Source organism: Siphateles boraxobius, unplaced genomic scaffold (genome assembly GCF_051911475.1).
Source record: "Siphateles boraxobius isolate OS27281-9 unplaced genomic scaffold, OSU_SipBor_1 9, whole genome shotgun sequence".
Lineage (NCBI taxonomy): Eukaryota > Metazoa > Chordata > Actinopteri > Cypriniformes > Leuciscidae > Siphateles > Siphateles boraxobius.
The window spans coordinates 14,534,274-14,606,362 of record NW_027509219.1 but is presented as its reverse complement, the minus strand read 5'-3'; the positions used below and the strand labels follow the sequence as shown (position 1 = coordinate 14,606,362).

Here is a 72,089-nt window from a genome sequence, read left to right as displayed (position 1 = left end):
TCCGAAATGTATCTCTCTACAGACCTCGTTCCCTGTATAGAGTCATGGGGTCATGTCAAGGTAATAAGGTAAGAGAACTTTATTGGATTATCAGGGCCCTGAAGTTCCCCGTTAGGTGGCCAGAACGGTAACTGTGTTAGCCTTCGGGCTGCTAGCCACCTCAGGGTAGAGTGGTTGGTCTCTCTCTTTAAATTGTTTTACTTAGAGTGTTGACTGACGCTAGAGCTTCAGATAGATCTTATGTCCGGCCCACAGGTCCGTTTGACTTCTTCCTGAGTATGTCGCCCCTTGAGCTCTGTTTGGGTTTTCATTAGGCTGAGCGATTCTGCAGCCCTTTGTATGGAATAATACAGACTATATTCTTTAGTAAGGCTGTGGCTCCTCCGAGCCCTCAGATAGATCTATGCTTGCAGGCTGGCCCTTACCAGGGCCGCCTCTGTAGCTGGCCTAGGCTGTGCCAGGGATAATAGAGGCGCTCTCCTAAAAATTTTAGCATTTCTTCCTCTGACCCTTCACTGTGTGAATGTTGGTTTCTAGCATCCCTGTATAAACAGCCTCCTCCCGTGGGAGTCGTTAGGCCAAGGCCCGCCCCCTTCTCTGCATTCTGGGGTGACTAGAGTAATGCAGCGTGGTGCTGAGGATGGTTTGTAAGGACATGGTAGGCCTCAAACAGGCCTCCGTGGTATATATGTCTTTATTGAGCAGGGTTAGGCCGTCTTTCGCTTCACGAAGAAGACTGGGTTTCCTGCCCGACCCTGCCATGCAGAACTGGCCTACGGATTTAGGCCGCCAGTTTAGGCTTCACTCACCTCGCTGAGCTACTGCTCGAGCGCTAGGTTGTAGGTGGTTGGCTTTCATTCAAGCCCCACTCCCCTAGGTTGGGCACAGATACATTTCTGTCACCCCTAGAGCCGCTGGCAGCCCCGCACCCTGGTAACCTCAGGGTGAGGTGTGAGTATTCCCCTGTGATACAGGGTAGGTCTGAGCACTTCACTCCCAGTTCTGTTTTATCCCACCTCGCACCACTATGGCTCGGGTCGAGTATGAAGTAAGCTTCACTTCTTCTTTGGTCGAAGTACGCTCCCCTGAAGCCAGAGCATTGCCCTGAGCTGACGCCCATGCATAGATGGTAGGCCCCTGGCTAACTGGGGCCTCCGTTGAGGCAGAGTGGCGTATGTTGTACTCCCCTTGTTTTAAGGGTGCTAGCTTTCTTGCGGAGTACACTGCCATGGGCAATGTGATTAGGCACCAGGATGCTGTAGGCGCTGTGTAAACAGTTTTTCTGCCAACGAAGGCTGCGCCATTAGGTAGTAGGCCTCAGCAGGCCTCCTTGATTGGACAGCCCCCCAGAGGGCACTGTAGGCCAGCTCACTTTACGTGGTTGGCCTTGGTGGTTCGGGCAGTTGACTCACTGATGGGTAGTAGGCCTTAAACAGGCCTCCTCGGAGGTGAGTCCCAACATTGTGGGACATACCTTATAGCGCTACTGGAAGCCCATTAGTGAATTATGCTGTGTAGTATGGTTTCCAACAGTGTACTTTATGGCAGAATATGACTTGCTATTAGCTAGTAGGCCCGACCAGGCCTCCCTGATAGGCGAGTCCCCAGCTGGCTGGCCTTAGCAGGCCACCTTATACTTTCACCCGGACTCAGGGCTCAAAGCTACCAGTGGTTATCAGGTAGTAGGCCACTCAGGCCTCCCTGAAGGTGAATTCCCACTTAAGATGGTTATCGGGTAGTAGGCCTCACCCGGCCGCCCTGAAGGCGAATTCCCACTTACGTTGGCTATCAGGTAGTAGGCCTCTCTGGGCCTCCCTGAATGTGAGCTCCCAAATATTGTGGCTGTCAGGTAGCAGGCCGCTCTGGGCCTCCCTGGATGTGGGCTCCCAAATATTTTGGCTGTCAGGTAGTAGGCCTCACCAGGCCTCCCTGAAGGTGAGTTCCCCACATGCTGTGATTATCAGGTAGTAGGCTCCTCCAGGCCTCCTTGAATGAGAACGGTCAGGTAGTAGGCCTCACCAGGCCTCCCTGAAGGTGAGTTCCCACAGATAGTGGTGACCAGGTAGTAGGCCTCACCAGGCCTCCCTGAAGGTGAGCTCCCCACATACTGTGGTTGTAAGGTAGCAGGCCTCACCGGGCCTCCCTGAAGGAGGAGTTCCCACGTACTGTGGTTATCAGGTAGTAGGCCTCTCTTGGCCTCTCTGAAGGTGAGCATCTCACATACTGGGGTTATCAGGTAGTAGGCTCCTCCAGGCCTCCTTGATTGAGAACAGTCAGGTAGTAGGCCTCACCAGGCCTCCCTGAAGGTGAGTTCCCACAGTTTGTGGTTACCAGGTAGTAGGCCTCTCCAGGCCTCCCTGAAGGTGAGCTCCCCACATACTGTGGTCGTAGGGTAGCAGGCCTCACCGGGCCTCCCTGAAGGTGAGTTCCCACGTACTGTGGTTATCAGGTAGTAGGCCTCACGTGCCTCCCTAAAGGATCAGGTAGTAGGCCTCTCCGGGCCTCCCTGTAACGCTCCCTAGTGGTGCTGGGTTTATGAAGCTAGTGGTCTCTTGCTATCAGTTTCAGCTAGCCTTAATAGGCAGCTGCTGAAGGCGAGCTTGCGCCCTGGCTCGCTAAAGTGTTCATTCTCTGCTAAAGGTTCCCTCCCGGAACCTTTTCTGCCTACAGCCTGGTTTGCCTACCAGGCAGACCTTGTGCTCCCCTCACGAGGGTCTCTATGAGCATGCGGCTTCCTGAGTCTGGTCAGACGGTCGTAGGCCTCTCGTGAGGCCTCCCAGTTAGATCAGCCCTTAGGCCTTCACAGGCCTCCTCAGTGTTTTGAAACACAGACACTGGGTTGATCCGTGGATCGAGTAGAGAAACTCCCCTCGCTAGCAAGGGTCGGAAAGCACTATGCTGAGTCATACTCTCCGGGATATCCCGTCTCTGAGATCCGGGCCGAGTGGTTCACTGCCAGCTTCGCAGTCCCTCGGGTTGGATGCCTTACTTAAGGCATTTGTCCAGAGGCTCTGTCTTCAGACAGACAGGATTTGGCCTGACGAAGTGTCTATGTACTGGCGCCAGGTCAGGCCGTCCTGGTGGCATTTCGGGGTGAGTACGTTCCCCTGAATAGTGACTGGCTGGGGTTCCCTTGGGTTCCCTAGCCACATTCCCTAGAAGGGACCCCTTCTAATTGGAAGCTGAGGTTCCAGGCCCGGAGCCGGCCCAGGTAGACCTTTCATTTAACCATGTTTATGAAGGTTTTTCTGTGAGGCTGTAGCTTGGGCTATGACCGTAGGGAATGCTGTCACTGACAGCCCAGTGTGACCTGAGGGTGAGTGGTTCTAGCGTTTCATTTGAAGTTGCTGGTTCTGACAGTTGTCACTGCCACTTGGCATGTACTCCCCTTAGCATGGCGGCGTTGGTATATCGTTCCCCATAGCGTCGTTGACGTATTGTTGAGTTCCCTTCGAAAGGGAACGTCTCAGGTTACGACTGTAACCTATGTTCCCTGAGAACAGGGAACGAGACAATACGTCTCCCTGCCATGCCGCGGTGCTTGCCTACCGTACAGTCCCTTCAGACGATAAGGTGATTTGTCATGTTTGCAAGGCGCCCTTTTATACTTCCAGGTCGCACGTTAATCATTCACGCTAATGATTCACGGGCTGTCGCCGGTCAATATGATTGACGTGATTTGATAGTGATTTCAGACACCTGTCACGCCTGAGGCGTTCCCCCATAGCGTCGTTGACGTATTGTCTCGTTCCCTGTTCTCAGGGAACATAGGTTACAGTCGTAACCTGAGACGTTATTTTGTGTTCAGTTCACTTGTTTGATTTGTTTTTTGGTCAGTTGAGTCCTTACACATATCACTAGATGTTCACTCATCCCATCCAACTCTGTATTTCTGTTTTCTATCAGAAATGAAATGGTGAGGTGTGATACTGGCTTTCGATACTATCATTGGCATGATCTCAGCACCTACTGGAAAGGAGAGACACACAGATGAGTGGTTATAAATTAAAATTAATCACCATGCTTTGAGCTTACTGTTATGAATATTAATTGCTGTTAATTAGCTTTTGACTCACAAAATGGAGAAAATTCTATGCTGTTTGTATGATCATGTCAGTTGATTCATATTTTTTCAGCATCCCCATACTTTTATTTTGTCATCATCCACATTTTCTCCAGCTCTGTTGCCTGACTGGCTTTCTCGATGTCAGAGGGGACATGACTTTTGTTTTCATCTTCCTTTTGTGATTTAATGTCCTCTTTTTTTGGTAAAAAAAAGTCTTATGATTCAAATAATTTCTGAATACAATAGTTTTATTAAAATAATTAAATGCTAAATCAAAGCTTTTTATTAGGTTTACTTCCTTCTGAATGCAAAACTTGTCTGTGTCCGAAATCGCATAGCCTATCTCTTCTTGAGTAGGAACTGATTCTGAATAAGTAATTACTTCACAAAAAAGTATGTTCTGTATAGTATGAGTGTGTGTAGTATGAATGCAATCCGGATGCTCTACATTCGCCATATTGTCATTAACACGTGACCGACCCAACTTGAAGTTATGTTACTTCACCTCCATTGAGTAGGGGGAGGCTGCAGACCTGGAGCCAGTTGATATAAGTATACGCCCCAGGCAGTTTTACAATCCTGTTGTTCCTGATGCGTCCAGTAGGGGGAGGCAGTACAGGGACACGAATTGAAGTATGTTAAATAATCTGCTAAAGTTATTGTTGTTTAGCAATGATGCAACATTTATTATTTATAAACGATTAGCTAGATAAAGCTAGGGTAGGTAGTTTAATTTCTATATGGATGGGTCTATAATTTATTTCGAGAGACAAAAAGTTCTTGACGGTCTGGTTGATTTTCTTTAGTTAATCACGTGTAGGTTTAGCTGCCCCTAGTCTTCTCTACTCACTTTCCAGATTCATTTTTTTTTTTATTGTCTTTTGTTGCCTGTCTTTAGCTTGTGTGAGATGGCCCCTTCTGGTAAGACCCTGTTTACCCCTTGCATTAAAACATACTCCACATGGTTTCTGGAACAACTTTACAGTAGATATTGGAAATAAGTGAACTTTTTGTTATAGTCTATGGTGTGAACACACAAAAGACACATTTATAATAGCCATATACTGTATGTTCATGTAAATCTCCTCTCTAAGTAAAGAGTTGAACTGCACACTTACTCAAATATTTTGATTATTTCTGCAGTGTGGTGATATTGCGAGAACGGGGTTGGGAAGAGAAGAGTGATCGCGAGAGTCAGGAGAGCAATCATGTAGTTGAGAGAGTTGTTAATAAAGTGGATACACTGTAAAATCTAACATTGTTCTTACTAACTATTGTTTAGTTAACTTTAATTAATCTCCGACAATGTGTTGAACTTACATTTTTTTAGTAATCTGTACTGTTTGCATGCTATGCCTTCATTACTCAGAAAACCCTATTAAACATTGCTTGACTGGTTTGAGTACCATTTTGCCAAAGCAAAAAAAAAAAAAAAAAAAAAAACCAGGCGGGGCAAATGGTTTTTGAAGCGGGGAAATTCTTAATAGACTTTTCACTATTATCTTCCACTTCTGCAGTCATCATTCTTCTTATTTGCATACGCTCATTTTCCAGCCTTGTTGAATGTTATTGTCAATACAACTAAACATTTTGGGAGAACTTCACATAAGTTGACTTCATAAATTCATGTTGATTTCCTAAAATCAACCTAAAATTCCTCACCATTATTGTAGTTAGTGTTCCCTTTGGTTGGGCACTTGGAACTTCGTTTACATCATTCTGATTCTCTTCCAATTGATGCAGTGATGCAACATGAAATCACAGTTATTTGATATCAAAGGAAGTGAAGTAATAAATATTATATATACAGTATTTATACTTAAATTATTTCCATGTTCTTAATGAATGTATTTATGATGTACAACATGTTTATCATGATAAATAATGATCTTTTTACATTTTAATTGCAAACACTTATGGCATAAACTTTTAATTGGGTTGATATAATCCCTCTAAATTTGTGACAATATCTTGCAATTTTGCTTGAGTCACACACAGACTTCAACATTCAGCATGCAAACCACAACAATGGTAACAAGTTTTTTTTTTAATTAATTAATTAGACCATTGCAATTTTATTTGCTGTCTCTTGTCAGTATAACCCCAATAACGATAGCAAATACAATTTTAATGGTTAAATAAAGCCAAAAATGGTAAAACAAAGCAATTAATTTATTCATGCCGCAATGCACTCTGGGAGTACACTTCCTCAGATCACAGATAGAATTAAGTTGACAAAACTTAAATAGATTAAGTAAGAAGAACTTGATGTAATTAAGTTATGCTTACTTAAATTAAGTCAACGAGTTTGCACAATTTAATTAAGTAAACTGAACTAATTCGTTTTTACGGTGTATAACAGCAATAAAGTGCAATACGGTGTATTACATGATAAAACCCACATTAAAAACTTTTCCCATATGGTTTGAATGTAGATTCTCTGCACAGTCCATCATCATTGGCCAAAATAAATCTTTTTCCAAAAGTGTCACACCAACAAGTGCCTGTGCCGTTGTACTTTGAAGATCAGGAGCAAATTGATGCAATCCACACTCACCTGACATCAATTCTGGGCAGCACACCCACACACACCCACAGTGACAAGATCAAATTCACCATGAATGTCCTTATTAATTTTTTATCAGTGAGCAGGAGCACTTTGACAGGAGGATAGAAACACAGTTAAAGAAGAGTGGCATCATAATTACGATGAGTCATCATAATTCATAAATGGTTTCTTCTAAATGGCCCTTGGAATTTTAGAAAAGGGATAAATTGTTTGTCTTCATTAAGTGCTATGTAGGACACTGTTTTAGAGCTGTATGACGACCAATAGAATAGAGAATAGTACAGCAGATATTTCATCGAGGTTCCATATGATTATTGTCACCTGTTAGTCATCGTCCTCACTGCATGTCCCATCATCCTCTCCGGCTCACACCTGCACCTACTTCACCATTACCCGCACCTGCCAGCGATCATCATCACTCACCATGTTCAGCTGTTGTCACCTTGTCTTCCTATTTCATCTGTGTATTTAAGTTCCTTATGGTTCTCTGTTCACTGTTGGTTCTCTGAGTTGTCAACACTGAGTTGTAGTTTTGGTACGTTTCTGTTTATATTAAATTCCTGTTGTCACTTTATCCTGTCGTCTGAGTCTGCTTCGACGTGCCTCACGCAGCCAAAAGCGTGACAATTACACGGTACTGTATGTCTAATGGGCCAAATATGTTATATCTAAATGTAACTTTATATAAATTCACAACAACATATTTCACTCAGTCTCCTGTATAAACTACGGTGAATATAACTATTCTACAGTAGGTCATATATCATTACTTGACATCTGATCCAACTATGTGTATTATACATTTTTTAATTTTTTAATCTGTAGGCTAATTGTTATTTGTTAACAATTTGGCAAATTGTTAATCCGTAGTGCAAATCTACACTGTAATGTTTATATTTAAATTAACAAAAAACACAAAATTGGTCAACGTCTATGGATGGGAGTCACGGGACGGTTATTAATGTGTAAGTTTCGAGCGTAGATGATGTTATTTCGCAGTATATCCCCCTATGGGACGCATCAGGAACAACAGGGGCGTAAAACTGCCTGGGCCTTATATCTACAGGCTCCAGGTCTGCAGCCTCCCCATATAGCCTCCATTCATAAATCCTCTCCCGTGGCCTCATGGGATAGTAGAGTGTCCATCGTATGCACACTTCAGAATCTAGGCCATCCGGGTACTTTTTGTCTATTCTTTTATGAGTAGCCTACAGTGAATTCAAACATACAACTTTTGTCACATACTGTTCCCTTTCAAACGGTCAGTCGTACTGCATCTTGCTAGACGCTAGGGGAAACTCCTTTCTCTGAAATACTGAAGCCTTTATAAAATAATGCAGTGCTTACTGCACATCCATAACAGTGCCGAGGCTTACTCGCACACTATTGGCTGGTCAGTGGGAACTGCACGAACCAATGGCAGAGCGCCGCAACTGCACGAACCAATCGGTGCAAAGCCCGCTGAACTGAACGCAAAGACGATCTCCTTCAGCGACAATCTTCAGACCTTGCCGATCCTCTCAACTCGAAGCCAACGCCTTCTCGCTGAGTCAAGTAGAGCCTGCAGCGGAACAGCGAGTGAGCCAGCAGCCGGCCTTGATCCAGTAGCGAGCCAGCGGCCTGCCTGATCAGCACACTCAATCGCCAGCGATCCAGCGAGCTGTCACACTGTCTCCCCTGTGCTCTCTGGAGAAACACTGGCATATCCTTTTTCTTACTGTATCCACAAAAGAGCAGTGGCATTGTTTCAAATGCCCCGCCACACATGTGGCTCATGCAGAGCCCCTCTTCATGAGGATGATGATAACGGCGAGTGTGTTGTCTGCTTGGGTAAGGCTGACGCCGCTCTCAGCGAGTTTACCTGCTCTCACTGCAAGAGTATGCCGCTCGCCTCTCTCTGCTCACGGCGAGCACTCTTTTCAGAGCGCGAACCCCGCCCCTCGCGCTCTCCCGTTCCCTTTTCCTGCCGAGCCTCGGTGGAAAAAACGGCGGAGTCCGAGGGCTGAGTATAAGGAGGTCGGTGAGCTCACGCCGGCTCAGTTCCCGCATGCCTCACCATCTCCTCAGAGAGAGATATCGCCCATGATGTTTTCCCGCGCAGACCAGCACCCCCCGCTCGACGCCGGGGGTCTCGTCTCGTTCGGGGGATTTGATGATGCGCCGTGCGATCACTCCGTGTAATTGACGAGTTGTTCCTGCCGGGGCGCCAACAGGCCCCTCGCCAGAGAACCTCTCCATTCTTCCCGGAAGTCCGCGAGGACCTGGCGAAATCGTGGCGTGCCCCATACTCTGCATGCCTGCGTCTCTATTCCTCATCTGTGCTCTCGACCATCAACGGCACCGAAGGAAAAGGCTTTGAGAGGAAGCCGTGCCGGCACACCTCTGTCCACCCTCGACGATTGGCTGGAAAGCCAAGGTTTCCCACCCGTCTAAGCCTTGCAGGATGACTTCAGCCTTAGCGCGTAGGGCCTACGCATCCGCTGACCAGGCAGGCTCCGCCCTCCAGTCGATGGTGGTCCTCTAGGTCCAAACTTTTTTTAGTGAGGGCCAAATACAGAAAAAGAACAAAGGGCCAGGCCACACACTAGAGGTGACATATTGACACATGAATACTGTGTTTTTACGACCTGGCTTGTTACTCAAGGTCTCAACATAAAAAGAAACACAAACAAGTTTTTAAGAAACACTTTAAGTTTTAATATAAATTAAGAACTGTTTATTATTAAAGTAAAAAGTGTCTAGGTGGTATGAATTAAATACAATGTCAGTTGTGTGTGTTTGCAAAGAGTCAGGTTAATAACTGGAACTGCAAGCCCAACCCTGCCCATGCACTGGAACTACAGGCCTGCAGGTGGCACCGGGGGTCGTAACAGTGTGTAGCCTGTTTCTAACTCGCCTATAATGTGAAGAACATTGCACTCAGTAGGAGCAGTGATGCTGTCCTTTGGATTGAAGGATGGGTGACATGTCAGGAGAAAGTTTGGTGGTTGAGACACGAAGGACTTCACAGAGATGGCTATCAGCCATTCTGGTTCTCAGTCTGCTTTTGTTCTGATTTAACTGAGAAAATGTTTGTTCACATATGTATGTTGAGCCGAACAGGCTCATCATTCTTTTTGCGTGGCGTCTCATCACAGGAAACTTGGCACTATCCAAACTCTGATAGAAGTCAGGGAGGGACAGAAGCTGATGTTTGCAGATGTGCGTCTGTGGAGGGAAAAGCCTGCTGTGTGTCGTGTGCAAAATAGGAATGATACATGCGTCGGTGTACAAAGTCAATTGCGCTAGGTGCAAGATAGGGCCCTAAGAGTCTTTCCATGTTTTGTATTCTGCATACAAATCAGAAAATCATCACATTGCATTTCAATCAGTTCTAACTGCAGACTCTCTTCCACTTCTTCTGCATTTACCAGGAAGGGGGTCGAGAACAGCTTGATTTGTTTTTCAACGACAGAAAAATCTTGGAAACGCTGGTTGAATTCTGTCACGAGAGATGCAATCACAGACACATATTTCTCCTTTTTAGCAGAAAGGTCGGCCTTTGGAAAAGCAGACTTGATTTCAGACAGCGCAGGGAAGTGTGCAGCATTAAAGCTTCGTAGTTGTGTCTCAAACAGGCGGAGCTTTACACAGAAGGCTTTCATGTGTGCATACAGGTGTGGCACCAGCTGTTCTTTGCCTTGTAGGTTCTTGTTCAGTGTATTCAGATGATGAGTAAGATCAACTAAAAATGCCAGGTCGGCCAGCCACAGAGGGTCACTCAGTTCATGAAGAGGTCTGCCCTTCTCTTTCATAAACTGATCGATTTCTGATCTCAGATAATAAAACCGCTGCAGCACATAGCCACGGCTTAGCCAGCGCACCTCAAAGTGGTAGAGTACATCCCCGTATTCAGCATCCACATAAGAAAGGAAAGCTTGAAATTCTCTGTGGTACAGTCCTCTAGCTCGAATTATGTTGACAGTTTTTACAACAGTGTTCGTCACATCGCCCAGCTGGACAGTCTTGGCACACAGTGCTTCTTGGTGGATTATACAGTGCATTCTAACAGCCTCACCTCCACCTACACGGTCAGCATAAGCGCTTCGCACCCAAGCGTCAGGGACCCAGGCCAAGGATAACGCTGGACCCTGATCATTCTGGCCCGGTCAGAGTCGGAACTAAACTTTCACAAATCTGTGCTACTCAGCCATCTAGAATGCCTGGGTCTCAGAATAAACACAGCAAAGAGCTTGTTGCTGCCCAGGGAGAGGATTTCTTTCCTGGGGGTGATTTTAGACTCAGCCGAAACAAGGGCTTGGCTGTCAGACGAGCGCTTGCTGACTATCCTGCTCATTCAGAACGGGAACCAACAGACCCCTCAGAACGTTTCAAAGGATGCTAGGTTTTATGGCCTCAGCTTCATCAGTACTCCCGATGGGTATGCTGCATACGCGCCCCCTGCAGTACTCGCTGAAACCACAGGCTCCTCACCGAGCGTGGCGCTGGGGCAGTCTTCCCATCAGAGTGGGCCATGGCTGTATCAGAGCCCTGGCTCCCTGGTCGACACCCAGTCTCTTTGAGCCTGGGATGAGCTTGAGGACAGTCTCGAGACGAATGGTGGTCACTACGGATGCCTCCAACACAGGTTGGGGCGCTCTGTGCGAGGGCGAACCGGCCTTTGGCTCATTGTCGAGCACAGAGACACGGTTGCACATCAACTGCCTGAAAATGATTGCAGCAGTGCTAGCCCTCAAGACCTTCCTACCACGTCTCTCGGGTCACCACATCCTGGTCTGTATGGATAACACGACAGTGGTCTCCTACATAAACCACCAAGGCGGGCCCAGGTCGAGACGGCTATAGAAACTGGCCAGAGATCTCATCCTATGGGAGAACGACAACCTGCGCTCTCTGAGAGCAGCGCACGTGCCAGGCAGACTGAACCAGGGAGCAGACATGCTGTCCGGGGGCCAAGTGTCCTCTAGGGAATGGACTCTCCAACCCCAGACGGTTCAAATGATATGGAGTGTTTTCTGGAGGGCAGAGGTTGACCTCTTCGCCTCCGAAGACAACTGTCATTGCCCAACATTCTTCTTGAAGAGCCCACGATTGGCCCAGCCGTCTACTTTATGCTTTTCCTCCGGTCTCGCTCCTCCCCCAAGTCATAAAAAGGATCAGGGAGGGCAGACATGTAGTCCTGCTAGTGGCCCCTCTCTGGTGGACCCAGCCTTGGTTCCCCAAGATGATACAGCTGCTCGCAGCAGCCCCTTGGCCAATTCCCCTGAGGAAAGACCTCCTTTCCCAGGCGAACAGGATGATCTGGCACCCCCGTCCCAACCTATGGGTGCTACATGTGTGGCCCCTTGACGGGAGCTCGGGGACCTCCCAGCGGGCGTCCTGAGTACTAGAGTACTAGAGAGAGGCTAGAGCTCCGTTTACCAGTTGCCTCTATGCTCTTAAGTGTTCTCCATCCGTTCTCCTTAAAGTCTATGTGGCAGCCATTGCAGTTTTTCACGTACCGATGGCTGGCCATTCAGGGGGCAAGAGCGCATGATTGTCCGATTCCTGAAGGGAGCCAGGAGGCTTAAACCCCCAGGGCCCCCTATGGTGCCCTCCTGGGACCTATCAATGGTCCTTCGGGCACTGAAGAGGCCCCCGTTCAAACCGTTGCAAACGGCCGAATTAAGGCCACTTTCGCTGAAAACTGCGCTACTGTTAGCCTTAGAGTTAGTCAAGCGAATTGGTGACTTGTAAGCGCTCTCTGTGAGCGCTTCCTGACTGGAGTTTGGCCCGGGTGACTAAAGTCATTCTCAAACCTAAACATGGGTATGTGCCCAAAGTGCTTTCAACCCCGTTCAAACCACAGGTGATCACGCTATCAGCTGTCCCCTCCACGGAGGATGAGCAGCAGTTGCACCTGATCTGCCTAGTCAGGGCTCTGAGAGGTCCAGCAGGGTATCTATTGGTGTTATCTGTAGAGCAGCAGGCTGGTCTTCGCCATCTACCTTTACCAGATTTTACAGTCTGGAAGTCCCTGCTCTGCAGGCATGTATCCTTTCTGTGTAAAAAAAGAAGAAAGAAAGGGGGTGGGGAGAAGGTGAGCTGGCCTCTATGAGCCCGGCTCTTTACAGTTGGCCCTGTACTTCAAGCACATAAGTCCCTTCATCATGATTGTTGCTGGCCGAGGTTACGTTAGTAACCTAGTACGTTTTTTGCCTAGTGTAGGGAAGTATTTGATTTCGGATCAAGCGGCAACCTCCCTGTCTCCCTCTTGAAACCAACACGGAAGTGAATTAAACTGCAATTCATCGACTGGCCGCTTGAGCCTGACTGCAAAAGTGAGCCAAATCTGTATCTCTCCCATGTTAAAATGCCCAACTTTACAGCCGAAAAAATTATGTTTACAGCCTGGTGCCTTAAGTTGTTTTGGTCTATACAGCTAATTTTGCCCTTCATGACAACTGTGAGGGGGGTGAATTTTTTTATAACTCATCCGTTTAAATTATATTAAGCATTAAATTCCTGCATAATCAAGGGCGTGGCCACTTGAGTGACAGGTGGATTGCCGCTGCTGTTATTACTAGCCGTTTGTCTGCTCTCTGTTAGCCATCATGTCACCTCAGCTGATTCCAGCTGCTGAACTTGTCATCTCTGCCGTGTTTGTACTTTTTTCGGGATTATTTCATACAGTTTATTACACGCCGCCCTTATACCTTTGCCCACGCCGTTGGATTCCGTCGTTGTCGAGTATCGAGAGAACAACCAGCACTGTTCTTCAGTTGTTTTCCTCTGTGAACATGCACTCATGGATGTCTGACAATATCGTTGCTTTTTGGAGTTCAGATTTAAAAACGTCTAAGGTATAGAGGCCACACTCGTTCTGCTGTAACTTACCGTTGATCTTACGGAGCAGATAGACTATGTTATAATATGCTTTTAGTGTTCAATAAAAAGTACCGTCAGATTAAATCCTGCAGGTGTCAGTGCTTTCTTTTCGTCCCTTAAATGAGCGCGGATTTCTAGTGCATTAACTTACTTGAACTTATTAGGTAATATCTATCAGAATTTAAAATGGACTGAATAAAGCTCTCTACGAACTTGACGTGCATTGCCGCGCTGACTGACATGTATGCGCATGAATCACTGTCACACACACACTCAGAGCAAATATTGTAAGTTACTGCATGAGAATAATAATGCATCACAATACACGTTAGTCTCATGGTTAGTTATGTCTTTTAACTATTATAGTATTTCCAAGGGCAAAAACATAAACTTTAACTATTGGCTTTAGGTCTACTTCAAGTCAGCTGTCACTTTAGCGCGAGGCCAGTAGCACATTAGCTTAGCCTGAGCAAACTCGATCACGTCGAGCAAGGCGGGCGTAGTTTCAGCATCCAGGCACCTCAACTCCACCCACGTCCCGCCTTTTTGCCCATTTTCGTTTATCCGGGAGTGACGCACTGTGACGCGCTTCCAAGATGGCGACGAGTGACTCCGCCCACTTTAGGCTTCAAAAACGCTCTTCAGAAACCTACGGGTGACGTCATGGATACTACGTCCATATTTTTTTACAGTCTATGTTTCGAATGCAGCCCTTTGCTGCGTTTTGATTCGCCTACTTATACTACGCTCTAAAAGTATGTAGGCTAGCCTACTCTTTTTTGATACTTTTGAGTGTGTAGCAAAAGAGTAGCCTACACAAGCTTTGCTTTGGGACATACTATCACGTCATACAACTGTGTCTTTAATGGTTGCTCTCTGTCGCATCCACAGTAAACTGCAATCATATTGTCACAGCTAAAATCCTCCACATTTCATTTAATTTAATTTCCTACCGAATTGATTAGTCACTCAAACCTTGTCGGTCGCACACATACGCCATGTTTTTTATTGTATTTTAACACCTTTTATTCGTGTTTGTATTCCTCCTCCAAAGTGCAATGGGTTGTGGGCATTAGCCTTTGGAGTGTGCATGGATCCACACTTCGAAAATCTACTGGAAATAGTAGACCCAGGGATTTTTGACAAACTCTTATTCTAACATTTTTGACACACTCATTCTAACATTTTTGTAACTATTGACACACTTATTCTCACATTTAGAATGGATAGTATGGACATTGGGACGCAGGGACAGTCTTTATTTAAAAGAGTAATGGCTCCCTCTGCTGGCTACAGGAAACCTCCATTCACAACTAGATAAAAACCTAATGAGGTCACCATCTGCAAGTAGCCATCCATTTACAAAACAAAACAACAAATTACAAAGAAACACATAGATATAAGACATTGTAGACATTTATTAGTCTACAAACCACTGCAGTGTACACAGCCTTCAAAACTGGACATTTAAAATGTATATTATTTTCGCATTTCGGTGCAAATAGGCCTATATTTGTCAATGCGGGCTATGTCTTTGTGAAAAAGAAATGCACTTTAGAAATGAAGTAGGCCTACGCTAAATATCAAAGGTAAATATACGTTATAGGCAGACCTACGTTTATAGCTGGTCAAACTAATTATCATTAGGCCTACTTCATCAAGCGTATAAATATGTGTTTTGCCCTTGTGAAGTAAATCACTGCAATCTGCCTAACTGATTAAATATGGGAGTTGTCACGTTCGTACTTCACCCACGCAAAAGGCTTGGAGGAAATAAAAATTCGTTTTTGCGTGATCAAGCCAAGCGTCAATCGAGGACAACTTGGTCTATTTTATCATCACCCACAAGGGGGCGCACGGACTCACTCTCCCCCTCCACACTGTCCCAGTCTGGCGTACCAAAACAAATCCTCCATCCTTCCGCGCTATGCGATCCCATACCGCCTTCCGGCTCCCTTAGCAAGTTTGTGTGAGCCAGCCTGTGATAGTGTTCATAGAAAGGCGGCCGTTTATGCAGCGGTACTGGTGTGAGGAATGTTGTCCTGGTGCGATTCATGCGGGATAAAGCAACTAAATAACGAGGAACATTAACCAGCGATCAACAGGACGACGCTCGCTTGGGTCTATCCCGACAGACAGCAGCGAAGTTTGGTTGAGCTCAGATCCCAAACTCCTCAACACAGGTGGGACAGACAGACGGCTATTTGAAGTTGACGAAAAGGTGTGTAAAGTGAAACGTTGTGCTTTTATCACTTTGTGTGTGTTTTACCTGCTTTATGTCACCCTGCTTCTGTTGATCTTGAGACTAATGGGAATAATAAAGCAGGCTAGTCAAATCAGCTAACAATGGAACTCACACGCGAGCTATTTACAGTTCTGACCATTACAAAAATACCATTGTAACTATTGTTTACGCCAAAATGCTATGCTTACTTCATGTATTGTTAATGCAACAAAACTTTAACGTTTTTATAGGGAACTGGTGTCGTATTAGCTAACAATGTCAAAACAATATAAATTAAACACAATTACAAATATTATGAAAGCTTTTTGAAGGGGACCATGATCCCATAACTGATTTTCAGTCTATGGTATTCTGTTTTTGTACTGTGGTATTTTAAGTGTCTTTGTGGTTTAATGTCACCAATATAGGGGTGAACATTTCCTATAAGCTTGAACTGTGGTGGACTTTACATTTTCGCCTTTTGTATGCTTTATTGTACATCGTACGATGTAGTTAAGTCATGCTTGCTCTAATTTTTTTTTCCAGTAATCATTTTAATTTTTTATCATCATTATTGTTGCTAGGATAAATATTAGTGTGCTGTATTTCTGGTAGTTGTTAATCAAGTTTTCTCCATTCAGTCAAGCTGTGGATCTGCAGTTATGACCTGTGATTCTGTGCTTGGTATTGTAGCATTTTATGCACGCGTTACAAGTTACAGTTTGTCTTGAAACATTTGCATAAAGTACATGAGTTTGTCTTTAAAGGGGACTGTATCAACTACACTGCTTTTTAAATGTTTGAGGTCAGTTATATTTATTCTTTTGTTCAACAAAGATTCGTATCATACATTTTACTGATCAATATAATTAGCCTATAATGTTACAAAAGATTTATAAATGTTGTTGTTTAAAACTTTGTATTCATCAAAGTATCCTGATAAAAGTGTCATGTTTTCCATAAAAATATTAAGCAGCACAACCGTTTTTTAATATTAATGATTAATTTAATGCATCCCTTTGACTGTTAGTGTAATATTAATTTCTTGAACACCAAATCAGAAAATTAGATGTGATACTGAAGACTGGAGTATTGATGCTCTAAATTCAACTTTGCCACTACAGAAATACATTAATAAAATAAAATATTTTAAAATATATTCAAATAGAAAATTTAATTAATTAAATTTTCAAATAGAAAATAAATTAATTAAAATTTATTTAATTAAATTGCAATTACATTTCACAATACGAATGTTTTTACGGTATTTTTGATAAAATAAATGCCTTTATGAGCATAAGAGATATAACAATGTTTTAAAAACATTACAACTTTTGAACTGTAGTGTATGCATCTAAAAGCTGTTGATCAACGTAGTTCAGTTGAATCTTAAGTCAACCAAATACAGGCATACTTATACATCCTTTTACTTTTTAGAATTTACATTTTTCTTAGTGATTCCACTTTCCCAGTAGCCTTTTCTGACAGGTTAGCTTGTCAGGTGATTTCCACACAGATATATGCTGAATGGGGTCAGCTGTAGTTTGTGTGGAGGGGATGGGCTTCATCATGTGTGTGTACTGAAGCCCTGCCAGTCATGCTCATTCATTGGTGTTGTTGCTCAGGTAGAGCATGGAAAGTATTTTACTTCTGCCAAACTGGCTGAACCAGAGTGTCAGTTGTACACACACACACACACACACACACACACACACACACACACACACACACACACACACACACACACACACACACACACACACACACACACACCATAAAAGACAGGAAACACAGTGGCGTAAAAGGCTTCAAGGCAATCAGTTGGTCCTTTCTGAACTGGGTTTTTGCCAGCTTAGTTGAAAGATAGTTTAGTAAAACTATACTGAAGAAAATAGTTACATTTCTTCTTAGAGCGTCAATCACCTGGGCTGGCTACCTTACCTAGGCCTAAGTTTTTTTTTAAGAGTATGGAAAAAAGTATTTTTATAAGTAGTTTGGCTTGTTTTGTAATCATTATTTTGGCTTAGAGATTCTTTTGGCAAAGTTAGCTTGAGAAAGGTTGAGGTTATAATGGGTTATTGTTGTCCTAGAACCTCAAGTTAAAGTATCGGTACTCTGTCAGAATTGTACTCAATAAAAAGTCAAAGTATCTAACCCAAAACATACTTGAGTGAAAGTAAAATAAGAGTGTGTTCACACTTGGCATGTTCAGTTTTATTAAAACGAACCCTGGTACAATTACTCCGTTAGTGCGGTTCATTTAAAGGTCCCATATTGTACAACTTTCTGAAGTTTTATTTTAGGCTTATGTCCTTACGAATACATATTTGCAGTATAAGTACCAAAACCATCTCAATATATTTTTACAGCTCCTTTCTCAGGAGCTCTGCCAAGAACAGGTCGATTTTGGCCTGTCTACTTAATATTCTTGAGCCTCTCTTCTGATTGGCCTGTTGTTTTCTGAGTGAGCCACCATTGCAGGGGAAGGTGACTGAAGGCGGTGACTGAGTAGTTCTGACATCACATTTATACGGAAGTCACAACAGCTTGTGAAAAGGCAGAGCTACTTTATGCAGGCTGTGTGCATTTGTCTGTGGATCGACTGTTTTGAAGCTTATATGGTAGTTTCATAGCCCCTAGACCTCTGCTATCATGAAAAAAGCCAGGAAATTTCAGTTTTGACAATATGGGACCTTTAAATATGTGTGAACGCTGCCATCCGAAGCCTTGTGCACACCAAACAAGCAGACCAAGACCACTGAAAAGATGAGTCTCGGTCCGCTTCCAAACGAACTCTCGTGCGGTTCGAATGAAGTATGAATGCTACACGGACCAAAGACATGTAAACAAACCAAAAACAGGACATGATGTCATAAGATGTGACCCTAAAAAAAGGACAGAATGCTCAAGCATACCTGTTTTTTTTTGTTTGGTTTTTTGTCATAGTCACACTAGCCATGTTTCCATCCTCTTGTCAACCGAATTATCTGAAGTTCGGTAAAAAAACTCATGCGAAAAAGGCTGGTGAAAGTGTGTTTCCATCCAACGGCTTTAAAGCGAATAAAAACCTGTACGTAATGACGTCACATGCTGTTTTGCAATCAAATTGGTATATCGAGTTGATTTGAGACATTTTAAGGTGTTTCCATTCATTTTCGCACTGAATCGAACAACATTGAAGCAAACTTTTGCGAACAAAGTTTTGCTAGACAAAACGGAGCCTAATAGTGCTTATGTGCCAGCTGATAGCGACATATGTAAGGGAAAATGTATATGCCAGGCGGTTGTTAGCCTGAAGGGGTTGTATTTGCTAACAACCGCCTCACTATACATTATCCTGCTTATTACATTGCTACCTACCAAATAAATCAATAATTTGACACAAAATATTAACTTAAAAAGGAGTTTATTGATTTAAAACGAGTAGTGCTTCTGCTAAAGAAAATAGTCTGTTCTGTCTCTGAACTGCGTCCATGGCAACGGTGTGTTATACTTAGCAGCTCCGCAGTCTGTTAACAAGAAATAACACACCGCATTCTACATTAGAATTCAACCAAGCCACGTAATAACAAGCAAACCTAACATAAGAAAACAACGACTCTATAAACACTTTGCTATGATGATGCAGATGCACGTAAATGCCCGACGACAACGGAGGCAGCCTGTGGTGTGGGAACGACAGCGCTCCATCAGTTCTGGGAGATCGTGGTTCAGAGACACTTCACGGAAACCCTTTGGTTGAAGCATTTTTTTGCTTTGTCCACTTACATCTGTCTTTGTTTAGATCCGCCATGTGTGCGCAAACAGAGCGGGAATACTGGCCGGAAACGAACTCGTCTTCTTCTATGTTTTGTGGCGTGTTGCAACCATAAAAGGGCCTAAAACTTAATCGCAATTCATTATTTATTCGGCAAATAACGTTTCCATCAGCTTTTATCGCATTTGCCGTATATCGATCAAGATAAAATCCGATGAGACCGAACGTATTTCATTTGAGTCGATATTCATGAAATTTAATCGTATTTTACTGTTTCCAAAAGGCATTTTTCATTCGATATCACTTAATTCGGATAAAAAGGTGTGGATGGAAACATGGCTTGTGTTTGACGGAGGGATTCCTGCTGCTGTTTTTACTCCTTTACAGATTTTATAAACTCTTCACGAGTTGTCAGCTCCATCATATACCATCATATGTACGCACATACAGCGAGCGCATTTAGCCCAGCACACAGCATTGTTCTGGATGTTCGACAACTAAGTTTCCACTTTTTATTACTCTCAAGTGTTTAAAAGTAATTTTTTTAAGCTTTTAAAATTTACTGAATTTTTAGAGATGGAGATTTTCCTATTCAAATACTTGGATACAGCAGCTGTACAAAGCAGCTTGTTTAATCACAATTGACGTTAAACTGAAACCGATTTCCAGAAATCCAAAAGTCTTTTTTGTCATTTGAATATAAGATATGTAATAGTGTGTTCACACACTAGGGCTGCAACAAACGATTATTTTGATAATCGATTAATCTAACGATTATTAGACCGATTAATCGACTAATCGGCGATTATTTCACAGACTAATCAGTAAGTTTAGAACGATTATTCATCTTTTTCAATTAGTTAAAACATTGAGTTATACATATTCTTAATATAATATAAAAAAATTAAATCAGCTCAGCTTTTGAAATAGTTTGTTTTAATGAACTTTGAGCCAACTAAACAGGTCATTCTCTTTAAGTTTTCAGATTTCGGTCCAACTCAAATCACACACAAATGCTCTCTAAGCATTGTTGAATAGGCCCATTGCTTTTCTTAGAACTGAAACAGAAAAAGGGACATTTACTTCAGGACACAAAGAATGGTAAAATATTAATCTGCAAACCATTATTATAAGTATAAAATTACAATCTTTTTTTTTACATGACAATTGAGCTGACAGAGACGTTCTCATTCACCTTTTAATTTACAGTATGAAAAAGTAACTGCCATGATATTCTTCCTAACATCTCCTTTTGCAAGTCATGATTGTGGAACAAAATACAGGCAAGTGATAAGACTATAACCTAATAGTGTTACAATAATAAAAACAGCCCTGACTCCTAAGCTCGATCAAGCTTTATTTTATGCAAAATAAATCATCACATTACTGTAATTATATTATTATTGATAATATTATTAGTAGTATTAGTAGTATTGCATTCTCTAATAAAGAGATTTACCGCTAGTTAGTTAGCTCTAGCTGGAGAACACTCAATTCTCACCGGCTCCTCTTTTGCCGGGATGTTTCCTCTTTAAGTGCTCCAAAGTGCATGTTGTGCTCCCGTGAAAAGCAAGTTCCGCCTTGCATGTATTACACACAACAGCATTCTTGTTTTGAAGTTTTGTGAAACTTTCCCAAACAAACCTTGCTAGTTCGGATTTGCGCTGTTTTTTCAGCCCTATCACACACTCAAGTCAAATCTGTCTTCAATTATGTTTAATTCACTAGCAAGGACCACGCTACAACCATGAATATCGGAAATTTTGATTTATTGAAGAGAGCTGGGGATGAATAGGGAAAATATGCAGTGGAAGGGGAAAAGGGATGTTATTCAGGTTGTTCTGTTATTGAAGAGAGTTGGGGATGAATAGGGAAAGGATGAAGTGGAAGGGGAAAAGGGATGGTAGTCAGGTTGATCTGGGCGTCTGGTGTTGGCGGCAAGGAGACTCAGAGTGGGGGCATCATCTCAGTTAATTGTAAGCCAAGTGAAGGGAAGAAAAGAGGGGATGATATGGATGGTTGAATGGATGAGAGCGGATGGGGTAGGGAGGGTTCGAGAGAACGAGCCAAACCGCACTGTAAGGGGCAGCCAGATATAAGAAGGTTTTGAGAAGTCAGGTGACTGTTTGAGGCGTAGCCCTGCTCCCGAACCTTAGTTAACCTTAGTTAACTAGTTAACTACATTTAGGCCTAACACTGTTACAATGCATTGCTTTTGGTTAAAGACTCAGTTGTGGGACTGATGACAATATTTGAGTATTTAAATGAAACTTCACAAACAGCCTTCTTCTCCTTACCCTGAAGAAGGCTGTTTCTTCAGGGTAAGGAGGCTTGTTTTGCTTGTTTAACGACATGGGTAAATTGCAATCGAGGATTATTTTCAACCAAGCATTCAAATTTAATAGAGGAATCATGACAGTTCTATCTTGTAACAAAGTTTGAGACAGTACAATATAAAGCAACCACTGTAATGGTGCGTTCACACCGGACGCGAATAGAGCGTCTAGCGCAAGTGATTTCAATGTTAAGTCAATGCGACGAGCGTAAATTTCGCTTCAACCTTTTTTTACGCGCGTCAATTTCACTCTTGTCCCGCGAATGGATTCCAAGTGTACACGTGTATAACTAGACGCGACAGGCGCGAATTTAGATCTCATCACCACCCTACAATTCAATCCATTTAAGATTATTAGTTACATTTACTGTTATTGTCTGTATAATTAATTTTTTTAAAGGTGTGACATCAGCATTTTAACACATTTAGCTCTCTAGCATTTGAGGCGTGAGATTTGCTGTTACTAAGAAGTCTTCCAAGTCTGCCAAGACTAAGATTTGCAGTGTAAATAATGTTAGATAAGTGCTGTAACTTTAATACGGAGGTGTAAAGATCAGCTTTAATGTTTCTAGGTCAGAGGCTAGATCATGTTTGTGTGTAAATGTGTCTCTACGGGATGCCAGAAAATTACTTCCCTAAACACTCTGCTTTTGAAGCATATTAAACATTCCAGCTGCAGAGGCGTTTCCTGTCAACAAGCGAATGCCAGTCCATGCACTCTGACCAGGATCCTCCTCCTTTCCTTCCTTTGCAGTCCTTCTCCCTCTTTCTGTTCATCGTTGGCCGTCCCCCTGCTTCCATGTAACTACAAATCCACCCCCCCAACCCTTGCGTAAACACACAGCTAAGATTTCACTACCGGAGACATATCAAATGTGTTGGTTTGTTTGGTAATCTCTGTAGATGTAGGTCAATTGTGCTGGTAAATATCTTGCTTCGATCTATGTGTGTGATTTATGTGTATTTATTTTTTTGTAAAAGAGACCGATGAAGTATAATTTGCATGTTTCAAAATATGTAGATTTTGTATGTTTGTTTGTTTGAGTCTGTGCTGTGTCTCAAAAGTCTTTGCCAACATTCTCCTTTGACTTTTCAATTATGATATTCAACAATTTCAACAAGCTGTGCCATTGACAACAAGTGTACGTGCGTGCAACCGTGCATGTGTAGAGACTTCAAAATTACAACAGACACTGATACCTTAATTGAGCCGAAGTAACGGTGTATGACCATGCTGTATTCCCTGCAACAGAGTCTGGCTCCGCCTCTTCTCCATATGATATGACATCACTCTGCGGTTACCACAGAAACCAGGGCTCCACTGCAGACGGTTGACAGCCACGCAGGTGAGTTATTATTGTGATGTTGGAAAACTGCAGACAAAGCACAATTTGATACTGCACGGGGAAGCATGGCAATTGCATGTGCATTTACACAGGTATGTGAATGTGTTATGAATCACGGTTTCGTTCTGTGTAAAATGTGAGTGTCTGTGTGTTGTAAAAGTCTGCATGGCAATTTAAGTGTGAACACGTGTTTGTATTAGCGCACAGCTTCCAAGAGCGACATGTGTATTGCATTAGCAAAAATGGCTCTCTGGGATATTTTGTGAATTCCTTTTGTTTAATGTGTATTTGCCTGTAGTAGCAGGATTTTATGCACAGACCTGTCTCAGTCTGGACTCTTAATTCAGCAAATTGATCCCTCCCTCCTGGGCAATGTCCAATCATGCTGATTTAATACGCCCGCACACACACACTCTCTCACAAAACGTGATTAATGATGTGTCAGTAAAACGTGCATTGTGCTCTTGTAAGCTCTTTATCTCCCAAGTCCACAGTGGTGGAGAGGAAGAGGGTTAGAAGATAGCATTTGTCTTAAGGTTCATAGACACCCCACTACAACAGAATTTCATAGAACATTGTATTTGTTTTGTGCTATAAAATGATAGTGCAGGGATTCTGCTCGGCATGTTGGATGTTAAGCAGTGCTGAAACTGGACAGTGGTTTCAAGTGACTGTAGACTTTTTCCAACCAACCTAAAGGAAGGACTACACTGACAGCGATTACCTGTGATAGGACCGGATATTATTTTCATTTTCAATGAGAGCCTTTGATTTCTGGTGACACGAGTGACAGTTGGCAGTGAGACAGTGTTGAGCAGAGCTTAACTTTCTGGAAATGAGCAGTGAAAAGATTTGGAAATTATCAAATGGAGTGGAGAATGTGATCTGTGGCCAGATGCAGTTGAATACCACGACAGTTTAGGACCGCCCTCTACAAATTGACAGCCTAGGGACTGTCCAGTGATTTAATCACTGTTAGTTTAAACAAAGCTTGAAATGTAATATGATTCATTTAAATGATTGTTAGCTAACTCAATATCTGTTTTTTTTTCTTTTTTTTCAGGTCGTGTGATGGCTGCCCAGGTTGAGGTTGATGCTGGGCGGCCATGTGTGGTTAGGAGTCGTCTGCACCTTAATCCTCTCATAGACTCTAGCAACAAGAGCTTGATGGAGAGTTCAGGTGGGCCCCAGGGGACACTTACTATTTCATCAGAGCCTAGAAAACCTGTCCCAGGCCCCAAGCCCAGACTCACTCCAAAACCTTTCACTGTGAACAAAAATCCTACTATACGCCCCATTCTTGCTCCCAAACCACAGCCAAAACCTAGACCTGAATCCAGTCAACCAGTTTCCTACAATACAGACCTGGCCAGTACACCTAAACCACAGCCAGCCAATAAACTCAGTCTACCATCTGCCTTTAAAACGGGCCCGAAGCCCAGCGGACAGACAAATAAACCTGTGGCCCAACCCTTTAAACCAGCACCTACTATTGCCTCTTCTGATTCCAACAAATTAAGAGCGTCCCAAACTGGGGACGTGCTGAGAAGAACAAGCTTTGGAGCCACACCGGCACGACTCAAAATCGATGGTCAGGCCTCCACTCCTGGTGTTGAATGGCCTTTTACTTCTCTGAAAAAACAGCCCAGCCCTTCGATCACTCGTGCTAAATCACTGGGCTTCCTATCAGAGATAGGACTGAATTATGAAGATAGTAAAAAGGATTCTGGTACCAAGGAAGAGTTTTCTCCTATTGTTCTTCGGCCCCAATCTAAAGGTTCAAGGCCCAGGCCGGTGTCAGCTGTGTTCCTCCAAAACCCCAATCAGTCTGAGCCTCAGGTTGCATCCCCTACACCTGCCCCTCGTTGGGGAAAAGGACGACCCCTTTCATCTGACCTTACCTCAAAGTTTGAGTCAATTGGGCTTTCCCTAAACTGGCGACCTCCCAAGGAGGACAGCAAAGAAAACACTCCTGAAACAACAGAGGGTGTTGGAGCTGTAACTCAAGAGAAAGAACATGGTGCTGAAAGGGCAGAAGGGCTGAATAAGGCCCCTGTGCTTGAGAAAAGTACTCAAAATAAGGAATTGAAAGATGAGGACTCCAAGAAAGACTCAAAACCTGAGGATACTGGGGGTAGCAGTATAAAGAGACGCATCAGCCTGCTTTTGGACTCTTCTTCCACATCCTTCTCAGTGGCACGTGTGGATACCCCAGGGACGGAGCCTCGCTCACCGGGGCTGTCCGTCTCTGATACTGATGGAGCGGTGGGGGTAAAACAGCGTATCAAGGAACTGACAGAAGAAGTGCCTACTATGCTATCACCAATCCAGAAGCCACAATATAAGCCACGAAACATAGTATCTGACCGTACTAAAAGGTAAGATCCAGTGGTTTTCAGCATTCATTATTGAAGTCTACAATGTTAGTGCTGTAATTCAGAAAATTAGTATGTTAATCTGTTAGCAATTTCATGTTCATCAGTTAATCAGCTATCTGCGTTATTGTAGTTTTACTGTCTTCGGGTCCTCTTGAAAAGCTTTTATTAATAAGTTTCATAAATCGCAATTACACGACTGCAGGACAATTAATATTAAAGGATCTACATAATGTGCATAAGTATATTTTTGTGTGTTTGTGCTGGCACAGATAATTCTAAAAAGTGTAATGATGTCTCAAAACATGTTGCCTCATAAACCAGCACAATTAATACCAGTTTGATTTCATCATGATTTACATTCTCTACTCTGAAAATTAAGGCTCAAAGAAAATACAGTTTCACACTGGTAATAATAATAATGTGGTGGCATTCATTCATCAGGTTCTTAAGATCATTCCGATGAGAACAGAAAGCAGTATTTGTGATTTGCTTACAGATTTGAATCAGAGCTTGACAGCCTCAGTTCCAATGAGTCCAAAGGCCCCCAGCTGGTTGAGGAAGATCTCAACACAAAGGTATGGGAATATGAACCACTGCCATTAGTCATACTCAACTAATCAAGTATCTTTACAAGGTGTAGTAAGGCACACCTTGTTTTTTAAAGTACATAAGAAAATTTTACATTTTATTGAAACTTTTATTTTTTACCAATGACACCACAGCATACTCGGTTGCATAAAAGTCAACTAACATTGCTCACTCTTTATAAAAAGAAAAATAAATTTCACATTGATAAAGAGAGGAATAACAAATGAGGTTAAAAAAAGCACTTCTGATGTCACAGAAGGTGCGGCACACCAAAGACGTGTAACCTGAGTTGTAGCATTAGTCATATTGTGATTATGAAACATGCACGCTTCAAAGGGAGGGGGGTGGGAAAGGTCAGTTTGTGAGAGAAGAGTATTCTTTGATTATGGCCCCTTCATGCCCCACCCTGCTTTATGAGCTTTGACAAAGAGCATACGAATCCCATTTCACTGTTCTCAGTCACACGCGTCAAGCTCCTCTCCCTTTTCATGTGCTCTCATGTTTGCTTCTTTCTCAATCCCCTCTTTTCAGGACTTTCTATGTTTATTAAAACCTTCCCAATGCAATCCACATTAGTTGTTGCCAGCTGTTTCGTTATCTTGTACTTTCTCCTCCTTGTTATCTTTTTTTATACCCTTCTCTGTGAAAGAATAACTTAGATAAGCAATTTGCAAGATTTGATAATCTGTTGTGTATTCAAATTAGACTTCTTCATTGCATTATTTCTGTTGCTGACTTGCTCTTTGGAGTAAAAACATATTAATTTCCCTCCCAAAGTTTGACTCTATATCAGTCATGCAATACACACACTGTACTCAGCCGCCACTGTAATGATAGCTTATATCTAAGCAAAGAAAATGTTACCTCTAAATGGCACACCTGTCAGGTAGGGGAGGGGGAGGGATGTCGTCACAGGCTGCTTCTTTAGGGATCACAGTTGTAGAAAATCGCATCTTGTCTGATTGAAAGTCAAACCAAGTTCCAGGTTATTGCTTACTTTTCAGAAAAAGAGGCAAAACATCTGCAGATACATCCAAAAAAAGTTTTGCTTAACAAAACCAATGGCAAATGAAATGTAAAAATATACTTAATTTAATCTTTATTTTATTTTGGACAGTTCAACAAACAGGAGGACAGGAAAGTATCATCACTTGGTGTTCATGACTTGCCTACCCACTCTGCTTTTAATAGTGATGGAGTGCAAACAGTACGAGCGTCTATGTTTGAACATGTGGTGGAGAGGCATAATGTTCAAGTGATGGAAGATAGCATTTCACAAGGCCCAAGAGCACAGCGGGAAAGCACAATTAAACCCATGCCCAGACGGAGCCACTCTTTGCGAATTCAGGACAACATCTTTAAAGCTCTTGAAGATGATGATCCTGGAAGTTTGGTCAAAGCAACCTATCGAGAGCAAGTTTCCCCTTCCAGCCCTGTACGCGTGGAGCATGTCTTTGATACTGTAGCTTTGTTTGGAGAGAGCCGTGCTGTTAGTGAGGCTTTGCCAACCGCTCAGCTTGAGGACAGAGCTCTCACGCTACGTTCACGGCGATCAGCTCCACAAGGGGAAGACGACAGACCTACCCATGAGATAAATGACCTGCAAAAGGATGAAGCAGCCATTCCACGTTATCTCAGAGTAGGGGCACTACAGAAATGGACTGCCACAGAGGCAGACCAAGAGATTGAAACCGAGAGGGAACGACAGAAAGAGATGGTGAGAGAGATGGAAGAAGAGATACAGAGGCAAATAAAATTGCACAAGGCTGCAGCAGCAGCATTGGTGGAAGATGAGGAAGAGAGTGAAGCAGAAAGGAAGAAACTGTTAGAAGCACAAAGGGACAGGGAAAGGGAACGAGAGGATGTTGCTGCACCCAAACGGCCTAAGATGCTAGATGCTGAAGAGCAAATGAACAAACCCAGAGCCACTTACTTTGCTCTGACTGGTCAGATTCAAGAGCCAGTACATCAGGGTCAGAGAGTGGATGATGAAGTAATTTTTGGAAGAGGTAAACAAAGTATGCTGGGTGGAGAGGACAGAGGGATGAAGGATGTTCCATTTGAGGATTTCAGTCTTAGATCATCGAAATGGAGTCCTCAGAATCAAACTGCTCAATTTAGAAGAAATCCTTCATTGGAAGCTGCACTCCAGAGAGATTTGCATAATAATGACACTGGACTGAGAACAGAACCTAGATTACAAGAAAGGGAACTGCAAAAAGCATCCAGGGAGGAAATAGAGAGACAAAGACTTGCAGAGTTTGAAAAGATGAAGGAATTGGAAATGCAGCGAGAAATGAAGAAACAGAGAGACTTGGAGGTTGAGAAACAAAACAAAATTAAAAGGAGAGAAGCTGAGATACAGAAAGAGAGACAAAAAGAGTTAGAACGACTGAGAGAGTTAGAGAGGGACAGACATAAGGAGTTGGAGATACAAAGGGAAATGGAATGGCAGAAACGGGAGAAGGAGCGACAGAAACAAATTGAATATGAGCGAATGAAGGCTGCAGAAAAAGAACTCGAGCAGCAGAGAGAGTTTGAGAGGCAACGACAAAAGGAGTTTGACCGAGAGAAGGAGAGATTGCTCGACCAAGAGAAGCTTAGGTTGAGAGAATTTGAAAAACAGAAGGAGATAGAGAGAGAAAGAGAGAGACAGCTGGAGTTGGAGAGACAGAGGGAAATTGAAAGACAGAAGCAGAGAGAGCTTGAAAAACAAAGAGAGATGGAGAGGCTAAAAGAGTTAGAAAGAAAGCGAGAATTGGAGAGACAGCGAGAGCTGGAGAGGCAACGAGAGCTGGAGAAACAGAAAGAGCAGGACAGGGAAAGACAGAGACAGTTGGAAAGGCAGAAAGAACTGGACAGGCAAAGGGAACTTGAGAGACAACGAGAGTTAGAGAGACAACAGGAGATTGAAAGACAGAAGGATATTGAAAGGCAGAAAGAAGTTGAACGACAAATGCAGAGAGAGATAGAGATTGAGAGATGGAAGCAGCAGAAAGCAGAGGAGAGAGAGACCAAGAGAGAGCTGGAGGAACTTGAGAGGATCAAGGAGCTTGAGAGACAACAGCTTCTTGATTTTGAGTTGCAGAGACAGCGGGAAAGGCCACTCCAGCAAGAGAAAGCGAAACGGAGATCAAAAAAAGAACGAGAAGAGAGAAAACAGCAGCCTGAATGGCAGAGAGGAACAGAACGACATTGGACAGAGACCGAGCAAGAGAAGGCAACACATACACCTACATCTCCACTTCGGCCTAAAGTTCTAGATCTGGACACAGTGTCTCTGGGTGTTAGGACTGGTAGGGATAGCCACGAGAATAGCCCCACAGCTCGATGGAAGCAGCCCTCACTTCGTCCTGATGAGGTTTACAAACCAGCCATCTTAGACATTGACTCGTTCAGGAGCCAAACCCAACCTGATACCTTCCCTTTACCTGGATTTGGAGGTTTAGAATCAAGAGGTGTTAGTTTAATGACTCAAGCTCGTCCACAGGCCATACAAACCAATATTCTCCAGCCCCAAACAGCATCTCAAGTTCAGTCTCCTCCTCATCCCCAGTTCCACCCTCAGTCCCAGGCTTTCTTCCAGCCCTCCCCAGCAGAACGTATGAGAACTCAACTCCCGCCACCTTTGCAACCTCAAATTATGCACCAAGCCCAACCTCATTCACAGCCATTTGATACAGAAAGACCTAGTCCACAACCTCACTCATTGATTGAGACCTCAGATTGGGCCTTTGGCACTCAACAGCCCATCTCAACTTTGCCATCTTCACACACTAATGTTTGGGGACATAATCAAGCAGAGTTGACTGTAGATGAGCCTCTTTGGGTATCAGCCATGGAGGGATCCAGAAGACCAATTAGCACTAGACCTGGTGGTCTTGAGCAGCAAATCTTGCACCAAGAGGATAGAGGTTTAAGTATCATTGTGACACCCAGTTCGACCTCTTCCATGATTCCTTTCTTTACTCCGGTACAGCATCTCTCTCTTGCACCACCCATGGCTCAAATTCAAACTCCTATGTGGACTACACAAACAAGTGTTGGTCCCTCTGTAGACCCTATACTGACCCCAGAAAGATGCTGGACCTCAGTACCTTTGAATGTGGGGTCAAGTGGAGCCTTGGTTCCTTCTCCCGCAACACCATTAGCTAGGAAAGAGACATCGGTACCCACTAGTCAGGTTGCAACCTTCTCTGTCACTGATCCTTTATCAAGTCCAAACTGGGAGCTGGCATCCCAGATGCTGAGAGAGAACCGTGCCTCGCACAGGGACCAAGTACAACAGGTGAGGAAGAACGCACTCTCATATACACCCATTCCAACCATATAGTTTTTTTGTTTGTGTTTAGCAATGCACAAATGTAAACAGTAATTATGTGCACCATCTTAAATTGGTCACATTAATTGCAAAACAACCCAACTATTGGTATTTGCAAATGTACTTCAGAGTGATCAAATATCAGTGTCAGTGTATCCCTAGCTGTGTTACATAGAATTTTCCTTGAATGGACTAAAGAAGCTTGATTGTAGGCCCTTCTATGTTTGTGTAGAAACGTTCAAGGAGTATGTGTCGAAGATCTGCCGCAACGGAAAGCTCTGCTGATGATCCGCTTGGCCATGTGAGAACTCGCCGAAGTCGCAGTGCACACAAAGAAAAAGATGGAGAAAGATCGGTAAGTAAAAGTATGCTGAGAATTTTGTTTTGTGTATTATTCCTTGTCACTGTTTTTCCCATATACATCCTCACATACATAAACCTATTAAGAATTTATTTTCACTAGGGCTAGGTAATCTATTTTATATTTACTCAGGGATGCGTCAATATCAAGTTTTGTCTAATACTGAATTTACCATGTTTTGTCGCTGCTGATTTTAACTTTTGCGATTGGATTACAGTTTTGTACTTGGATTGTATTTTCTCTGAAAATCAGAGTTACACAAGTTTTTTTTTTTTTTGTGTTCTAGGTACATTCATACATTTTGGTTAAACGATACTGAATTACATCTGTTAAAGCTATAGTATACGATGTTAAAAATCGGTCCAGAAAGCCTGAGACGTTAGGGAAGTTTTAAAAAACTCATCCCGCCCCTCCACACACACACCCCACCCCTCTGTGCTACCTGATCCCTCCCACCGGGAAACGAATTGAACAACGTCACTCAGTCAAGCTGTGATCACCGGTAGTAAACATCGGACACACATCATATGTAAAATTGCCTTTAGACACTTGAATTTAGTTGCTTCATCAACAATTCAATGTCACGTTTGAGTTCACGTCAACGCAAGATTAGCAACACATGAAATGTTCTAAACTCCCCACCACCATTAGTATAATACTACTAGTATTGCAAGGGTTTTCAGTAATTGTTATTGCAGCACACCGCACATCTTGTTCAAATTTCGATCGGCTCGAACAGAAACCCGCTAGGCCTACTGAAATATATTCAAGGACTTCAAGAAATATAATTACTTTGACCCGTGATAGGCGATACTAAACGGCTAACATTCCAATGCCGACCGGCAGCAGGAGCAAGTTGTCAAACTGATAAAAAGCTATTTATGTAACACGTCACACCATAAAAGTATAAATAAATGTTTACCTGCACAACAAAAAGTCAGCCGTGTCATCGTCGGTCTTCAGTCCCAGATCTTCCTGAAGCTTCCTCCAACGGTCAATGGTGGACCCTATATTTATTCTACTCAAAGTTCGGCGTTCTTCACTTTTTTTTTAATCTCTGCTCGGTCTAATGACCTTCTCTTTCGTCCTAACTTTACTGTAGGGGCAAGCAGGGGACGCTATCCATTGCTGATATGCTACTTAGCTAGCTACCATAGACTGTCAGCTGCTACGCGTGGGATTTCATGTCGCAGGAGGGGGGCGGGGGCGGGTGTGGTGGAGACGCGAGCGCCAGGCGGAGTTTCAAGTGGAGCTGGTAATTGGATGAGAGCAGTTGACCAATGTAAGCTGTCCGGCCGGACAGCTTACATTGGTCAACTTCTCTGCGGCTGTACAGCCAATAGAGTGAATGGATTTTTTTCATTCTTTTTTCTATTCATATTGTTAGGATTGTACTATATAACCATAACCAGAATCTAAACGAGGATATTAATAATGAACAATCTTTGAAATCGTATACAATGGCTTTAATTGGATGAAGCTGAAATAGGGCTGGGCGATAAAACGATAAGGATATGTATCGCGATAGACACGTAATCAATATCATTAAAAAATGCGTTCGATAAAAAGTTCGATAATTTTTTTTTTTTTTCGTCGAAATAAAGTTTTGTTGCAAGTTTGGTTGCATGAACAAATGTACTCACTCTCTGCTAACCTAGCAACGCACTGGGTGACACGCTAACAGCCGGTCATGTAAAGGGGGTTGCACTTGCACACGTTATACACCGGACAAGAAGCGCAGCACAACGCCGCATCGCATCTAGGACAGGTATCGCACACCGGGCTCGCACCCACTTTCTCAGTTTATAGCGCCATGTCTTTAAAATTCGAACACATTATTCTCTATGAGTGTAGACACACTCATTCAGAAAAATGAGCTGACTGAATGAAAATTGCTGATGTTATCGGATTTATAGGTGAGATTCTCAATTCATGCAGTTACGGACGTTCTGAGGTAAAGTGTAGCAACGATTGTATTTAATTGTACAGTACAATCATAACATAGTACAGACCTTATCTTAATTTCATAATGTCCTTAAACATAGCCTAACAATAGGCCTATTGCTGGCCATAAACTGAGAAAGTGTGCGTCCGGTGTGCGATACCTCTAGTTGTTCTTGACGCGACGCGGCGCTTCTCGTCCGGTGTGCGACCCCCTTAACAGTATGGTTGCGCCATATCGTTGTCTCGTGTTGGATTCTTCAGTAACAGAGCCGGCTTGGAGTGATAAGTGGAAAATGAGTGCCGCAGCGATTGTTGATAAACAGGGAACTACACTGCGACCAAAATGGTCGCATATGCGACCTTTTGAAATGCCATTGCGACCCTAATTTTTAATGGGTTGCAAATGTATCACCGTTTGATTATTTTTCTACCTATATGTTTTAGGCAATATGCTATGATTTACTATGAGCATTTATTAAAACAGAAATGTGTATTTTAAGAATACGTTTTATAACGTGCTCGGAGCATTCAACAGATCAAGTTGGCTTCGCGCTTGTTTAACTGAGAGAACGAGCAGAGAGAGTGAAACCCCCGCGCGCGCACTCCCTCACCGTCTTAACACTGTCTTGCTCTCTCTCCCGCCCTCGCTCATATTAATGAATTGAGTTGACTGAACATCTTTGAGAATACACGATGGTAAAAGGTCGGACGACCAATTTTTTTTTTCTCCCTGAACTACCACTGGTTATGAATTGTGCTAAAATAACGTTGCCTCATCTTCTCTGAAAAGCTTTCCACACATTCAGATTACATAAACAACACTTTCAATAAACAAAACCAAAAAATCTATCTAGTGATGAAATGTTTTCTGTGTTGAGACAAATCTTGTGCGATGTCCTAAACTGCCTGGATAATCACACAACGTGTGCCGTGGTCCGTTAATGACACGTCCAATTCGCGAATTAATATGACTCCTTTGAACCGATTCACTTTAACGAATGGTTAAAACAACTGATCTGTCCAACACTAAACTCAAGAGACATAAATCAGAAAAACTTTACAATAAGGTTCCATTTATTAAAGTCTGGTTAACTACATTAGCTACATCATACACTGTCCGTTCGTTGGCCAGAGGAGAACTGGCCCCCGACTGAGCCTGGGTTCTCCCAAGGTTTTTTTCTCCGTTCTATCACCTGCTGGAGTTTTGGTTCCTTGCCACTGTTGCCTTGGCTTTTGGCTTGCTTAGTTGGGGACATTTAATTATTCAACAATATTTTTGATCTGCGTTACTTCATGTGGACGATTACGCAACTTTATTCTAGAAACAAACTTCTTGTAATTATTTTCATGTTATCACTGTGAAGCTGCTTTGATACAATCTGTATTGTGAAAAGCGCTATATAAATAAAGATGACTTGACTTGACATTAAAACATTCTATTAATATTAGTTTCTATGTGGATTTACTCCATGACAAAACCACCCCAGTCATTCTAGAATGATTTATTCTTTCCAAATAGAGCTATTCAAGTCATCTGGTGAAATTGTTTTTATATCGCAATATATATCGCAGAAAAATAAACTATCGCAATGTCATTTTTTACCAATATTGTGCAGCCCTAATGTAAATTCTGTGGGCCTTCAATTGCAGGACTGTCCAAATTTCTAACTGCGTCAAAACAATTCAAACACAAATCATTGAAGCTTCACAATGACAGTATGAAGCACGCGAAGTGGATTATATTTATTTTATTTTTCCTTAAGAGTTCAGAAGTCTGCCCATCTGTGCCAACCATAGCATGTTGAAATCCAAAAGAAATTCATTCTTTATTGTGTAGGCCTACTGTATTTTCTATTGCAGTAAATCTATCCCAACCAATTTTAAAGAAAACAAGAAGGCATTTGGTTTAAAAGATGGCAAGTAAAATAAAAAGCACATCTGTATGCAATAGTTTCATTATTGGTCATTATTATCCAGAGCGGCTTACTATAAATAATTTGTGCGACCAAATCATGTTTTGCGCTAGTAACTGAAAAAGTTAGTAGCGCAAGTGCCACCAGTGGAAAATGTTAGTGTAGTTCCCTGATAAAACAGGACAAGTCAGCTCGCCAGTATGGCAGTTTTTTGGATTTTATAAGTCTGACCGTAGTCAGACCAATGTCGTCTGCAAATAATGCAATACCGTCGTCGGTTTCTCTATGTTTATTTAACACTTTGCACTATTTTATTACTCTTTTTTTTAAGCAGTGGGGCGGCAGTGGCTCAGTGGTTCATGTAGGTTATCTACAAACCGAAAGGTTGGTGGTTCAATCCCCGGTTCCACCTGACCAAGTGTCGAGGTGTCCATGAGCAAGACACCTAACCCCAACTGCTCCCGACGAGCTGGGTGGCGCCTTGCATGGCTGACACCGCCGTCGGTGTATGAATGTGTGTATGAATGGGTGAATGTGAGGCAACTATGTAAAGCGCTTTGGTGGCCATTCGGTCTGTGAAAGCGCTATATAAATGCAGTCCATTTACCATATTCTTTAATTTTGCACCTTAATTTTAAGAGCTAATTAAGTGTTCATTGTGATTTTAGACTTATGTTTACGTTTTAATTATTTGATGTTTTCCATGGTTGTGTTGACATTTCTGCTAATATATTATAATCAGAGGAAGGTTAAGTTTAAAATAAAAAATGTTTAAATGTAGTCTAATATATTTGTCTCCTGGTCCTTTAAATAGAAATATCAATAATTATCGATATGGACCGATATGAAACACTTATATCGTGATACAGTTTTCAGCCATATTGCCCAGCCCTAAGCTGAAATGAGTCTACAGTTAATTATAAGATATATAAAAAAGTAGATTCTAATTCTAAAATGAAAACTTTTCATAGCAAATTGTCATGCTTTTATTTTTATATTTGCATTTCTAAACAATAATGTACACCCCTTTTTTACCAATTGTGATTTTAAAGTACTTAACTTTTTATAATGTAAACTTGTTACCTTACCAATTAAGGTGCAAGCTTCTGCAAGACATTTTTCTTCCGTTCATTTATCATCAAAGTCATCAATTTTCTCACTCCATCATATACCTGTAGTTTGTTACATATATGTAAAGGAACAAAAACCTTTTGGTCAGTTCCTAACCTAAAATGTTGTATGGCTTCAGAAGACAAGTAAATTATGACCAAATTTTCATTTTTGGGTGCACATAAGCCATTGCAAAATGATTACATCGATATTGAGATATATTTCAGATATTGTCAAAAGGCTGAAAAATATTGAGATGTAATTGCCCAGCCCTACATTGCACATGGATAAGCATGCATCTTACATAAGAGTCGAGTTCCTCACCGTGTTCTAATGGAAAGTGTACAAAAAACAAAGATGGAGAAGTTGCTTGTTGGCTTATGATGATGTCACCAAACTTTAGAGACCAGATGTTGGAGGAGGTCCCCAACAATGTGAATAACAGCTGTCATATGACCCTTTCTGGCATGCAGTGCTTGGCTAACGATGTTTTCTCATATCTGATGGGTGCAGATTGAAATAGCCTAGTTATTTTGGCTGAGGGTCATTAAAGCTGAATGTTTATATTTATGTGCATGTTTGTCGGGTATGGAGGCTAACTCAAGCCTGTGTGTGTGTGTGTGTGTGTGTGTTAGTGTGTGTGGTGCAGGAATGCAGTCTGATGACAGAAAGGAGTAGTGCCTTAAAGTTTAGTGTGTAATGGTAGAGCATTTTATAACAAAGATACACTGCTAGTAGCGAGTAAGATTGTGTAAATCAAGTGAAACTGATTTAATAATGATCACGTAACAAATGTGTGGAAAAGTGTGAACACATTTATGGACAACATTAAGTTTAAATACGTTAAAGTGCTTAAGGTCGTTGCCTTGTTTTTGATTGACAGGTAAATTGAAATTTCTTGAGTTAACTTTTTTGTTTTGTTTTCTGAGAGACTTTTGTCTTCTTTTTTTTTGCAGAGGTCGTCTGAGTGTATAAATATTGCCATCTGCTGTATGAATCGAGTTATTACAGTGTTGATTTTTATGATTCACAGTGGCTATAAATTTTGGCTTTAAAGAGGAAGCGCGCTCTCTCTCTCTCTCTCTCTCTCTCTCTCTCTCTCTCTCTCTCTCTCTCTCTCTCTCTCTCTCTCTCTCTCTCTCTCTCTCTCTCTCTCGCTCTCCCTCATCATTTCTCAGTATTGGTCATCATAGGAAGAGTCATTTTTACATCACCGTGTACTCAGGGCACAGGCGAGTTACAAAGACAGAGAGGTACAGAAGTAATGAACATTCAAATAAACTTTGCAAAAGTAAAGACTGTAGAACATTATTTTGGGCTAAATTGAAGGGTTAAATCGTAGGGAGATGGCTTATCACTTCTGTCCTTCCTGCTGTTGGTGGCTATGGGTAAGCTTACCTTTTTTTTACTGTCAAGACAGTAATACAACTACACATATTAAAACAATTCATGCTACCTGAGACAAGTAGACAAATCTAGGTGGAGGTCTGATAATAATAGACAACACACAAGTTGACTGATGTTTAATTGTTGATTATATTTGGAATTAGCCCTGATGCTCTTGCTGATTTTTGCTCAGTTGTTTTTTCTAGAGTAGATGCTGTACATTCACAATCTTTATTGCACATTGTTTGGTGAAGTTGTTTCTTCCCCTGCGATTTGTATCATTCTGTTAAATAATATTATTTTCATGTGACTAAGGGGAGGCCTTTGTAGATGCTTCCTGTTGTCTGACTAATTACATATACATTGTTTTCACTCATTTTCATTCATTTTCTTGGAAATTATTCAAGTGTTTATTTCATTTTGAATTAACTCACCCTCCATAAAAAGGACTGTTCTTCAGTTTCTCTCTCCCCAGAATTATTTTAATTAAAAATATATGGTTTTGGGCTCAGGTAGTACAGTTTCTGCTGTATTGTGTAAATATGAGCCTTGAACCCATATTCAGTACCATAAACATAGATATCATAAATTAGGGATTAGGCTATACAGCTATAGATTTTACATTTTAAATCGACTGGCTATGTGCATCCTCCAGCTAGCCTAAAACTTATCTGTAGCATTAGTCCTATCGCTTATGAATCTTTTTAGTATATATAGCACATGTACGAACCAGTTATTTCAATGTCAATGCCCAAGCCTGTCTTAACCAGTACACATAAACTTATTCTATCAACCAGGTCCAGTTGCCTTCTGTATTTTCATTGCACCAACTGTGTCTCTTGGAAATTCACATGACTGACTATAGGAGCAGATTAATATAAAAAAAAGCTGTCTCATTATAAAATTCAATGCACCTGCACCATGGACCTCTAAATATGCATTTTTAGTTACTTTACAGTTGTTTATGAAAGAAGTGATTGCTTTGGGCCAAGATCTCTCAGACTGTTGTAATTGGTATCATAATCGTATTTAAATAGTTAGCTGCTTTTAGTGGATTTTTCTTTTTTTAAGATGGTCTAATTCCCAAAACCAACTGAGGTTCTTATTTAGAATACATTTATTATAAAATTGTATTTGATTACATTATAAAAATAAATTTTGAGCAAGCAAATCTCTTGCTTCAGCTCTTAAAAGCTGTACTTTGCTGTGTCAGAGGACCTGTTCGCTTGCACCGAGTCATAATACTGGGCTCAAATAAAATGACTGTCACTGTCATTTTTGTTCATTGTCTTTCTCACAGATTTTGTTAAATATATGCATGGTTTAAAATTTGAAAAGCCAACTACATGTGTATGCTGTAATCTTTAGCATTGATGTGTTAAATGTTTACAAAGGAAGTAGCCTCAGTCAGAATTAGCCTTCCTGTATGTGGCCAAAAGTGGTTTAAAGAGGAACATTAAACTACTTAGACCACTTGTTCCATTTGAACTTTAGAATTACTGTTATTCTGATCTGGTTTGGGTAATAGGATGTAATATGCCTAATAATACCTATAACTGCAGATCACATCAACCTTTATGGTATATTGTTGTCTGATCCTTTACAATGTAACTGGGATATTGGAACAGGCGACTCTGACTGAGGGAACCGAAAATGGGGTCATATACCCACACAAAGTGTACACGCATACACACTACACATTTTTGGGGATATAGGCCTATTTATTTAATGACTTTTAAGTTACACTACATCAGTTGTAAAAAATTTTAACTTACTTATATCTGAAGCTTGACACAGGATTTTGAAGGTTTGCCTTTCTTTCAGTTGTACTAAACTAAATTGAAAATCACAATTAATTTACAATACAAAATAATATTTTCAGAAAACAAGATATTCCTGTTCTCTAGGTGGTTTTACCATTAGGCAGATGACTGAATCATGAGCAGTGACTCTGACTCATTCGAAAAATAGGATGACTTTTGTTGTGCTGATACATTAATAAAAGTATGGTCAGCAATTTACCATTCTGCACTGTGGCCAATGAATGCACTTAATCAATATTTGGATATTAGCTAGATCCTCCTGATGTCATTTAATATTGTAGCTGTATTTTAAATCGTTACCTTTATGCTGTTTATCTTGTAATAAGATATGTGGTTGTGTACCGATTGTTATAAAGGAAGGGAAGCAGATTTTGTCTACATACATAACCATTGTTGTCTCTATAAAATTAACTTAAACTCATTGCCATTGATTAGCTTTTGCCATATATAAGACTCTCTTGTCTCGGTGTTTCTTAATCTAATCTTAGTGATATGTGTCTCTTTTGTACCAGCTGTACCTTTGGAACTGTAGTCTGTAGTTTTGCCATTTAAACAGCAATAATGTTTTAATATCTTTGTGATTGAAGGAGTTCACATGCAAGTTTGCTTATCAGATTATTGTCATAATTTAACATATTTAATATTCATTGTACCTCTCGGTATTTAAAATTGATGTTTACCACTGTATGTGTGAAAAAATGCAACTGTTTTAAACAAAAAAAAAAATGACAAAGTGCTTTAGAAAGCTGAAATAGTTCAGTCGTGTGGTTTTATTATTATTATTATTATTATTATTATTATTATTATTATTATTATTATTATTATTATTATTATTATTATTAGTAATAGTAGTAGTAGTAGTAGCAGTAGTAGCATTTAGATGTAGATTTAATTTCAGATTAGTTTAATTAAAATGTATGATGTTTTTCTCTCTGGCCGCTAGTGGGCGCTAATGTGCACCACGACATTTCACTGGCTCTGCCCCCCCCCCCCTATTTGAACTCATTATTTTACTGCATACATAATACTGTATATGAATCCAATAATCTATTATGATGGACAGGAAGATGTACATTTTAATGTTAATTTAATTTTTGCTTGTAATCTGTGATGATTTCAAAGGCAAAGTCAGTAAGCAGATGTGGAAAGAAATACTAGGTCAAAAATGGACAGCAAGGTTTGGTTGGTCTTCAGTGATGTTTGCATGACGGATGTGTCAATTTGCAAAGCAAACTAACTCATACCATGTGCTTTAAACTGCTTATAAGCCAGAATGATTCACCCTGTATAACATGCACAGGTATTTACTGTCAATAATTTTTTTTTCCCATTGACCATTTCTTAATTTTTTGTTTTACTTTACATCAAGCATTCTTCTCTCAGCAAAATGGGCTGCTGACAATATTGCATAACCAATGCACCTTTCTCCATCTGTCTCTCTCTCTTTCTCTCTCTCTCTCTAAGCTAGAACATGAGCATGGAATACTGCAGTGCATATATCTTCCTCCCTCTCTCTCTCTCTCTCTCTCTCTCTCTCTCTCTCTCTCTCTCTCTCTCTCTCTCTCTCTCTCTCTCTCTCTCTCTCTCTCTCTCTCTCTCTCTCTCTCTCTCTCTCTCTCTCTCTCTCATGCTCATATTGCTGGCTTCCCTTACCCCTCCCTCTCTGTCTCTACTCTCGTTTTCCTCCTCCCTCTGTTTTTCTTCTTGAGCACAAGTCCTGTAACACAGGGGGACAGAGGCAGGAAAGCTGACGCATTTCTGTTCTACCTGCCAGTACCTGCAGGGACACATTTAAGGACGCCAAAGGAAGAGACCACCTCGAAACAGTATATGTATTTTCCTGTCAACATCCGTGAAACCACCTGGATACTTTGGCTTGCAACTTCCATGTTTTATGGACAGACTTTCATCCTGGACCTTTTTTGTGTACTGGGCTTTCTAGCAACAAAGAAACGAGGAAAAACTCATCTTGGTCGCCAGCTTTCCGTTTGACCCTACATTGAGAGTTGTGGACGTTCTCTGAATGGACAGGTGGACAGTTTTGATGTCCTTTAGAAGATGAAGTTGTGATGAAGCAGCGCACACTGCCTGATAGGTTTGAGACTTGACTGGGAAAGTGTATGTGTGTGTGTTTGACAGCTCTGATTCATGAGTTTCCTTGCATTTGTTTGAGTATGTGACTCTACTGACAGATTTACTCAAAAGAGTTTCAAACATCCATGTAGGGGTGGTGCACTGCTCATTTCAGACCTTCTCTTGTGACGCAGCTCGAAGCAACATGACATGTTTCTTTGAAATTTGAATGTCATTGTTGTTCATGCATTCATTGATTGAAATGTAACTACACCTTTTTAAGAAGTGTCGTTGTGGTCAGTAGGTAAGAATGGCGTATTGAATCAGCTTCCATGACATCACTTTAAGCTATTTTATGTTTACGAACGGAACGTAATTGCAGGTGCCTTTGTGGTTACATAATAACTGTAACTTTGTTTTGTCGCTGAGCATGAGGCATTGCAGAACTGTTGTGATCTGGGACAATCCGGTGTCCTGTATTCCAGCTCTTTCTATAATGTCACAGGTCACAGAAAACTGCATTGTAGGACAAGGACTCGTATGAGTCTAATTGGTCCATCTAATTTTCAACAATATCATTGAGCATCTTAATATGGGAGTACCTGAGTGACTTAATGTCACTATATGTGTCTGTCTCGCTGTTGAAGACGTAGGCATTAAATTGAGATATGCTACTAAAAATGGTCCGCAAACTTCGGTCAAGCATGGTGGGAAGTTAAGATCGCAGTCGACTGCCTAGTGGCAGTTTGTTTCGTACTGCAGTGCAGAGTGGAGCATAATCTGTCCTGGCCTCACTCTGGAGACACTGTGTACCAGAACAACGCTTGAGTTGATGGACTGGGCTAAAGAGGAAGGTCCTCTCTGTCATAAAATGTTATCCACCATGGAGTTTAAACACAAATGCACTTTCAACTGGACCTGACTGGACTGGATTCCCATGTAAATTAAGGCAACTTACCTAAAGGTGGGATTGGACTACCATCAACAGACCTTATTACCTCACTGAAAAAGCTTATCTTGACATTTAGCTCCATAAGGGCGTAAGCCTCTTGGGACTCACTCTGAAACAGTGGATAGAGATGGAGTACCTGGGCGACAAGTTGTCGATGGCCCATTCGCAAGTGTCGGGCTGGATGGGAAATGTACGCCGTTCCTTTCAAGGTGCTCTCAATTTGGTCTCCAGCAACATGGAGAGAAGATCTGGAGGAGGAGATGGAGAGGACGGAGGTGGCTTTAAGAGAGCCGCGTCTCTACGTAGCCTAGCCAGTCGCAGCCGTGATTCCTTCCGCAGATTCAGCCTGCGCAGCCAACAGCGCTTGTCCCTGCGCAGACGAACCACCTCACTGGCTTCACCGTGCACTCACTCTTCTGTAAGAAAAACTATTTGCAATTTCTATCTCTGCATTACTCAACATCATTATCTCTCAAACCATCCATCACCCAGCACAAATACAGAGTAGTGCACATGCTGATTTCCCCCTGGCACCATATAGCCCTCAATCTTGGTCACTTTCCATTTAAACAAAATAGGTTAAGTGGTTAATTGCTTTTGTCATTGTCTGAAACTGAACTTTTGTCTCAAGTTGTATGGCAGAGACGGGCAACTCCAGTCCTGAAGGGCCTTTGCACTGTCCTGCAGAGTTTAGCTACATTCCTAATCAAACACACACCTGAAAAATGTAACTTAAGTCTTCAGGATTGCTTGAAAATGGCTGGCAGGTGCAAGTGATAGATTAGGGATGGAACTCAACTTTGCTGGACAATGGCCCTCTAGAACCGAAGTTCCCTATCGGCATCCCTGCTGCACGAAGCTCCTAAAGCAGGGTTGCTCAATCCTGTTCCTGGATATCTACCTTCATGCAAAGTTTTGTTGTCATTGTCATGTGACTTAAGGCTGATTTATACTTCTGCGTCGGACCTAGGCCGGAGCCTCTCCGCTATAGACTACGCGTTGGTTTTCATTTATACTTCTGCGTCGTTGTCCGCGTTAACGGAGCAATTACACATGCAGAGGGAACATGTGAAACCCAAGGGATGGGTTCTAGCAGACCAATCACAGCGTCTGCGTAGAATTGACGCGTGGTTACATTTTTGGAGAGGTGCACGTCAGGGTACGCCGAAGGGTACGCACGCTACACAAAGCCTCGAACGTAGCGAGTTCGACGCAGAAGTATAAATTGGGCTTGGACGCAGTGTAAAACCTGAAATGGATGGGTCAAATAAGGGAGACATCCAAAATATGTATTGTTGATGTGCATACTGGAACAGGGTTGCTAAACATTGGGCTATAGCAATGTAGTTTTATTGGAGATGAATTTAGAGACCTCCTGTATGTCATTCTGTCTGGATAACCTTTAGAGCTCCAACAACTGCAGATTTTTATATGATCTGTTTCTGTATGTTGTATACATTTTTCTTTCTTTTGCGCCTGGTACCTCTCCATCTCCCAATGTCTATTTGTTTACATGTGTTGGTGGATTGACCTTTGCAGTGGTATGAGAGAAGCTTTGAGATGCACAGGGAGCCCAGAATGGCATTCTGGGAACGCTAGGTCATCATGATTGACACCGAATGTAAGCAACGTCTGCTTAGATACAGTTTCATGCATACCGAAGCCTTGTACATAAGAGGTAAACTCACAGTACATTGCAATGGCAGTTTGCATATACACTTCCTGGATATTTACATGCATGTTCTCAGCAGATATTTTCTTTTAACAAAAGATCACATACATTTTTTAAGTATTTGTGCTGTTGTTTGAGTTGTGCCTCATAATCAATGCCTGTTGATATTTAGGTATGTATAAGTTGGGTTCAAGGGTTGTTGTCCATGCGTGCCAGACAAAACAGTGAGTGATCTCAAAAGCAATAAACTGCTGTTTGTCTTAGACAGTGAGGTGAAGTGAATTAGGCAATGCTGGTGGGCAGGATTTCAACTAGATTATAATACCCCCTGATAGCTGCGTTTCAGTCATGTCACATATCATAACGCTCAGTCATTCTACACTGTCAGTCAAGGGCTTTTCCTCCATCACTCTGAAAGAGTGAACAAAAGGAAGAACTGCACCGTACATTGATGCTTGCATTCAGTGTCACAGGAAAGAGGCAAAACAGGTACATAATCTTTGTAACAAAATTAACTAACCATAATGAGGTGTTTCCTGTGTCCTTCAGTCATCAGCGCTCTCTCTGTGACACACAGGCAGAGTGCTCCATTTCCCCTTCAGGCTTACTATATATCATCACACATGAACAAGCTGAGATATGAACACTTTGTCTGAAAAAGTTTGAACTTCATACTTCAATGTGTACACTTTAACACTTTAAGCATATTATTTGAGGCAAAATCTCCTGTGAACTGACAAAACTACACATTAGAGTCTGACCAGTAATCGCTTTGACTAACCACTTCCTTTATTATTAGGGATACCAATAATAAAAAATTATAATATTTTTTTAATTATTATTAATATATGCTACTGTTCACAAATTTGGGATCAGTTTGTAGAAATTAATGCTTTTATTTGTCAAGAACATTAAATTGATCAAAAGTGACATAAGACATTTATAGTTTTACAAAAGATTTCTGTTTCAAATAAAAATAACAGAATTGAACTTTGAACCCTGAAAAAAAATGTTTCATGGTTTACATTTCCAGCCAGTAGTAGTAGAAGTTTATTATTATTATTATTTTTATTATTATTATTAGGTGTTCAAGCACGAAGTGCTGAAAACCTATTGTATTTATTATTATCTCTGAGAGAGATATAAATACAACTAGGGGTCAACCGATATGTAATTTTCAGGGTCAATGCCGATACCGATTATTACAGATCAAGTAGGCCAATAACCGATATTTTGAACCGATATATAGCCTATGTCTGGTGTAAAAATATAAGTTAATGTCAAAATTAAGAATAACAAAGGGTTTTGACAAATAATTTCTTTAAATGATTTTAAACATATCTTTAAATCTGAGAACTGTTAATAATAACATTATTATTAATAATATAATAACTTAAAAAGTGCAGGGAGCACCCAGCAGCATTCTGTAAACATTTTGTAAAAATTAAAGACTGTATTTTAATAATTAAATTCAATTGTAGTAATCAAAAAGCATTTCTAATTAATTGAAGTCATCAAAGTTATTCAATTTATTTACAGTTTAACAAAAAATACATTTTTAGGGCCCTATGATTGAAAACCCAAACTTTTATTTTGACGGGTTGCCGTGGAGATCTTTGAGTTTCTGTGTGTTTATGATATGACAATAACTTTTCTCAGTTGAAGCATTAAAAAGCTCATGAAGTGACTAAGCGGCTCTGGAGATGATGTTTTTGCAATCATGTCGTCACATAATGATGCGGCTGAGGCTGAAAACAGTGCAAGCGTCATGCGTGCTCGTGTGTGTGTTTGTGTGTGTGTGTGTGTGTGTGTGTGGGGGGGGGGGGTAATTTATCTATTTAAATGGTCTTTTTGCGGTTTGAAATTCGATTTGATTTGTAGTGACCTGCTTTTTATTAATTCATCAAAAAGTTGACAAATTCCATGACATTACGGTTTATACAGTAAATTCCGTTTTTATGACTGGATTCCGCGATTCTGTCCGTGTTTTCTGCATCGCGGACATCACAGGGCCCTATTATATTGAGGTGTTTTGCTACTTCAGTGTAATAATTTATTGCTACTTCAGCAAAGTCTGCTCCTGCCTTAACTTTGAGAGACAACTGATGCGTATCAGTGAAGCAGCTCCAGTCAGCAAGTGCTTTCGGTGTGAGAGTGCAAAACTTTCAGTGCCTTCAGCTTTCCGCGTTGATTGGCCGGACTCGTAACTCCCAACAAATCAGATGGGCGGGAGCATTGGTCTTGTCCACAGAGTGGTGAGTTCCGACCAAGGGGGTAATCCATCAGCCGGAAGTTGAAGCCTGGCGGGAGCCGCCATTGTAGCAGAACTTCACCTGCTGTTAGCATTCCATTGACTCCCATTCATTTTGGCGTCACTTTGAAAGCGAATAACTTCACGTCTGAGACGTCTAAAGACTTCATTTGTCCATTATTTATTTCTAAATAAACACAACAATGTATAAAAGGCTCTATTACTTTGGATCTTACGTTATGGCCCCGTAGAAGCCGTTTTTGTTAAAAACAGGCTAACGATTGCGTCATAACCACGCGACTTTATGTTGCACAATAGAGACATTACCGTATAGACAGGAGGAGAAGCTCGCAGGCAACCTTTTACTGTCTATGAGGCAATCGGGGGGACATAGAGGCCTAAAGTCAAGGTAGAAGCCCATAGATAAAGAGTCCATAAAAACAACGGGACAAAATATTTCAACAACTTTTTTGAGGAATTAGGTGATTCAGATTTGTTTTGCCACAGCTACTAGAAGATGTACAACTGTCAGACTGTCGTCACGCTCAGTTTGAGCCTGCGCAGTCACTCGGCCATCAGGCAGGAAGTGCAAGAATCGGGCTTCAGTCTTCTCCGTTGAAATCAATGGGGTCGCTGTGTTCATTTCTTTTACTGTCTATGGTTCCGACCAAGCGTGCAGCACAAGCCCTGAAAAGTGAAGCCAAAGCATCTCGATCGCCCCCCGGTGACCGGTCCTAGTATAGCTCATAAACCCCGCCTCCCCATGTTATTCAATGGGACGTGAGACCAACTAAACAATTAAATTACACTTCACATATTTTTTTTCCAAAGATAGTTTCTGTCATTTACTGTAGATTTCATCACGCCGATGTAATTTCAAGTGTTTGTTTTTAGTTAGTTATTTGATGCTATGAAAATGGTGCTGTGGCGTACATGATTGACAGGTTCTCTGAGCAAAGTAGTCACTGAAGCAGCAACAGACTTTTTTTCGGGATCTTTGGAGGACTGAGGAGATTGGAGATTTAAATTTAATATCTACATTTCTATAATTGATTATTTCACACTGACATAATGGGTTGTTCTGCAGCAGAGGCGCCTGCTTACGATTGATTCAGTGAGAGTGAGGGTGGGACCAGAGAATGCTTTGACGGGACATTGATTTCGCGGCTTTACTTCCTGCTCACTACTGCGCATGTCTGGTCCCGAAATCGCAACTGCGCAGACTCAAGTCCCAAGATGTCAGAGCCATATCGGGACAATGACGGCTTCACTTCTCGCCAATGGAAGAGAACGGAGGGGCGTTGTCCATCTTTTTTTACAGTCTATGGTTCCGACAGAGGTGGCTGTGTCAGCGTCAAATATAGCACATTGCCAAATTAAATTATTTAATCGGCAAATCAGCTTTGAAAATGGCCGATACCGATAACCATAAAAATGCTTAATAATCGCCTCCAATAATCGGTTGACCCCTACACACAACTATTCATTATGTGCATTTTTAAAGGATTAATACATTTAATTTTTAAAAAACTAAAGATTTGTAGAAAGATGTATTTTGAACGTTTCATCTGCTGAGCGATTGGTCTCTGTGTGCATAACAGTACATATACAACAGTACTATATGAGCATATTGACTGATCTTGTAAATTAAATATGGTACTATATTTTGCCTAAGGTCCATTCTGGAAGGGGATTCAGAATGTTACCTGTTTTTAGGCTACATATTCCAGAGAAAGTCCTAGTCTTGCTGGGTTGACATTTTAAATTCAGTCCAGTCTTAAAAGCATTTTACATTGCTCCTTCATAACACAGGAAACTCAGCTGTTAATGTTTGATGTTCCCTGAGGTAAATGTCGCCACACCTTTGGTGGGAATGTTTTGTGAGAATGCCAGGAGATGTAAATGAGAGGCTGTGAGCAAATACACACACCTATAAACGCGTCCATGCACTACTGGAAATAAAGAGAGGTTTAAAAATTGCTTGTGTTGAGTATGAAAAGACACAAAGAGGAGATTCAGATTTGGAGATGAGACTTGCAAGTGTAAATAGAAACACAAACGCATTTTTTTTTATTCCCTATAACAGGCCAAACATCAGCGTGTTGGATGGTAAAGTGACGACTACCCATTCTCTCATCTTTTCTCTCCATCCGTTCATTGTTTATTTGCTTCCCCTGACTAACACTTCCTGTTCATGAGATGGTGAGAGGTTTTCGAGTTCTCTCTCCCTCTTTGCTGTGTATTTATTTTCACACTGAAAGGTTCAGATAAAAGTGATCTTATCCAGGGCTTTGCCCTTTAAAATAAGATATTGTTCTGTCTAGAGCCTACACCCTTATATTGTCAATGTGGTCCTTTAGGCCGTTACAACTAATGTTAGTCCTAAGTACCACTCCCTCTCAGCGTGTGTGTGTGTGTGTGTGTGTGTGTGTGTGTGTGTGTGTGTGTGTGTGTGTGTGTGTGTGTGTGTGTGTGTGTGTGTGTGTGTGTGTGTTTATTCATGAGTGATCGGCTGGCACAGAATATCAGTCCCTTTCCAAGGTGATCAAGCAGTACATAGGCGTGTCATCATTCGAAGTGCATAGCTGTTATTAGCGAGCTTTGTTTATGAGCCTTGGAAGATCTACCTGCCGTGAATAAACTCAAATTGTTTGGATAGCTAAAAATTAAAGCATTTATAACCTAACACACCCATTTCATAGTTTTTGAGGGTGGATTTATGCAAAGATGTGCAAAAGTTCACACAGACATTTTGCTGATACATTGTTTTCATAGCTGATGCTAATGAATTAGCGATGCAATGCATGCTAAAAGCTTTAGGTTAATCAGCCACCAGCTGTTTAAGACATTCCTCTTGGCTTTTCTGGTCAAGTGATTGGCATAAAAAAGTGTAATCCCAGCCTGTATTTTGGATTTGGATTAGTTGTTCAGGAAATACTTTTTTATTAAACTTTTTTTTTACTTAACACAAAGATTAAGTGAAGCTTTGTAAAAATATACTCTGTTTCTAGCATTTTCTTTAGTAGAAGTGTCCATTGTATTACCTTAGTACAGTACTCTTACAAACATATATCATAGTTTCTGCCAATATTTTATTGAACTAAGGTTAAGCAACTATGGTTACCCTGGTTTGACTTGAGATTCATATTTTAGTGACTCTAGTGGTTACTATCACAGAGCTGTCTGAATCATTGCTCTCCTTTTTTTTAGAGGATTGTACAGTCATTTGTTTCTTTGTTTGCTCCATCATGTGTTTATGACTAGTGGTCAAACGAAATGGATTTTTCAGTAGCCAGTGCTGGTACTGCCATCTACAGACCAGAGCGGTCCATTCCCAATATTGCAAATGAGATGTACACAAAATTCCTAAAATAGAGTGAACATTAATATAGAGTGCGATGGTTCTGGGTAAAAAAATCTTCCATACCATTCTCCACCCACGGTTCGACGTGCACTTGCACTGTGGTTCATCTCAAATCTGACAACACATATTCATCAATAATATGGTTTGTTGAAAATAAATAAGACATATAGAATTAAGCTAATATATATTACTCGATGGATATGCCTTTTTGGCTTCCTCTAAACTTTGTTCAATGCGAGTGCCGAATGCTCTATATTTTTAAAAATTCAAATTTAAACATTTGAGTGCAAGACGTGAAAGAGAACTCTTGCGGGCAGTGAGAAGCTTTATATATTAAGTACTCTTTTTAGTCTTCCGCTTGAATGGACACATTTACACAAATTGTCAACATACCCCTCTTGGCGAGTATCCTAGTAAATAGTTGTAGGATAAAGAACGCATGTGTACAGTATCAGTGTACTGGATCCATTCATTAGATCTTAAAGGGACAGCAGCCTAAATATTCCTGCTGTCTGTATGTGCTTTTAATGTTAATCAAACCTCAAAAGACATGTAAATCACTCACTGCTCTTGACTGAATATAATTGTAACTTTAATAATGATTAATCTTTATTTAATTTATACAGTGAAGATTATATGCAATGTTTTTTACAGTTGATTACTTTATTGAATTACTGTACCAGAAAACTACTGTTAGATACCTAAATAACCTGAAAAGCACTGTTTATTTTATTTGTGTCTTTGCTCCAGTTTATTTTTTTGTGCTATTGCTTGTAATTATTTACTTTTTTTTTTTTTACTGTAGCCCTTTTTTTCCCTGAACATAGTATATACCGAACCGAAACTGCGATCCTAAAACTGTGATGATAACTGAACCGTGAGTAATTTGAACTATTACAGAGAGAGAGTGAGGGATGTTGTCCGGTCTGATTCTCACTGCTCTGTTGCCTGTTACTCTTCCTGACAGGAAAGGCAAAGCTGATAAATGACATCCTGTGTTGTGTTCTCTAATGCAAACAGCCTCAACACACGCTCTCCCTCTCATTCAGACACTTACACATATACTCTCTCGCTCAGTATTACTAATTACTTGATGCTCAGGTTGATACCCGTCGTCTTAAATTCAGATTTTGCTCTGGTGACTGTGTGTCAGTTCCATTTTTCATTCTTGAGAGAATGTGAATTTGAAGTGATTTGCTCATGCCCCACAAAATGTTGAATTCGAATGGCAGGAACAGGAATTTATTGAATGGACCCTTTGTAATTTGGTTTTCAGGTGACACTACGCTTGTGGGTTTAATTCATCAAAATAATGACTTGGCCTATAAAATAGGTTGAATTATTTGTAAAATGTTTTTGTTGTTGTTGTTGTTGTTGTTGTTGTTGTTGTTGTTGTTGTTGTTGTTGTTGTTGTTGTTGTTGTTGTTGTTGTTGTGGAGAAGACCAAGGAGTTGATTTGTCACTCCCTCAGCCTTTGTATTAGAAACACCCTCGCTGAAGGTGTTAATTTTGTTTTTTTGTCATTTCCTGCCAAGGTAATATTACACAAAGTATAGGTTTGGTTTCACAGACAGGGCTTAGATTAAGCCAGAATTATGGCCTTAGTTTAATTAGAACACCTAAGTAACTTTTATAAATGTGCCTTAGAAAAAAAGAAAAAAGACTGATGTGCATCTTGAGACAAAACAATGGCACTAATATATTTTAAGATAAGCCAGTGCAAGTTGTTTGTAGTTAGAACAGCTTAAACATACATTTTAGTCTGGGACTAGCTTAAGCCTTGCCTTTGAAACCCGGGATAGAGTTATAAATGTGGATTACATTTTAAAAAAAAATGAAATATCAAAAAATTACTAGATTTGATATTTGATGTGTTGATAACTCTGGAAACACGTCATCACAGTCTGTGAAAAAGGTCCATTGTAATCCAAAGAAAGTCACACATCAGAGAAACTTTATTATTTCACCACAACAACAAATTGACAGGTCACTGGTCCTGTTAATGGTGTCTGTCATGTGAACCTGCTTCATGGTGTTTGGCTACATTTTGAAGAGGAATTAGAGCATTATGAGAAATTCTGTTCTTTCACCATGGTTGATATGCATATATATATATGAAATTTGTCTATATGGAAATATTTAATGCACATTTTATAGATAGCATTTCAAACATTCATTATTAATATCATCAAGTCACATCACATTCTGCAGTTTCATTATTGTTAATGAAAACTATTAAAAATTGTTTTTGTTCATTGAAATAAAACTGAAATAAAATATAAATATTAGATTAAATTAAAAACTTATTTTATATCAGTTAGTTGCTAAGGTAACATTTCTAATTTTCATTCATTTTTTTAAAGTTTGTACTAAAATTACTAAAACTAATACAGTAAAATAGAAATATAAAACAAATGTCAAAAGCACATAAAATTACTAAAACTTAAGCTAAATTAAAATGAAAATTCTCCAGGCTTTTTCAGTTCCATTCTGATTGGAACAAACCCCTTACTGTCACATACACAGTGATCACACTCAGTTCTGCTTGTGATCAAGGAGCTGATGACTGTTTGTGTGTGTGTTAGATACACTATACCCTCTGTAGTCTCCTCATTAAAAGAGTCACGGTTGAATAGATACACTCACCAGTTCAACCAGTGTACTTCTATGAGGTCATTGAACTACTTTCATGGGAGTCTCACCAGTGTCTTCATGTCCTGTTTTTCCTTGTCATTAATTTTCACTAAGTTTTTGTGACTCTGCTTCAGGTTAATTTCCTGGTGTTACATTACTGCCCTTAAAATATCAGCAGCTTCCCAGCAATGACACTATGGTGGTACTAAATACTTTGTTACAGGATGGCGAACTGGTGATGGTTGGGTTTATATTTGAAATGTGGTTGGTGTTAATAGTCCTGCTTCTCTGTTCTGTGATATATACAAGATGGTTTTATGCCCTGCTGGACAGATTTCATCTCTTCACTCAGTAATTGGCTAATGTCCAGCTCTGTGATAAGAGGGCCAGCTGTGATGTCACACCCAAAGGGAGTGGCTGCTTTTTTATGACTGGGTTGTGTTGAGCATAAGATTTAGCTTCACCTTGTGGTTGTTTGCAGTGCTGCAGCAGGATTAAAATCCATCTCCATCTTCATTTATGCTTTTCCACTATCAGAAGCATCATGCCTATTAATAAAAAAACAAAAAAATAAAAATTAAAAAAAAAACATGGGTGCTTTCAAGTTCAATTGCAGTATTTTTTTCTTAATAAAGAAAATGACCATATTAAAGGTAATTATATACACTGCCTTTTGGGTCAGTAAGATTTTTTTAAAAAGAAATTAATACTTTTATTCAAAAGTTGACAGTAAAGAATTACCTAATAAAAATTGCATTATATATAATCAAATAATATAGAAAATGAATCTGGTTTCCACAAAAATGTTTATTTGTACAATAATTTTCCATAAATTGGTAAAAATGTGAAATGTTTCCTGGGCAGCAAATCGGTATATTAGAATGATTTCTGAAGGACCATGTTAGAGCCCTGAACAGGACTGTTTTCTTAATCCTGCTCCCGCACCCGCAACGTGTGTGTTCCAGTCCCACCCGCACCTGCAATTCTGTTACAGCTTCTAGAAATTGTGTGAAAAATTACACAAACATTAGTGCTATGCTAAACGTTCAGAATAGCACACATAAAAACGTGCATTTAACTACACTGACTGTAAGATAAAGTACTGCAAGCACCAAACATGACAAACACATTCGGACAGTTTTTTTTATTAGACCTATAAAAATATATTAACTTTTAAAACAAAAGACTACAACTAGTGGAGCCTAAAATATATTTTAAAATATATGAGTAACAACACACAGCCCTAAAACAACAGTTAATGGGATAGTTCACCCTGAAAAGAAAATTAATTCATAATTTACTCACCCTGGTGTTGTTCTAATGCTGTATGCCCTTTTTGGTTTTATGACCACAAAAGGAGGATTAAAAAAAAGTGTCCTACTCGTGCTTGGCCATTTAATGGCAGTGAATAGCAACCATTGTAAAGCTTTTTCAGAAAGATGCAAAAAAAGTATCACAGAATTATCCCATGTGACTATACTAAGTGTATAAATGTATACTAAGTGTTCTGTGGGTATACAATATGAAATTTAATGGGTTTGTTTTTATGAAAATCCTGACCTTGGCCGATGGTCTGTGCCAGCCTGATCTCACAGCAATTCGTACGTATTTTACGAGATGGCTAATTCGTACGAATGACATACCCCTGACCCTGCCCCATCACTGGGGTTTAGAAAAATTGTACAAATCCTCACACGAATTAGCCACCTCGTACTCGCTCGTATGAATTGGTCGTGAGATGCCGTTGTCTGTGCACGACTGTATGTTCATGAATCAGCGCCGCAGTTCACACCGACTCGCACAGAAACACACACAATTGGCGAGAAATCAAGATGTACAAAAACGCAACACAAAATACAATCCATGTACCACCTTCTCTGAGGTGAATATCTGTTGTGTTTGTCGTAACAAGAAGTTGCGCTCACATCCGTTAACTGTCATTCTGACTGTCATCTGACAAAGGGAGTTCCGGGTCTGAAGATATTTAACTCGGTGAAGAAAGTTCACTGGCACTTTTGGGGGGGGGGGTTTGAGACGTTGTATTTCATGTTGTGTATTTACTTAATGAATTAATAAAATAATAAATCACTTGGCCTAGCCTGCTACAGATTGCTATGGAGGAAGAGAATGTTACTGATTGACTGCGTGAACTTCATTTGTTGACACATCGAAAGCATTACAAATCTTACCACTCTCAACTTTTGAATGTGAGTATTATGTCAGGATTTGAACACAGGTCTCCATAGATACTAAACAGAAGAACAACCAAAAAACATTTTTTATTTTTTTTTACTACTAAAAACACATTTTAACAAATAAGTGGTAATTAACTGCTTTTTTCTCGTCCAGACAGCCACAGGTCTGGGGAAATAAAAAACGAAAATTTAGATTTAGATTTTAGATTTTAGATTTTAATTTGGTATCTTTTAAGTTAAAAACATCCTCTTTTCTTCCTTCTCTTTACAGGAGCTGCTAAAGCAGAGTGTTAGTGGACAGGAGGAGATTAAAGACACAGATAATCTGGTGCAGGAGACCGACAGTCAGTACGGCACATGGGAGACAGGACTTCGCACAGATGACAGGTGAACACACACGCGACACGCCTCGCCAAAACCATATTAATTCCTAAAAGAGCCATTTTCCCCTCGACTTACATAGACACTGTACCTGAATGACTCCAAAAACTGACCTCAGCCACTGTTTGTAACTCAACACCAGGATCAATTGCATCTATTGAGTGGGTCATCTGTAACAGAGCTATAATGCTATAATGATCTCATGGACAGACACACAGGCAGATACATCTTCATTACAGAGCAGACTGGGGTTGTCAGAGAGGTTTGGATACAGTAGTGACTAATGCAAGAGGGAGTCAGATGAAATGAGAGCTGATGTATGTCGATCATTGGGTTGGATCTGTGTTTTGAAATGGTCTTTGGATGGGTGGACATTGTGTTTTTCTATTAACATGGATGTCGCAAAGGCAATGTATCCACATTTAACTTAAGTGAATTACTCCTCATAGTTAGCTGGTAACTTTATTAGGAACTGCAAAATTAAATCAAATTATATGAACGGGAGTCTGATCGTCATTCAGGCTTAAGTGATGTGTGCAAATCAAATTAAATACATGGGCTACAACCATTTGTTACTAAAATTGTGATGTAACGGAAGTAGCAATCTTTGAAGTAGTATTCTATATTGTGATGCACATCCATATGTAACAGTTTATTGAAAGAAAAAGAAGAGTTGGAACTTGATACTGTCCATCGGTTGTTGATTGGATAGAGGCAGATATGAAGAAAATTAAATCTTGCAGTCAATTGTAAGAAAGGGGCAGGATTTAACCAGGCAAAATGATTGGAAAAGTCTGTCAAGAATCATGTCTTTCCGGAAAATTTTGTTAGGCCATCATGATTCAAATTTATGAGGAAAAAAGAAATGGATAAATTGCTCAGAATATGATCAATAATATGCATTTATAAAATAGAGAGTGACATTTCTTTTCAAGCCAACTTTAAATATGCTACCACTGTTGCTTCAAAATACTTTTACTTTGGATAAATTTGCCATAGGTTGTTTTATGATTTTTTTTCACCCAGCTATATTTGGTCAAATGTGACATATTCTTTATATTATTCCAACAAAAACATAATATGACAAATTAAAATGTGATGTCTACAAATATGCAAAGAAAAGGCGGGGGGTTAATATTAACTAGTCATGTTTTTTGCTTTCTCTATGCATTTTCTGCACACATTAAACATGACAACATGTAATTGTGTCCAAATATCCCTTTTCTCCACCTCAGCCTCACTCCAGCTACACCTTCATCTGAAGGAAACCTCACCCCGTCTCCACGGAAGTCAACCCCACCCCACACTGCCGAACAATCCCTTCTCTTCAGCACACCCGATGGCTTGACCACATCTCCTCACAAGCGGACAGAGCTCCCGTTTCCAGAGGTCAGTCTTCATCCTTAGACCATAAAGGGATAGTTTATCCAAAAATGATGAACTCACCCTCGTGTTGTTCCAAACCCATCTGAAAGTGGGACTTTTACGGGCTTTTCCCAAATCATGGAAGTGACCTCAACGTCCGGGTTAGTGGTAGCATGAGACATCAGGCAAGTGTTATTTCAATAAACTCCTGATGTACTTACAAACTTTCCAATGCCTCGTTTTATGAATACAGAACCTATTTGTACTACTGTGGAAGTCTGGTACCATTCCGGGGTACAATTAGTGGGGTAATTTACGAGATACAACCTTGGATCCATTAGCGCATACACTAAGCCATTCGGCTGATATCTCTAAATAAGATCTAACTTTAATAATGTTCGACCAAGGGGAAAAAAGCTTCTGGGGGGGTGTTTGGCTCGAGGTCATGGTGCAAAGGACCCTAGGTTGAAATTACTCTGAACCATCCCTTTAATTTAGGTGGTACATAGGTACAATTTTATTTAGATGATCATTGAGGTGGAGCAAACATAGGTGGTAAACAAAGCTAAAACATGCTTCCTTGATGCTCTTCAGAAGACTTATCAAAAAGCTCAAATTATGGATTTCTATTATAATGCCTTTTATGAACTTTTTGAAGTGTCAAAGTTTAGGTAGAATGGACTTCTGATTGACAGAAATCTCTCATGTCTCATTAAAAATATTGTCATTTGTGTTACAAAGATGAACCGAAATCGTATTTTCATTTTTTGGGGGATGAACTATCCCTAGAAAACACTTATAGACCTTAATTTGAAGGCAAACACGCAACTCTATCCATGGCATTTGTTTTTCTGTAGGCACCCACAACACTGTTAGACTCTAGTGCACTACGGGCTAGGGTCCACTTAAACAAGAAGAGCACTCCCAGAGCCCCTCCCTCACGAGCCGCCCGTCACAGCGCCCTCTTATCACAAGTACCCGAGGGAACCGAAGCAGGAGATGATGAATGGCGCTACAAGGACACAACAGGTACTTACACACATCAACTACTAACAACTTACTGAGGTTGCGGGTCCTCTTCGGGTCATAATTGTCTCTGTAGTGTAGCGGAGCCTATAAAAGCTTATAGTCCTCGACACTCACTTCAATCTTTCTCTCTGTCTGTAGAGGAGAAGAGTGACTCTCCTAAGCAGGGGGAGGAGTCCGACTCTGAGGAGAAGGCCAAGGGAATCGACTCCCGGACTTCCTCCGTGTCTCAGCCTCAGAGAGTGGCTCTCTTCCCTGGCATGGACCCATCAGCTTTGATGGTAAGACTTTTGGGATCCCCCCCATGCAGTTGCATTTCCTTAGCCCTGTAAAGCCTGACATATGAAATAATTATCAGAAAAATAGATTTTTTTTTTTTTAATTGAACAGTTTATCGAACTTTTAGACAAAATTGAAAAAATGAAGAAATGGTTTACATGTTTTTTTGTTGCGTTTCATATTTGATACATAAGGCTTATATAGCCCATATAGTATGATATAGGATAATATTAAACTGATACTTAAAAGAGAGAAAAAACACCTAGGTTTTATTCAGTGCCCCAAACTGAGCAAAAATGTGCAATTTGGTGCAGCTGCTTATATTTATATTGCTAAAAAGTAAGATTAAATTCTGATAGCTTTTAATGGAAATCAATGAGATCTTTATAACAGTATAGCAGACTATTTGCATAAAATGCATAGAAATATCAGTTGTTAATCTATATCTTGGCATATCTTTAAGTTGCGATCATGTTGATAATTTAGAGGCCTTAGACAAATCTCTATGTCAAATGTATCAATTATGATACAGTAGGTATATGGAGTAAAGCCCTGTTTAGCCAGCAACACACAAAGCAACATGATTACATTATTTTTTTTAATGGGGAACTGGCAACTTCCTGAGATATATTATATGTAATATTATAATTGATAGTTCTTGCTAATTTTATGGTGCAGTGAGCAGTTTAGCACTTCTGCAGTTTATATAAAAATTATTTCCCCTGGACTATGTTCATCATTAGGGTCAAGAACACTGATTATTTGTCAAATTCAAATAATATTTTTGCCATTATGAGTGAGTTTATTATGTAGATTGTTATGTCATTAGCCCGATTAATGATAAAATGCCAGAGGTGGACAGTAACAAAGTACATTTGCTTGAGTACTGTACTTGAGTACACTTTTTGAGTATCTGTACTTTACTTGAGTATTATTTTTTTCTGGAAACTTTTTACTTTAACTTCACTACATTTGAAAGACAAATATCATACTTTTTACTCCACTACATTTCTGTCAAGGTCCTTGAGTAGAAAGTAGTAACGTCAGTCAGGGGATGATTTTGGTTGCAGGGTTTGCATTTTGGTTGGAAATGAAAGCCGGGTTGACGTCAAAGCCAAAAAACTTTAAATAGAGCACTACTTGAGGAAACAGCCATTTGGGTGTCCGAAACCATTGTGGACGTTGTTGAGTGCACTTATTCAATCTCACATTCAATCCCACTACTGGAACTGTGTTCTAGAAATAAATTTGATATTGATATGAGGGTTGGTAGGCAGGCATAAGGTACTGTAAGTATTACATACAACAAAGCAACAATAATAAAACAATGCATTGACTTTTACTAATGATACTTAAGTACTTTTAAAAACAAGTACTTCTGTACTTTAAGTAAAAATAGGTCTTTACAACTTTTACTTGTAATGGAGTAATATTTGACCAGTAGTATCTGTACTTTCACTCAAGTAAGGAAGTTGCTTGTACTCTGCTTGTACTCAATACTCCTAAAAATACTCTGATTTCAACAACCGATACAACGCAGCGTGTGTACAGTGCAGGTTGAAATGTGTTTTGACTGGAAATTACATCGGCGATTACCTACACCCAATGAGAGTGCAAGATACAGGGCAAGGGAAAGTTCAGGGGGAGGAGTCATAGACCTGCAACAGAACATCAGCAAGCGTGGCTTCTGCAAGCAACCATTCTCTCCTTCATATTCTTCTCTTTTTTTTTTCGCTGTAAATCAGCACACAGACAACTTGGATCACAAGGTTATTGTGTGCATTATTTTAAAAAGAAAAAAAAATCCAGTCTTAAGCGTGGTCTTACGTTATTTCCGCCATCAATTCTAGTGTGTTTTGATGTGATATGTAGTTTGCGGACCAGAAATTTTTTTTTCTGCGATTCTTCCTATTGAAGTGTTGTGTAATGTGTGACCCCCCCCCCCCCCCTGTCGCCAATCCATCATATAATGTGCACACAACAGCAACTAAACAGTACCCCAGACAGTCGTGTAATGTGAGAAGAACAGCGATCTGATGACTTTGAAAAATGTCCCAGCATAGCAATGCTTGTTTTAGGTCTTAAATGCCAAAAATTGCATGAATTTGTAAGGAAGCTTACAAAAGAAGCTTGCGGCTTGTGACTTGAGGTTCATTTGTTCATTTTAGGCTCAGCTAAAGAAGAGAGGAGAGTCAGACAATCAGACAGACGGCCCCTCGCCCTCTCAGCTCTCACGCTCACCGAAATCTCCATTCTTGCCTCGAGCTGCCCGTGTGCTGCCTCCTGCTGGCGGCAAAGAGAACGGGTAAGTGCTTTTTAGGTTTATGGACATCAGAAAGTTTCAGAATCATCTCTTGTCTGGGAGTGTTGACCAGTTTTTCTGTCTCTGTCCCCTCTCAGAGAAGAGTCCTCACCTCAGTGGCTGAAAGAACTAAAGACTAAAAAACGTTTGAGTCAGTATGAAGGCGACAGTACAGCCTGAACAAGCAGGTAAAAGGTCTTATGTGTCTGTACGAGTAATTGCATTATAATTAGACTCACAATACTAAAACTTCTGTAGTAAATGGCAATTGCAATGTTTTTTTTGTTTTTGTTTGTTTTTTGATACCACAGAAAAAAACTATTATAAAAATGTAGTAATATTATAAAAATTCTAATCATAGAAACTAAGACCAAAATATTTGTACAATTTATTTAAAATATAAAATTTTAGTATAAATATTAACAATTGAATTAAAAACAATGTGCCTTAAAGTATTTCTCAGTTATGTAAAACTTGCTTATTTTTTATTTTTTATTCAAGCAATAGATCAAATAAAGACAGCAGAACAATGATTGCTTTAAGTGCTTTAGGTTTTTGACAGCAACGTTAAGTAGATGACATACAAAAAAAATCTAAATAACTTAAATTAGTGACATGATAGTTTTCACTGCATGATTATTACATACATTCATACTGATTCAGTTCTGTCTTTTTTGTTTCAGTATTTATTAATTAATATATTTCATTTATTTATTATGTTCACTTAAAGGGACAGTTCAGCCAAAAATGAAAATTCTGTCATCATTTACTCACCCTCGTATGACCTTTTTCTTCAGTGGAACATAAAAGAAGATATTTTGATCAAATGTTTGTTTGTTTGTTTGTTTGTTTGTTTGTCTGTTTGTTTTTTGTGTGCGTGTGCACATGTTTTGTTTTTGTGCCCATACAATGGAAGTCCGTAATCACCAAAACTTTTTGGTCACCAACATTTTTCTAAATATGTTCATAATTAATTTTGGGGTGTACTGTCTCTTTAAGAAATCAGGGTCCAGAACTTTACTGATAACTATAAAAAATGTGGTCATTCTAAAGAATCACAGAATCTAAATAAACCAGAACACAAGCAAACACGTCGAGGTAATGAGCAAAAATCCATGTAGGATGATCAAGTTTTGCTTAAATAGTTTATGAACTTTGACCCCATAAAAGTACATAGTATAAGGCATTTACATGACACATTTGTGAGTTAATAAGTATTATTGATGTGTTTCTATTAAAAAGCTGTCAGACCATAATAAAGTGGTGGCACTACTTACACTGGAGGAAAAGTGATACTTTTTTTAAATATATTTTGATTTGCACTTTTGACATCCCTCATTATAATGTATTTTACTTATATATATATATATATATATATATATATGTGTGTGTGTTTTCCCCCCGACCGTTTCAGGATGCCTTATAACTGCAGTATCTGTAGCTGTAAACTCGTGACAGAAGCCTTAACCTTTAACCTGGAGTTGACGGAAATTCTGCTGCTGCCGCTGACTACAACATCATTCTGTTTCGTTGGTTTTTCTGGCCTTCCTCTCCAGCCTGAGTCGTGTACATGTGCATGGTGCCTTTCTAAAAGATTTCTGGCTGACATAAATGAAGAAGCAGAGATCTGTGTGTGAAGCGTGTGTCCATGTATGTGTTGTCGAGTTTCAGTGCAGCTCTTCGTCATATGAGAGAGAATTATTTTTGCATAGAGCCACTTTAACCTCTAGTGAGCGAGAGATCATCGTTTATAGTGGAACTGTGGGACCACAAGCACCTACAAGTAACCGGAAGTGCTTCATATAACTGGAGTATGATGCTGGTTTATTTTTACCCATTATGTTCATATTAGCACAGTTTTCATGCTATTTTTTTTTTTCATTCACTTGATGATTATAGGCATCAGTTGCACATGCATTTCCATAGATGTCATGATTTTATTTCGAAACTTTATTAGTCAACAAATCATTGCTGAGCTGTATAGAAAGTGTATTTAGTTATGACACGTTCATGTAATCACAGAAAGTTATATTTGTATTAATGTCGGTTTGAAAGAGGAAAATGGTAAATGATCAAAAAATTAGTCGAAATTCTTCATTTAAGAAGAATTGCGGCCCTCTGAACTGTATGTGCGTTGATGTGTGTGTGGAAACCTCATTGGATAGGCCACCGAATGAAATTAGTTCATCATTTGTTTGCACAGGTCTTCACTCCCAATAACCCATATTTTGTGTTCGGATTTAAGGCGTTTTTACAGGCAATGGCCTGTGTGTTGCCGTATAATGGATCATTTGTTTAGTTTCACCATTCCATCATGTTCTCGGTTGAATCCATAATATCATGATTGGAAAAAATTGCGCATGTACAATCAGTCATTCCCTTTCTTTCACTTTATTTTGGTATTTGTATCCCAATACTTTACTTGCTTTAATGATGGGCCAAAAATGATGGTAGGAAATTGCACAATCAGCATATAAATCTTTTTCTTCCCTTACAATGTAATAATGAATGAATACAAAGGGAATTTGTTTTATTTGTGTCCCTTACTCACACTTTTTGTTTGTTTACTAGTTCGCTTAAGGGAAGTTTGAAATGTCAAAGTACTGTAAACATTGTTCACATTACATTGCACACTAGGTGTTACCGTATTTTTAAAAGAAAAAAAATGCTGGGTCATTTTGCCACTTAACAAGCACTTTCCACCTGTTAATGAACAGCGTTTCTGACCAATAGTCACTTTTGTAACGCATGAGTCTTCGTTGAAGTCTATGTTGTGATGTTGGTATGCTGACGGAATGTGAGTAATGTGTTCTTTTTTTTTTTCTAATATCAGCTTCTTTTTCTTTGTCTGCCTACAGTTGTTATAGTCTGTTTAAGGGTAATTTGTCCTTTTTATTTTAAATTTAACTGTAAAGATGTCCATTGCACTGTTGTAATGCCAGTGTCCAATACTGTAAATTCGTAATAAAATTTACTATAAATTGATTTATCCCCCCTCGTTTTCTTAAAATTGTTCTTTTCAGAACTTGCAAAAATAACATGCACTATGCCGCTGGGAAGAGCTCATCTATTAACACCATTTTTGGCAGACAAATTGAATCACAAAAGTTCATGTGATTTTTAAAATCTTAATTTCCATGTTTCCATACACTTAATTGTCAGTCACACTTTAGATTAGGGTCTAATTCGAACTATTAAATACGACTTTTGCCTCAATAAACTCCTACACTGTAAAAAGAAAATTGTATGATTTATCACAACTTTTTTTCTTTTGTCAAATACATTTTGATAATTAATTTGGTTCAGATTACATATTTTTAGTTAATTAGACCAATCTCCTTCATTGTATTAACTCTTTTTTTTTATGAACTAGGCAAGGCAACCAGGTAACTTTAAGTTAAACCAACAATATATTTTTACAATGTAAATACTTATTAATAGTTATTAAGGTAGTTGTTAAGTTTAAGTATTGGGTAAGGTGGTTGTTAAGTTTAAGTATTAGGTAGGATTAAGGAATAGAAGGAAACACTTCATTTTATCATCAGATCCTTCTGTCCACCTCTCTCATCACTGGGCATCAAAGGAACTTCCCTCCACTGGTTTGAGTCCTATCTCACAGGTAGGTCCTTCAGGGTTACATCGAGAGGCGAGGTATCCAAAGCACATCAACTGAACACAGGGGTTCCTCAGGGTTCAGTTCTTGGACCGCTCCTCTTCTCCATCTACACCACATCATTGGGACCCATCATACAGGCACATGGTTTCTCTTACCATTGCTATGCTAATGACACACAGCTCCACCTCTCATTTCAAACAGATGATCCCACAGTAGCTGCACGTATCTCAAGCTGTCTGGCGGATATCTCGGCATGGATGAAGGAACATCACCTGCAGCTCAACCTGGCAAAGACTGAGCTTCTCGTCCTCCCTGCCAATCCATCTCTACAGCACGACTTCACTATCCAGCTAGAGTCATCCTCAATCACCCCATCAAGGTCGGTCAGAAATCTTGGAGTAATATTTGATGACCAGCTGACCTTCACAGACCACATCACAAAGACAGCTCGATCATGCAGGTTTGCAATGTATAACAGGAAGATCAGGCCTTTCCTAACTGAGCATGCAACACAACTTCTCGTCCAGGCCCTGGTTATTTCTAGGCTTGATTACTGCAATGCTCCTCTAGCTGGACTTCCATCATGTGTTACTAAACCTCTACAAATGATCCAGAATGCTGCAGCCCGCCTTGTCTTCAACGAGCCCAAAAGGGCTCACGTCACTCCTCTGTTCATCTCACTGCATTGGCTACCACTCGCTGCTCGCATCAAATTCAAAGCTTTGACGCTTGCTTACAGATCTACCACAGACTCAGCTCCGTCCTACTTTCACTCCCTACTACAAGTCTACATCCCTACCAGAAGCCTACGATCGGCCAAGGAGCGACGGCTCGTGGTGCCATCACACAGCGAGGCACTAAATTATGGAAGCTTATGTGTAGCAATATTCAATTTGAAATGTAATAAGCAAAATGATAATGCAATATGTAAAATGGCAATGCATTTCTGTATTTAAATTTACATTTTCCATTACATTTGTGCAACGTTTGGTACAAAATGAAAATGATAATTAAATGATAAAATTTACATTTGCCATTTCATACATATTTTTTTATATGTAAATTGAATACATATTTTAACGCTTTATAAGTTGCAAAATTAAAATGAAAATGTATTAAAGACATTTTTAGATCTGTTTAAAATGTTCAAGCAAAAACTGTAGCAAAATGATCATTTAAATATTATTTTTCTTAATTGCATTTACATTCACAGTTAAGACACTTGCGATTGCATTTTCATTAAATGTCCCGCAATGAATGTAGCAAAATTCAATGTGCAAATTGAAAATGCATTCCGAGCCGATCACGCCCCTGCCCCACAACTGAAAACTCACCTCTTCCGTGAGTACTTAACATAAAAAAATAAAAAATAAAAATTCTTCTCTTTTAAATCTTTCCTTCCCTTTCAAATCTTCTCTTGTCTGGCTTTTGATACTCTGAGCAATGCCTGAACTTTGTATTATGAGCACTTCTTGCGTCGTTCTTCCCTCTTCACGATGACTCGCTTGCTTTAGTCCTCAGATGTAAGTCGCTTTGGATAAAAGCGTCTGCTAAATGACTAAATGTAAATGATTTTACAGTACAGTAATTAGTGTACTTACCTAGAAAGTACTGGGTAATATAAGGTAAGTACATGGGTTTAGGGTAGGTTCAGGGTTAGTACCTAGTTAATACCCAGTTATTGTAATTTCTATAATAAGTACATAGTATGTACATGGGAAACAGGACTGTAACACGAAGCATTACCGAATAGAATATGTAGGGTGTAGAATATGGTCATGCAGAATAAGACATTAATATTTGTTTTAAAAGTACTAATAAACAGCCGATATCCTAGTGATAAGTAACTAGTTAATAGTGAGAATTGGACTCTAAACTAAAGTGTTACCAAATTTTCTGATGAAGGTCCATATTCTGATTAAAGCTTATTCTGAAAAGACGTTAACATACATTACAGGTATTGAAATATTCCAATAATCATATAATCAGAATATTCCAAATAAACAAAGACATACACATTATTTTTTTGGGGAAATACTGAAGATGTTTGTTCTTGAAATGTACACAACCATTCAAAACATTTTTTTTTTTTAAACTTTTAACAAGGATGCATTAAATTTCTCAAAAGTGAAAGTAAAGTCATTTATAATTTTACAAAAGAGTTCTGTTTCAAATAAGTGTTCTTTTGAACTTTATATTATACAACTTTATATTATATATTACATATAATAAACCCACAAAAATAGTAAATGGCACAACTGTTTCCAACATTGAAATAAATTAGAAATGTTTCTTGAGCAGCAGATATTGGAATAATTTATGAAGGATCATGTTACCAAAAAACAGCTTTGCATCACAGGAATAAATTACATTGTAAAACATATTAAAATAGTAAATAGTTATTTAAAATAGTAATAATATTACACAGCAGGAATACATACATTTTAAACTAAATCAAATTATATTCAAATTCAAAGCAATTTCAATTTCACAAATATATGGAGATCACAAGAAACTGAAGTTCCCTATCGGTCAGTCACTACAACGTAGGTCATGACTGACCAATAGGAATCTCGCTAGAGAGGCCAATCTACTTCGAGTGAAACTAAAACAAGCCAATACACATTGGCGTGCAATCATTTGTATCAGCTGCGCGCCCTCGTTAGCACGGGTATAAACGAGCAGCTGGTGCGATTGCACACTAGCTTTTTGCTTCGGAGCCAAACACTTCGATGTCTCTGCTTTCAGTTGAAACCAACTACTACGAGCCTCTCTGGACCTCTCCTTCCCGGTGCGGGCGTGACAGCACGGCAGCGCGAGCAGTTTCTCTTTCTCTCTCTTTCTTTTTTTTTTTTATTTTAAAAACTGAGCAAAGAAAAAGAGCTGTTTTAACAGCTGGTGAGGTGCGCTTCAGAGCGCTTAAAAGCTGTTATAACAGCTGATAAGGTGCGCCTGGCAAGCGCTCAAAAGCTGTTGTAACAGCTGGTAAGATCTCCAGCGAGAGAGATCCAGCGCACAGACGGGTGCACATTCCCGTCTGTGATCGCTGTGGCTGTTCCCCTGCGTGCTTCAGCACCAGTGAGAGTAGTCCCTAAAAGAGCTCACACAGATAGTTCGCGTCTTTTTCAAGATGACGTTCTATCTGTGTGTTTCTGGATGCGGTCGTTACCTGGGGTCGCGGGATGGTCACGATCGCTGCCTCGTGTGTCTGGGCCTCGAACACGCACAGGCAGCGTTCGTGGATGAGTCATGTACCCATTGTGGGAAGATGACCATCTCGGAGCTGAGGTCGAGACTCACGTTCCTGCAAAGGGGCGGAGTCCCCGTGCCTGCACCTCGTTCCAACCCCCCTTCGCGGGTTGCTTCGGGCAGTGACACGGGTGACCTGAGGATTACAGTGAGCGCGCTTCCTTCGGGGAACCAACCCCCTAGGAACCCTCACTCCTCTCATGCTCCGCAACCAGTTGAGCTGCCAACGGAACGTTCTGGACCGTCCTCGAGATGTGTACCGGTCGTTTCGTTCGGCGCTCCCTGCGACGACCAGATGTCGATCGCTGCATCGGAGGGTGGGTCAGACCTCTCTGCGGACGACGGCTCGGAGCCGCTGCCTCCTTCAGGTGTGTCAGCGGTGCCCGAGTCGGACCCGGAGATGATGGCCATGCTTTCCCGGGCCGCCAACAGGATCGGGCTCGTGTGGAACCCTCCACCGTGTCCCGAGCCCTCGAGGTTGGACGATTGGTATCTCGGGGTGGCGCGCGCTGGTTCTCAGCAACCCACCCCAGTGCCTTTCTTCCCGGAAGTGCATGAGGAGCTCACAGGGACGTGGACGGCACCTTTTACTGCCCGAAACCGTCTCGGTGGCTCCTCCTCCCTCACCACCCTTGATGGCGGGGCAGCTAAGGGATACGCGCGTATCCCGCCAGTGGAACGGGCCGTTGCTATGCAACTGTGCCCTAACTCCACTTGGCGTGGAGAACCGTGTCTTCCTTCCCGGGCCTGTAAGTACTCGTCGGACCTGACCGGCAAGGCTTACAAGGCCTGTGGGGAAGCTGCCTCTGCCATGCACGCTATGGCGTTGTTGCAGGTTCATCAGGCCAAGGCACTGAAGGACCTGCACGAGGGTGGTCATGATCCACAAGTTCTCCAAGAACTTCGTGCCGCAACTGACCTCGCGCTTCGTGCGACGAAGGTCACTGCGCGGTCAGTGGGTCGTGCGATGTCCACACTAGTGGTCCAGGAACGCCACCTCTGGCTGTGTCTGGCTGACATGCGGGAGACCGACAAGATCAGGTTCCTTAACTCCCCCGTGTCCCAGACCGGCCTCTTCGGCGACGCGGTCGAGAACTTCGCCCAGCACTTCTCGGCTGTACAGAAGCAGACTGAGGCCATTAAACATATCCTGCCGCGGCGGTCAGCTGCTGCCTCCACCCCACCGCCCGCGGCTCCTCGGTCTGCTCGTCGCCGTGGGCGTCCGCCTGCGTCTGCCCCTGCTCCCGCGCCGCAGCAGCAGCCTCCATCCAAGCGGCACCGTGGAGCCAGTCGCAGGCAGGGCGCCCCGCCCGTCCAGGCCCCCGCCAAGAGGGGCGGCAAAGCCAAGGGTAAGCGGCCCTAGGACGGGCGACCCAGAGGTGGAAGGGACTGCTCTCCAGGAGACGATGACTGCATCGCTCCCTCCCCCGGAAGAGGGCCGGGTGGAAAATCCTTTGTTCCGTTTTGTTTGTGTTCCGCCGCTGGCCTTAAAACCAGCGGTACCCAAATTTTCAATAAAAGAGCAGTTTCTATCATCTCTGGGTCCGAAGAGGGCCCGGAGAGTAGTGGGGGGTCAGAATCCTCACCACTCTCATCCGCCTCTTCTATCGCCAGCCGGCAGCTGCGTACGGTCCGAGAACGCCATCGAGCCGCCTCCCGCACCTCCTGCCCCGTGGAACCAGGTAAGTGCTGCACAGCACACTCAGACCCCGCTACGGGCCGCCTCCCAGAGAGAGCCTCCCGAGCTGCGTCCCTGTGTTCCACCTCGCTGCCCCACTCCGGGTACGCCTTCGGTCCCTTTGGTCCCGCTTGTACGGTCTCTGCGAGCCTGGTTAGCGCTCCCCAGGCCGTCTCGCTGGCTCATTCGAACCATCAGGCTCGGCTATGCGATTCAGTTCGCCCGGCGTCCCCCCAAGTTTCGGGCCATCCACTCCACTACAGTGAGAGCAGCCGATGCCCATGTCTTGCGTGCGGAGATCGCAGTCCTACTGGCGAAGGATGCGATAGAGCCGGTCCCTCCAGCCGATATGAGGTCAGGGCACTACAGTCCCTACTTCATTGTACCCAAGAAAGGGGGTGGGTTACGACCGATCTTGGATCTGCGAGTTTTGAATCGGAGCCTCCACAAGCTACCGTTCAAAATGCTCACGCAGAGACGCATTTTCGAATGCATCCGTCCCCAAGATTGGTTTGCAGCGATCGACCTGAAGGACGCGTACTTTCATGTCTCGATTCTTCCTCGACACAGGCCATTTCTGCGCTTTGCGTTCGAGGGTCGAGCATATCAGTACAAAGTCCTACCCTTCGGGCTGTCCCTGTCCCCCCGTGTCTTCACGAAAGTCACGGAGGGGGCCCTTGTTCCCATGAGAGAACAGGGCGTTCGCGTCCTCAACTATCTCGACGACTGGCTCATACTAGCACACTCTCGAGATCAGCTATGCGAACACAGGGACCTAGTGCTCAGGCACCTCAGCCAGTTGGGTCTTCAGGTCAACTGGGAAAAGAGCAAACTCTCCCCTGTGCAGAGGATCTCTTTTCTCGGTATGGAGTTGGATTCGGTCGCCCAGACAGCGCGCCTCACAGAGCAGCGTGCTCAGTCGGTGCTGAACTGCTTGAACACGTTCAAGGGCAGGACAGCGGTCCCACTGAAACTCTTTCAGAGGCTCCTGGGGCATATGGCAGCAGCATCAGCGGTAACCCCGCTCGGCCTGCTACATATGAGACCGCTTCAGCACTGGCTTCACGGCCGAGTCCCGAGATGGGCGTGGCATCATGGCACTCACCGGGTGGCAATCACACCGGCGTGCCGCCAGACCTTCAGCCCGTGGTCAGACCCCTCGTTCCTGCGGGCAGGAGTCCCCTTGGAACAGGTGTCCAGGCATGCTGTGGTATTCACAGATGCCTCTGCCACCGGCTGGGGTGCCACGTACAACGGGCATGCAGTGTCAGGGGTGTGGACGGACCCTCAACTGCATTGGCACATCAACTGCCTCGAGTTGCTAGCAGTACATCTCGCCCTGACCCGCTTGAAAAGACGGCTACAGGGCAGGGACGTGCTGGTCCGTACGGACAACACTGCGACCGTTGCGTACATCAACCGACAAGGTGGTCTACGCTCCCGTCGCATGTCGCAACTCGCCCGCCATCTCCTCCTCTGGAGTCAGAAGCATCTGAGGTCGCTTCGAGCCATGTATGTCCCCGGCTTGCTCAACCGTGTGGCCGACGAGCTATCACGAGCTGTGCTCCCGGGAGAATGGCGACTCCACCCCCAGGCGGTTCAGCTGATCTGGAGAGAGTTCGGGGAGGCTCAGGTAGACCTGTTTGCCTCCTCAGAGACCTCCCACTGCCAGCTGTTTTACTCCCTGACCGAGGGAACACTCGGCACGGACACACTGGCACACAGCTGGCCCCGGGGCCTTCGCAAATATGCGTTTCCCCCAGTGAGCCTACTTGCGCAGACACTGTGCAAAGTCAGGGAGGACGAGGAGCAGGTCCTTCGGGTGGCTCCCTATTGGCCCACCCGGACTTGGTTCCCAGAACTCATGCTCCTTGTGACAGTCCCTCCCTGGCCCATTCCTCTGAGGAAGGACCTTCTGACTCAGAGACGGGGCACCCTATGGCACCCGCGTCCAGACCTCTGGAAACTCCATGTCTGGTCCCTGGACGGGACGCGGAGGGTTTAGGTGACTTACCCCCTGAGGTACTTAACACCATCACTTCAGCACGGGCGCCGTCCACGAGACGTGTTTACGCCCTGAAGTGGAACCTGTTCGTCGAGTGGTGTTCTTCTCGCCGAGAAGACCCCCGAAGATGTCCGATAGGGTCTGTGCTTTCCTTCTTGCAGCAGGGGTTGGAGCGTAGACTGTCTCCCTCCACCCTCAAAGTACATGCTGCCGCTATTTCAGCTTATCACGACCACATAGATGGCAAAGCAGTGGGAAAGCACGACCTGGTCGTCAGGTTTCTTAGGGGGGCGAGACGATTAAATCCTCCTCGACCCCCCTCCATACCCTCTTGGGATCTTTCCCTGGTGCTTCGAGCACTTCAGGATGTTCCCTTTGAGCCTCTGCAGTCAGTAGACTTAAAGCTTCTTTCCATGAAGACTTTGCTGCTGGTTGCACTGGCCTCTGTCAAGAGGGTAGGAGACCTGCACGCTTTTTCGGTCGACGAATCGTGCCTAGAGTTCGGGCCGGGTGACAGCCACGTGGTACTAAGACCCCGGCCTGGCTATGTGCCCAAGGTTCCTACCACTCCCTTCAAAGACCAGGTAGTGAACCTGCAGGCGCTGCCTTTGGAGGAGGCAGACCCAGCCCTGGCTTTGCTCTGTCCCGTTCGCGCTCTGCGTATGTACGTGGACAGAACTCAAAGCGTCAGGACCTCAGACCAGCTCTTTGTCTGTTACGGAGGCCAGCAGAAGGGAAAGGCTGTCTCCAAGCAGAGGATGGCCCACTGGATAGTGGATGCCATCGCCTTGGCTTACCAAGCACAAGGCGTGCCCTGCCCGCTCAGGTTGCATGCACACTCCACGAGAGGCGTTGCATCCTCCTGGGCGCTGGCACGTGGCTCCTCGCTAACAGATATCTGTAGAGCTGCGGGCTGGGCGACACCTAACACGTTCGCTAGATACTATAGCCTACGTGTAGAGCCGGTGTCCTCCCGTGTTCTCACCCTAGACGGGTAGAAGCACTGAGAGGTCTGGCTCTGTCGGCTTGCTGCACCCTACTGTGCACCCTTATTGCTCCAGAGTAAAACCTGTTGAGTCCTCCAAAACCCCTCGGCCCGGACTTGGCGGAGCGTCCGGCGCCAGGCCCTTATCCGCTGAATCCTTGAGAACCGGATCTGGGCTGGGTTCCATTTGTGTGACCCTACGGGGATCCCATATGTGTATATTCCACGGCTGCTCCTATCGGAAGCCCGTGTCTTTCCCTTGGGCTAAGTCACCCTTTATTTCATATGCAGTACAGCCTTCGGCTAGTCCATATGCATTTCCACATAACTCTTTGAAGAAGTGGCTTCCGCAGCGTTCCTCCCTAAACAGAAAGGGCACGCTTTCCCAGTGTTATCCAATATCTCACTGTATGGGTTATTACGGAACAACAGTGTCAGACTCACTCTGTGTAAGCCTCCGCCTATCGTCCTTCCAGGCAAGAAGGTGTAGAGGCTTGCACGGGGGCGCTGGATGGGGTGCAGCGGCTGTGGCGCTTTGGTAGGGATTCCTATTGGTCAGTCATGACCTACGTTGTAGTGACTGACCGATAGGGAACGTCTCGGTTACATATGGTAACCCTCGTTCCCTGAGGGAGGGAACGGAGACGTAGGTCCCGTCGCCACATCCGCTGCCGCCCGCCGGGGCGGCCAGCTTTCTCAGGCTTGGCTCCTCAGCAAAAAACTAGTGTGCAATCGCACCAGCTGCTCGTTTATACCCGTGCTAACGAGGGCGCGCAGCTGATACAAATGATTGCACGCCAATGTGTATTGGCTTGTTTTAGTTTCACTCGAAGTAGATTGGCCTCTCTAGCGAGATTCCTATTGGTCAGTCATGACCTACGTCTCCGTTCCCTCCCTCAGGGAACGAGGGTTACCATATGTAACCGAGACGGCATGCAATATGACTGCTGTGTATGACTTGTATAAAAAATTTTTTTTAATTATCAATTTTTGTACAATTTTCTCATAATATGATTTCTTAGTGATATTCCATTTAAACATTTCATCTGAGGCAGAAGCTAAAGTGTTTTCAAG

General features: G+C 41.7%; 1 protein-coding gene across 2 annotated transcripts; it reads left to right on the top strand.

Moving 5' to 3' along the window:
* Window positions 1-15,315: 15,315 nt before the first annotated feature.
* Window positions 15,316-62,467, top strand: LOC143732264 (uncharacterized). Of its 2 annotated transcripts, none has more exons than XM_077223133.1 (13): window positions 15,316-15,723; window positions 23,071-23,164; window positions 24,228-25,542; window positions 26,039-26,117; window positions 27,248-30,418; window positions 30,684-30,806; window positions 54,401-54,516; window positions 55,746-55,899; window positions 56,733-56,904; window positions 57,043-57,182; window positions 59,349-59,485; window positions 59,581-59,670; window positions 60,897-62,467. In XM_077223133.1, exons 3-12 carry the CDS (start codon window positions 24,236-24,238, stop codon window positions 59,660-59,662), a joined length of 5,481 nt encoding a protein of 1,826 aa, XP_077079248.1. In that variant the 5' UTR covers window positions 15,316-15,723; window positions 23,071-23,164; window positions 24,228-24,235; the 3' UTR covers window positions 59,663-59,670; window positions 60,897-62,467. The 2 variants fall into 2 exon arrangements, with proteins under 2 accessions (XP_077079248.1, XP_077079249.1); XM_077223134.1 differs by having other exon boundaries at window positions 15,434-15,685.
* Window positions 62,468-72,089: the final 9,622 nt, after the last annotated feature.

Excerpts from the sequence above, each read along its gene's own strand:
- LOC143732264 (XM_077223133.1), top strand. The coding sequence starts at position 24,236 with ATGGCTGCCCAGGTTGAGGTTGATGCTGGGCGGCCATGTGTGGTTAGG. Across the intron at positions 26,118-27,247 it reads AGGAAGATCTCAACACAAAG|TTCAACAAACAGGAGGACAG; the intron begins GTATGGGAATAT and ends TATTTTGGACAG. Across the intron at positions 59,486-59,580 it reads GCTGGCGGCAAAGAGAACGG|AGAAGAGTCCTCACCTCAGT; the intron begins GTAAGTGCTTTT and ends GTCCCCTCTCAG.